The sequence below is a fragment of the Dipodomys merriami genome, unplaced genomic scaffold (genome assembly GCF_024711535.1).
Source record: "Dipodomys merriami isolate MVZ:Mamm:240054 unplaced genomic scaffold, mDipMer1.0.p SCAF_7, whole genome shotgun sequence".
NCBI lineage: Eukaryota > Metazoa > Chordata > Mammalia > Rodentia > Heteromyidae > Dipodomys > Dipodomys merriami.
The window spans coordinates 52,144,800-52,216,888 of NW_027206290.1; the positions used below are offsets into that span (position 1 = coordinate 52,144,800).

The following is a 72,089-nucleotide window of genomic DNA, read 5'->3' on the forward strand; positions in this document are numbered from 1 at the left end:
CTGCTTGGACGTATATACTTTCCTAGTGGCCATCCTTTCCTTGTTTTATATCCTCTTCTCCTTGAGGTCCTACTTGGGCAAAATGCTTTGCTTGCATCCAAATCCTCATATCGTTGTCTACTTCTGGGGAAGTCACAGCTGCGACAACCTTTGACACATCCACACCAGGTTGATGGTGACATTGTCCAGTCTGTCTTGTTTTAGAATTTCCTAGAGAGGCTGCCAGAGGTCTATTTAACCAGAGAGATCAATCTCTTCTCCCAGAATAGGCTGTTACTATTACTGTGTTGTCAAAATGGGAGAGATTGCTCCATCAAAAACAACACTCTCTCCACCTGGATGGTAGTCTTGACTAGGTTCTCAGAAAACTCTGAGTTGGAATTTAATGTGTGTTATGTTTATGTAGAGTCAACTGGATCAATTGAATTGGTATGGAGAAGAGGCAGAAGTGTGTAGAATGAAAAATCAGGCCCCTAATCATCTGTGGCAAGCCCCATGATAAGCACCAGAGTCGGTACAGATCTAAGTATTCCCTGAGCTGGAAATTAGATGGCTGGACCTTTGTACGGGATCATCTGTCAGAATTGGATATGGCCTGGGTACTGGTGGCTCATGCTGTAGTCTGTTCAAAGTTAGCTTAGACAAAAATGTCCATGAGACTCAAAAGTAACATGAAACAAGCTATGTAGCTCAAGTGGTAGAACACCAGTCAGGCAAGCAAGGCTGGCAAATAAACAGGAGACCCAAATTCAATCCCCAGTACCAGAAAAAGAAAATTGGTACAGACCACCCCAGAACGAATCATAACCTTAGAGAGAAGCTCCCTACAACTGAGGGTACTGCCCTCCCATCACTAGACCAGCTAACCCTGCGACTCTGCAGTGTTCACTGGGATGGTGATCTACCCTCAGTCCAACCTAGGTTCAACCACACTTCCTTCTGCTTTGCTGAGAAAAGAAGCAGTAAAAACATATTCTGGGCACATCTCCCTCTCAGAACACTGTTTTCTCTTCCCATCCTCAAGAAAGGAGAACAGACTTCTTATCCTGCAGGCTCCTGTGGCCAGCCCTCCCTTGTCTCCTACTAGCTGCCCATCATTCCAGGAAATTTCTAAGCATTCACTGTGAAGTTGCTCCCATGCCTTTGTATCAGAATTTCCTTTCACAAGAGGAGACCTTCGTCCCTTTCAGTCTGGCAAACTCTTCCTCTGCTCTAGGGTTTGGCTTTAGTATTATCTCTCTGGCAGGAAATACCCCTGGCCTTTTCACCCAAGGACAAGAGAATTGCTATTACCTTTTAGGTACATGGTCCTGTGGTTGCACATTGAGTGTTGTATGTTCCTGTCTGAACCACTCTCAGTGCTACAACATCCTTGAAGACATTTGTGGTGCCATGAGACATGAGCTGAAGGCCACAAAGAAAATTTAGCATTGATTGAATGAATATTGGCTGAGCTAATCCAAGAAAAACAAATATACTTTTATTTTAACTATTTTTATTTTCCTTAAGTAGTTGTACGAAGGAGCTGCCATTCAACGGAGCAAATGGGAATATGAATATGGATTTATGAATATAGTGCCTCTTGATCAATGTCACCGCTTTTAACATTCTCACCCACCTTTCCCACCCCACCTTTCCTTCATTTTTCTTAATTTGTAGGTCTAGTTTTGAATTTTTTGCCATCTGATAAAACAATTTATGTATACAATACATATCCATCTGTGTTATCTCTTTAACATCTTTATCCCCCCTTCTACCTGCCCCTTCCCTTATTTTTCTCAATCCTGTGGTATATGCAATGCATTCTTATCTGCATTGTATTCCTTTCCCCCTGTTTCTACCCTGCTCCCCTTGCCCACCATCTTTTGCAAGTACCCATTTCCCGATACTTATTTTGTTGGGTTTTGACAGTCTTTCTAAAGAATTATACTATTTAAGCTCTCTATAGAGTCTTTTATATACTGCAGTTATTTCATTTATAATCACTGGGCTACCACCCAGTGTGAACATACATGCTTTTAAATGATAGCTGAGATTACTGTCACTTCTGTGGCAGTCATTGAAAACAAGGAAGACCATTTGGAATGGTGCTTTCAGCAAAACTTTATACCTGTGGCTCTTTATCAGAAACTGCCCCAGGTAAGCTCACAGAGTTCTCCAAGTGCCTGGGATGTGTAAGGACCCCAAGGTGGGAGGGATCCTTAAGCAATTATGCGTGTACCTATACCCTAGAGGCCCCTACAGGAATACTCTGAGCTCTTTTCTGTGGGACTCTGCCTGAGATGGCCACTTGTATGGCTGCTCTGCCTTCCCATCTTCTCTTGAGCACTTTATCCTTAGCAAATCACATGTGCATGAGTCCTTTCCTCAGGCTCTACTTGTGGGGACTTTGACTCCACAGAAGCAATAAATTGACCAAAGAGTGAAAGGTTGTGTGTATTACAGTACATTTTAAAACACAAGAACATTCTATATGTGTCTATGTGGGAAGACCCCAAGACACACTATGATATAGACAGGCACGCTGAATGATAGGTATGCTCAAACATACTAGAGAAAAATAGACTAAACAAGGCTGTTGGAAAGTTGAGAAGCATACTCTCATCATAACATCCATTCCCATGTGTTTTTGCCTGGCTGTTATGTTGCCAGCCTGACTTCTTTGTAGGCAATGAGCAAAGCAGCTGCTGGTCATGGGAACTTCCGTTCCCACTCCTCACCTAAGTCCTTTAGAAGGAATTAGAGAAAGGAAGAGGGAAGGTGTGGCTCAAGCAGAAGAACACTAGCTGTGAGCAAATAAGCCTAGCAAAAGCACGAGGCTCTAAAAGTACAAATAAGTACCCATACAAGTACTCAGGTAAGTACAGACAGTTTCATTTTGTTTGGAGGTGTTGGTAAGATTACAGGCTGATGATCTTAGCTATTCAAGAGACTGAGATTGCAGGATCACAGTTCAAAGTCAACCCAGGAAGAAAATTTGAGAGACTCCATCTCCAACTACCTAGCAAACTGGATGTGTAGTTCAAGTGATAGAGCAAAGCCTAGATGAGAAAAAGTTCAAGATCCTGAGTCAGAACTAGTAAAAAGACAGACAGACAGACAGACAGACAGACAGAAAGACCAAGAGAGGGAGGAAGGGAAGGAGGGAGGGACTGAGGGAAGGGGGAGGAAGGGGAAGGAAGGAAGGAAGGAAGAAAGGAAGGAAGGAAGGAAGGAAGGAAGGAAGGAAGGAAGGAAGGAAGGAAGGAAGAAAAAAAGGAAAGAAGGAAAGAAGGAAGGAAGTTGCAAGTTATACCTCAATATGAAAAAAATAAAATGTTGAATTTAGCCATCAAATGGAAGAAAAGTTATGGAATGAAAGACAAGGTTTACCTCTTTGATAAGAAGAATCACAAGTGAGTAGAATGTTTTTGCTAATCCTAGAACTGTCTTTGGTCCAGAGCTTAGAATAGTTTTTATATCACTTATAGAGAAGACAATCACCTATTCATATATGTCGTGGCATTTAAGCAAATGTCATTTTTTGAAGATATATGGTTTTATTACAGTGGAGAGGACAAATTATGCAACAGAGTGTACTATAATTCTGTATGTATCAAATGTTGGGATCTTAAGAAGCTGTAGAGGACCTAAGGAAGGAACAGTGTTTTCATCCTTATGTTCTCAATATGCCAGATGCCAGGCTGAACCATTATTGAGAGCCTCTGTTCCATTCTCATTAGCCCCATGAGATGATTTCTGCTAGTATCCCTGTCTGCGGATAAGAAATTTAAAGCTTCCTCACAAAGAGTCAATATCAATAACCCTTCAACTCTCAATGTAACATCTCTCATTAAGGAATGCGTTTTCTGTCTTTTTTTTTTTTTTTTTTGGCTTGAACTCAGGGCCTGGGTGCTTTCCCTGAGAAATTTTCTCAAGGCCAGTGCTCTACCATTTGAGCCACAGAGCCACTTTCAGTTTTCTGGTGGTTTGTTGGAGATAAGAGTCTCATGGTCAAGCTGGGCACTGGTGGCTCACGCCTGTAATCCTAGCTACTCAGGAGGCTGAGATCTGAGGATCTCGGTTCAAAGCCAGCCCGGGCAGGAGAGACCGTGAGACTCCTATCTCCAATAAACCACCAGAAAACCGGAAGTGGCGCTGTAGCTCAAGTGGTAGAGCACTCGCCTTGAGCTGAAGAGCTGAGGGACAGCGCCCAGGCCCAGAGTTCAAGCCCCACGACCGACAAAAAAAAAAAAAAGTCTCATGGTCTTTCCTGCCTGGGCTGGCTTTGAACCGTGATCCTCAGATCTCAGCCTTCTGAGTACTTTGGGTTACAGGCATGAGCCACCAGCACCCAGCTGTATTTTCCATCTTGATGCAGATACACACACATTCATTCTAGAATCAGAGATTTTAAAAGAAAAGAGATTATTTCTTTACTAGTGTGAGATGCACTGAGAACAAATACTCTATTATTTCCCTTTTTATATTTAATAGTTTTATGGAAGTAGATTGCTATTACAACACATTAATGTGCATCAATAGAAACTTGAAAAACATGGTTCCAGGATTTGTTGCAATGTGATTTTATCCTACCCAAATCAGTGCTCATGGGTAAGCTACAAGCTTTTACATCAAAGTTGCACGTCATCTACCCTCTGCTCATCCATTCATCCATCACCCATCCATCTACTTATCCACCCACCTAGCCTACCACCCATCTCTCCACCCACCCACTCACCCACATATCCATACATCCAATAAGCATTCACTAGCACACACAATTTGAACCACCTTTATAGTCTAGATTGCTCATTTCAGGAAACTATGCAATTGCACCAGCTCTACTGCCAAGCTTGTATGTCATAAAGCTTGCATAAAATTAATACTTTGATAGATCCAGGTCCTAGAAACACCTAATAAAAACAAATGAAGATGGTTGCAAAGCTACCATCTTGTTTCTTTCTCCCCTCCTCAATGTGCCCTAGGGTAAATAGAAATCTTCCTTTACATATTCAATCACAGATAAAGAAAACAGGCAAAAACATTAAGAGAGAAGAATTACTCTAACATTCCAAGATGTCTGCATCAAGAAGTCTGGCCTAGCATAAAAAGTGAAAGGGGGAAATTAAGAAAACTGAAATCACACATTCCCAAAGTGCTTGCACTTCTTGCTTCTGAATTTGTTGTGAATCCTGCTGACCATGACCACAGGCTGTTTAAAATTGCACCGTTTGCCTTATTTAATTTTCTTCTGCAGTCATAAATATTAATTAAATGAAACCACATAGAGCCTGCATTTCAATCCTTTCACTTCCTGAGGGCCATAAGCAATTAAGAGCCACAGCGATTTAAGTACTAGCTGGTTCTTTAAGTTTGCCCCATGACATCCACTTTTTTTTTTTCGTTTTAAAATTAGGTCAGATTTATTAAGTCCTCGTGGTTTCTTTTTCCTACCTAACTTCTACCAGCCTGTGGGTGTTCCCGATTTTGATTTCTCTTCCTACAAACAGGAACTGTTTTCCTCTGGGGAGGGCAATTGCTCAATTTCTCTAAAACAAGATGCAGAAAAGTGTATGTTTCAATTTAAAAAGACCAGAAATATTTGCATGTGGCATAGCAACTCTCCAGAGGCAAAGATCACACATTCTCCATGGTTGCTTAAGATTGTTTAATAGCAAAAAAAAAAGTAAGATGATATTTAAAACTAAAAGCAGATGAAAAAAATTTAAGTTTCAGTAATCCCCTATCCCTTCTAAAGACCCACCTTTTAGGAGTGTTAATCCTGACAGTTTTGTAGGTAACTTCCAAATTTTCCTTATGCACTGAGAGTTTACTATGACAAAAATTAAATCAAATTATTCTTATTCTGCACCTATTTAACCCTTCATGATAAAATGATTATGAGAGGGGTGTAAGTCAGTGATAGAATTTGCCTAGTGTGCAGGCACAGAATTCAAACCACAAGACCATTAAATTAAATGAAATAAATTACAAAATAGTGTAAAACAAAGTAGAATAAAATAGCAAAGCAAAATAAAATAAAGTACTTTCCATATAATTTCATATAGGTGTCCATCATCCTGTACAGCAATTGCATAATGCTCCATAACAAAGCTGGATTCTTGTTTATTAAAACACATTCTCCCAGAGTTAAAGCTTGAGAATGTTGTAGATAAACTACAAAAATATAATTTGAGTGCATATGTTAACACACATACATACCCTGAAATACACAGATTCCAATAACTGAAAATCTTTCTGTGTAAGCTTATTATTCTTTTCTTCCAGAATTTCACTTCCCCATTTCACTAAAGCAATGTCTGTTGAGAACAGGGTAAAATTATGAAGCAAAAGTAGATCAAGCTTTGGTCACAGGATATGGTTATGGTCAGAAAAGCTAGGCCACCTATGGTAGGCCCTCAATTGTTTTCACCAGAACAAACTAGATTCTCTCATGCGAAAGGCCTTATATGAACCATCAAGTCTGATGGAAATACTACCTTTTATCACATTTCCCTAACAACCTCGTCACTTGGGAGAAGAGGAGATAAGAAATTCTAGGAACATGAACATGAGGACTATTTCCAAATTCAACATGTCCAATGGTAGAAATGAATGGAATATCAAAGGAAAGATGAAGCCAGATTCTTCTTGGTGAGTGATTGTCTAGCCTAAGTCTGGGAATTTCACCCAGGATGGACCACTCCTCAAAATTAACATCTACTTAGTGCTTTCATTTGAAGACTGAACGTGTTTGTGTGTCACACTTTAAAAGGTACAACTAAACGGCTGAACAATATGACCAAGCAGTAATATAACAATTTTTCATATAGAACAATACAATCCATCTCGAATCATTGTCCCATAATTAGATCTTGTAGATGATCAGAGGCAACCTGGGTGATACGGTATTCAAATGTGAAAGTTCACGCAGTAATCTGTTCAACTTCCTCTAAAATCCAGCCTAGATGAAATGGCCCACCTAAAATTCTCAATGGCTCTGTCTTAATTCTCCATGTACATTTATAAATATGGAAGAAATAAGAATTTATCTACAGAAACAAAGTATTTACCTTCCCTTTATTTATTTATTTATAATTTCTGTTGGTCATGGGGCCTGAACTCTGGGCCTGGGTACCATCCATCAACTCTTCAACTCAAGCTAGCGATCTACCACTTGAGCCACAGCGCCACTTCCGGCTTTTCCTGTTTATGTGGTGTTGGGGAATTCAACCCAGGGCCTCATGCATGCAAGGCAAGCACTCTACCATTGAGCCACTTTCCCAGCCTGTTGCTTTACTTTTTAGCAATTCTTACATGGGAGAAAGGAGGTCTTTCTAGAATGAACCTGTCATTGGACTCCCACAAAGGGAAACAGGATCTTATTTCATGAGAACATATTGCAAATAGAATGAGCATAACCTTTTCATTGCCCCTCCTCTGATACGCCTGAACATTTCTTGTTATGTTTGTTGGGAAATACTTGGGTGGTATGCCCAAGTGTTTAACTGTGAGATTAATTGTGATGTCTTGGGATTCAATTTTAATAACTCTTGCTTATGTTTTTTCTCTCTATCATGCCTTAGCAAGCCGTGTGGCTACAATAGGAAGTCAGATTTTGTGGAAGAAAATTCTCATTCCCAATTACCTTCAAAAAAGGCTTATGTCTTTTGTAGGATGAGAAAGCAAACTTCATTGGAAGCTCAATGAAGATAATTCCCTCCACCCTTTCTCTTCGTTTTGATCTATGTTGTTTCTTACCTGCATATTGGGTTCAGGGAAGAGGAAAAGAGAGTATTTGGAAGAGTTCAGGGAAGAGGAAAAGAGAGTATTTGGAAGAGGAGGGTCTGCCCGTGTCAGGCAGAACCCATCGCCTTCCTGGGTTTCCTGGGACCTACCTCTTCCTTAAAGAGAAATTTTTAAAGACAAATGGGAGCTGAAGCTTCTCTTTGGCTGTTTAACCTTCCATGTTGCAAACTACTAATAACCCCAGGTCCCTTTTCCTCCCCAGTCAACCAGGGAGGTCCTTGTCTCCGGAAAACACAACCCAGGAGGAGGGAGATGTAGGGTAAGTTAACAATGCGCTGTGGGGGGCTCTGCTTTAGAGCCCGACCTGCCCGGGTGCACAGGCCAGTTCCGCCTCCCCGTGGGCGAGGGATGCTGCAGAGTGAGGGTCAGTGAGCGTGGTGGCAATGGGAGGGCGAAGAGGAATGCAGAGGTGCTGGAGAACAGGCAGAAGCTGAAAAGAGGCCTCCAGTGTCTTTCCTCACCACCCTGCTAGGGACTGCCTACCTTCAGGAATAAGGGCCTGTGAGGCCTGAGCCTTTCCATCTGTGGTCACAGGACCACAACATCTGGAAGGGAATGCAAAACCTACCTGCTGAAGCAGAATCTACATTTTAACAAGATCCCCAGGGGATTCCTATGCACATAAAAGTGTAAGGGGCAGTTCCCCTGGGACTGGTTAATTAGCCTATCCCAGTGGGGTACTGGTAGTGGAACCTCCTCCTTGAAGCTGGGGGGGGGGGGCGTCAATTGCACTACTACAGTCTTTCCTCTTGAGTTACTGTGGAAATTATCATTGACAGGTAATACCGGTACACATCTATCACAGACACACAAGAACTACTCACTACATGTCAGACATGCAACAGCAGCATCTGAGCCAACTTTGCCCTTTTTCTCCTTTCAAGGCCAGGGTCTGGGACTGGCCATGTAACAGTGGCCCAGGCTTGCCTAGTTTTCAGTAGGCTTTGAGTTCTATGCTCAGCTGGGAGGGACACAGACACACAGCTGTAGATACTCAAACCCAGAATTATCTGGGCATCCATAAGAGGAAAAACTGATCCTGTAGAGACATCCAGAAGGAGGGTGAGACAGATCTGGGACCACAGCACTCCTTGTCTGACTACACAGGGCTAGATGTAATGAGCCGATGGCATAATGCTTACTTAAAAGCTGAACCCTTAGTTTTCATGCTGAGTTGAGGGCAAAATAGCAAGAACCCTGCACCTTGAGTTTTAGTCTATTTGTGCTCGCTATAGTTTTGAATGATGAAATGTAGAGCTTCCCTTCAAAATGGGATTTTTTTTTTCACTTTGGAAAATTCCTGGATCATGGTAAAAAGGAGACTTGAAAGCAGAGAGACGTTGGAACTTGTGACAGTACATAGAGGAAAAGGAGGAAGTGACAGAAGGAATCAAGCTTCACCTCTATAAGTGTATAGCCTTTTTTCTTCTGTCCCTACCATAAGAAGTATAGTAAATGTTGATTAAAAATTTGCTATCGGGTGCCAGTGGCTCATGCCTATAATCCTAACTACTCAGGAGACTGAAGAATCCTAATTAGAAGCCAACACTGGCAGACAAATCCAAAGATTCTTATCTCTAATTTAAAAAGTTGAAAGTAGAGGCATAGCTCAGGTGGTAGAGCATTAGCCATAGCCAAGCAAGAGCAGGAGGCACTGAGTTGCAGCCCTATTATCAGCTATATGTATTCCTGTGTGAATTCTCCCTTTTGTTTGTTTCATATTAGAACAGTTTATGTATAGTTCTGTTCTGTTTAAAGAGACACTATGTTACTTTGAGATGAAAACTACAAGCTAACAACTGCTCCATGAGCATTAGAGTTTTAGACTTGAAACTCCCCAGTCTTGCCCTTCTGAATCTGAGTCTGATCTCATACCTCTCAGGTGCCTCATCTTTTCATACTTACTGAAAGTATATTTGTTTACCCAAGTAAGTAATCAGTAGCAGTGGGATTGTTTCTAAATTAGTTCTCTGTATAACACAAAAGAAAAAATATGGCTAGTGTCTGATTCTTCAGGTACTCTCTGTGTGACTGCTCAGAATTCCTGTCTTTAATGAAGTTCACGGTTTGCCTTTTTGGCAAGAATAGCCTGAGCTTTCTCCCAAGAATAACATGCAAATGTATGAAATAGCTCCCAGGACCACAAATGCAGATGTATCTAATTTAAGCATCTCTCAGAGAAGGGCTTATTCTCATCTTGGTATGTTATGATTGCTACTAAAAGTTGTCATTTTTTATATTTATCTCTTCCAATTATTTTAATTACCAACTATAAGAGTCCCACATACCAGAAATGTGCTAAAAACACAAGAATAGTGGACAAGATGTCAAGCATATACCAGAAATACTTGTCAAATACAGACCATTGGCTTTCTGTACAGATCTTCACTGATGGGAGTGGATACAGCAGCTGCAGCCCACTGAGAAAGTCCACAAAAGCTGAGCCAGCCATAAGTGAAACCCCATCTTCCAAACAATAATCATTCTATATACATAAATGAGGTTATGTGTGTGCCAAATTCACCTTAACCTTTCCCCCAGGGTAAAGCCCTCTCTGCCCTCTTCCATGAGAGCATGCTGGGAAGTCACCTGTTGTGGTTACCATAAGTATTTCTTCTCCGTCAATTCAGAGGGGAGCCCAGGCCATATGCTAATATCTGAAAGAAAAGTTATATTGATTTGATTTTCAGGACCCAAATCTTTTGCTTGTTTCTTTCTGAGTTCAGGACCAAAGTGCTCTACTGCTAAGCTACCCCTCTAGTCTTTTTATGCTCTGGTGTTCAGGCACAGTCCCATTGGAGCTGAGGTGACTGTGAGCCACCACACCCGGCTTCTTCCATGGAGATGGAGGCTTTCAGACTTTTCTGCACAGGCTGGCCTGGAACCTCAATCAGCCCAATTTCAGCCTCTCAACTAATTTAGGGTGGCAGACATCTGTCATGAGCTCCAGCTATGGGTTGAGAATGGGTCTCCAGAAATTGTCTGCCTTGGCTGGCTTCAAACAATGATTCTCCAAATCCTTCCTTCCTTCTTTCTTCCTTCCTTTTCTTTTTCTTTTCCTTTTCTTTTTCTTTTCCTGGTGTTGATCCTGGGGCTTAAATTTAGGGCCTAGGCTTTGTCCCTGAGCCACCCCGTGGCTCATGCTCTACCACTTGAGCCACAACTTTACTTCTGGCTTTTTTGATAGTTAATTGGGGATAAGAGTCTCACAGCCTTTCCTGAGTGGGCTGGCTTCAAACCACAATCCTCAGATCTTAGCTTACTTGAGCAGCTAGGATTATAAGTATGAGCCACCCACACCAGACTCAAAAGTTTAGATGGTGGCTTCTCTGATTTTTCCAGGATGAGAACTTTGTGAATGCATGTTATTTTGCCAAAGTTCCCTTAATATGGTAGCTAATATCTTATTGTATGTTTTAACCATAAAATGATAAAAGAAAATATAATAAAACTAGTCATATAAAAATGGTAAAACCACAGTGTAGAAGAATATAGATTGATGCTTTAATTCTACCACCCAAGCCCAGTGTTTTGAGTTTGCTTGTTTTGGTTTTGTCTTTTGATGCTGGAGTTAGATCCCAGGACCTAGGCTCACAGGAAATATGTACTGTGCCACTGAGTTACCACCTCAACCCCATCAGGGTTATTAACATCATACTTATTTTATTTTTTCATTATTTCCTTGGATCTTACACAAGGGAGGTAGGTTGTATGCAGGAATATTACTAATTAAAAGGTGGAATGCTGGATCTTGTCCCACCCCCTTCTTTTTTTTTTTTTTTTTTTTTTTTTTTTTTTTTTTGTCGGTCATGGGGCTTGAACTCCAGGCCTGGGCACTGTCCCTCAGCTCTTCAGCTCAAGGTGAGTGCTCTACCACTTGAGCTACAGCGCCACTTCCGGTTTTCTGGTGGTTTATTGGAGATAGGAGTCTCATGGTCTCTCCTGCCCGGGCTGGCTTTGAACCACGATCCTCAGATCTCAGCCTCCTGAGTAGCTAGGATTACAGGCATGAGCCACCAGCGCCCGGCCTCCCACCCCCTTCTTGATCAGCACTTTTCTCTGTTTACAGAGAAGACTTCAACCTGGCCACCGCCCCCCCCCCCTGAATCTTTTATTCATTCTCACTGTTAAAATCCTTTGATAAGTAAGGTGTGCTTAGCTGAGGTGTGATCTCAAAGAACTAAGAAACCAAGCAGACAAATTCTGACAGTCTGATTTTCTTAATAGATTTCAGAACTTAGCCCATACTCATAAAATGGAATAATGCTTATAAACATTGACACACTCCATACCTTTTCTTCTATGAGTCCGTGGGATTCACCCTGAGAGTTCTACCCAGTACATGTGTGTGGAGGGGTTGGTGGTGAGCACCTGATTTTTTATCAACTAAAACCTTTATTTGAAAGTACAATGTTTACTTGAATAAGACTGTAAGTCATAATTCCATCTCTCCTGCTTTAATCTCAATTGTACCTGGGCCAGTGGCTCACTCCTATAATGCTAACTAATCAGGAGGCTGAAATCTGAGGATCATGGTTCAAAGCCAGTCAAGGCAGGAGAGTCCATGAGACTCTTATTTCTACCAAAAAAGCTGGAAGTGGAGCTGTGCCTCAAGCAATAGCTCTAGCCTTAAGCCAAAACTGTAAGGCACACCCCCCAGGCATTGAGTTCAAGCCCCAGTACTGATATGTGTGTGCACACCCACCCACCACCTCCACCACCACATACCTACAAACTGAGACAGGCTGAGGAACTTTGAGCATGGCCTTTCTTGGATATTTATTCCTTAAAGAATTTTATCAGCTGGAGTATTGATCAGATGAATAAGTTGTTTATTGTTCATTCCTCTGGTATTTTTGTGGGTTGTGGCTTAAGGAAGCTCAGCTTTCTTTTCTCTTTCTTTCTTTCTCTTCCTTCCTTCCTTCCTTCCTTCCTTCCTTCCTTCCTTTCTTCTCTTCTCCATTAAGGGACTTGAACTCAGGGCCTGGGCACAATTCTTGAACTTTTTTGTTCTATTGCTTTGAGCCACAGCTCTCCTGTTTTCTGGTGACTAGTTGGAGATAATATTCTCACAGACTTACTTACTGGGGCTGGCTTAAAACCAGAGATCTCAGATCTCAGACTGCTTAATAGCTAGGGTTACAGACATGAGCCACCAGCACCTAGCTGAGTTTTATTTTACTGATGCACCTTCCTAGTTAGACCAAGAGAATTTGGGGAAGGAGTTATGCTAAGGGACATTGGACCATAGTGACTCTCCCCAGAGACAGAACACATATACACACACACACACACACACACACACACACACACACAGAGTTTGAGCCAAAATCACAACATCTCTTTGCCACTCTGGTGACATCTGGAATAAAAAACAAACCCCCGCACAAGTAAGTACAGTCCTTGCTTGTAAGGAGGCTTTAGGATAGAAATCAAGCAGCACTGGAAGAAGGGGGAAGGGAATTCGCACAGGAGTCCTTGGTGGGGTTTGGATTAACAGGGATCAAGACAGATACCTGTTTATAGCCCACGTTTCTGCGAGCTCCACCCCCCCACCCCCTGCTGTCCCCCGGAGGGAAGGGGGGGGACCATTTAGAGCATTCCAGCTTGAAGCTTAGGTAGCAGGCTTCTGAATCAATTTTTAGAAATCATAGCTCTGGGGAGGACCAGAGGTGTGCGGAGGAAAGTAGCGCCACCAAAGGCGCTTAGCTGGGGGGAGGGGAGGGGGAGAGGAAGCAAACTCCGTGGCGTTTATAAAGCAAACTGCAGGGTTTCAAATGCAGCCCAACAGTCCCCAAGCCAAAAGGTCACAGGCTGGTTTGCGTTTGCACGTAATTTCGGGACAGGGGCACTCTCCCCCAAGCGATGCAAAGCCCTGGGAGGTGATCTGGGGAGGAGGGGTTCTCAGAGAGACCTGGAGAAGGTGTACAGTTGCTGGACCTGCGGGGTGAGGAAAGCGGAGTAAGTGAAGACTTGGGTCCGCCCCGCAGCCAAGCCGCCGACAGGAGGCGCCCTGTCACTGTAGAAGCCATCGCCCTGCGCTCCCGGCTGCCCCGGATGCTGACCACCAACTGGGTGTGAATAAAGGTAAGAGCTCCCAAGGTCGGCTCGCTAAGATAGTAGCTCCCTTCATCCTTAGGACCTTCTCTCCCAACACCTAGTCACTCATTTTGCACGTGGAATGATTTCTAAGTCCAAATATTCAACCAGGAGCAAAATCGGAAAGGAGAGTGGGCATGCTCACGAGTTCACACGCACCCCTACCACAGTATTCCTCTGTGTGTGTGTGTGTGTGTGTGTGTGTGTGTGTGTGTGTGTGTGTGTGTGTTGGTCCTGGGGCTTGAACTCAGGTTCTTGATCTTTTTTTGTTCAAGGCCAGTGCTCTACCACTTGAGCCACAGTTCCACTTCCAAGGTGTTTTGGTGTGTGTGTGTGTGTGTGTGTGAGAGAGAGAGGCATAAGAGCCTCACAGTCTTTCCAGCTGGGACTAGCTTTGAACCATGATCCTCAGATCTCAGCCTCCTGAGTAACTAGGATTACAGGTGTGAGCCACTGGCAATCAGCCCAGAATACTCTTGAGTTTTCAATTCCAGACACCCCAGAAATCAGCCTGTTTGTCCTTGTGTCGGTTTTGGTTTTTAAGTGTTCTATGGGGAGGAGAGCCAGTTCGCAATGTGCTTGGGAAAACTGTTGTGAATGTATTTCAGCCCTGGTCACTGTAGAAGGGTTTGTAAAGTAGCTTATTTTCTGGGCTGTTTTATATGTGCACCCCTCTTTTCCAAGTCCTTACTTAGTAGGGTGCAGAAATTGTTTGCCTGCATCTTCTGGGTGTGTCTCAGAGAAGATGCTAGGGATCTGACCTCTCGGGCGTCCAGGTCCATGTTCACTTGATGTGCTTATGCACTTTCTGGATTCATCATGCCTGCCCTTTGCCTCTCCTCTAGATCCCTCTGCAGTCTTTCACAGGGCGTCAGCTTCAGCAGAAACTGCCTTGGTTTATGGGAGAGTCTGGCCCTGAACTCATTCAGAGGACTAATTAATGCTTTGCTTAATATATATTGTCCAAAGCTACAACAGCTACAATCAAAAGGTATGCAAAGTCCCAGGGGGCCCGGGGTTGGGGGACATGGTTCCTGATATCTACTGCGACCTTCCATTGCTTCACATTCCCGCCTGACTGGCCTTCATTCCAGGAGTCTGTTCCCAAGGCTCAACTCCTTGCTTGCCACTCCATCTCTATCTTCTGTGCTACCACCACCTCCAGAGGGGCCTGCACTGGAGATCCACTATTTCTTTCTTTTTCTTTTTTTATTTTTTGGTGGCATCTCTGAAGAAGAGTGCTCAGGACTGTATCCCTGTATCCCCATGGCCCAGCTAGTTTTTCAAAACTATGAAAGACCTTGCGTAACTAAACACATATAAACTCCACACACACACACACACACACACACACACACACACACACACACAAATCTGGGTTTCCTGAGGTTTTGGTAGCTAACCTAGACCAAGTGACAAGTTTTGCATCCAGGAGAAATAAAAGAGAAGTATACAGTTTGCTGAAGTTCCTGGGTTTTTTTTTAAATCCTAATTTTAAAAAAAAAATAGCCCTTGTGGGAAGCAGAGAGAACGGAGACCCTGCTGAAGTCATTCCATTCGCCCCCAGTATCGATTCCTTTATTCCCCTCTCCCCTCCTATACCTCTCCACCTCCTGCCCTGTTTGTTTTAGTTACGAAATGCTGTGGGCACCTAGGTTGTGACTGAAAAGTAACCTTGAACCACGCTGGCCTGAATGACAGAGGGAAATCGCAGCCTACAGAGCGTCGCCTGCAGCTCTTGGAGGCGGCGGCCACCCGTTCGCCCCCCACCCCCACCCCCCGAGTGAATCACAGGAGGTGGACTCTAAGGAAGCAGAAGGCGAAGGCCAGCGGCCCTAGCGCGCCCCAAACGCCGGCCCAGGCCACTCCGGGACTTCACTGTAACAGGGAGGGGCCTTCCCAAGCAGTGGCGGGCGAGTTAAAGGTGTGTACACAGTTTTTCTAAATACGACAGCGCTTTGCAAATTGGCTGTCACCTGCTAGTTGTTTTGACAGGGACTGTGCGCCGCCGTGAGCGAAAAGCAACCCGGGATAAATAAATCCGGTTTAAATAAGGCTCTGCGGGGCAGGAGGCCGGACGCACCCTTGGAGAGACGCTCTGGGTTTCTCCCAGCTATGGGCAGGGCGGGGACAGGAGTCCGAGCCGCTCCCGGGGGTGGGTGGCTTTTTCCCAGCTTTCCCCGCCCACGGAGGATTCTGCGTGGAGGAAGAGGGGTCTCCACCGAGATGCCCGCGCGCCCGTTTCTCTCCAGGCCAGCACCCCCACCCGGGCGCAGCAGGAGCGGGGCGGGAGCCGGGCGCAGAGGGGCAGGTGCGGGACTCCGGCTGGGGCTTCCTCTCACCTAGGTGTGAGCTGATTATTCAAATGGGCTGCCCGGGGTCTAGGGATTGGAGGCCCGCGCCCGCGCGCCGCGCTATATCACCAGCCGCCCACGTCACTGCGGCACTTGTCCGCTCGGCGGTCCACACCTCCTCCTCCCCCCCCTTCTCCTTCTCTTCCTCCTCCTCCTCCTCCCCCCCCCCCTTGCCCCCGCGCCGCGAGCTTCCCGCCGCCTCCGGGCGGCTCGGCACTGCCAGCCAGCCTCAGCCTCCAACCGGGCAGCCGGGGAGCACAGCGGTGGCGACGGGCGATCCCGACGGCGGGGTCGGTCAGGGCCACCTCCGCTCCTCGGCCCCCTCCACCGCGATCCACCCCTCCCGCCCACTTCCAACTACCGCCTCCGGCCAGCCCAGGGAGAGAGAGAGAGAGAGGGAGAGGGAGTGGAGCGGAGAGGGAGAGAGCGAGAGAGCGCGCGCGGGAGAGGGAGGGAGGGAGGGGACGGTGCCTTCGCAGACTTTTTTTTTAAAGAGGGTGGGGGTGGGGGCTGATTGCCGGTCGTTTGTTGTGGCTGTTAAATTTTAAACTGCCATGCACTCGGCTTCCAGTATGCTGGGAGCCGTGAAGATGGAAGGGCACGAGCCGTCCGACTGGAGCAGCTACTACGCCGAGCCCGAGGTAAGCGCTCGCTTTTTTTCCAGGGGAAGTGGGGTTGGCGGCGTTTGCTCCGTCCCCAGCCTCAGGATCGCTCCCCTCGCGGGCACTCGCCCCCCACCCCCAGCCTTTCAGGACAGCCGCCCTTTTTTTTTTTTCGCCCTCCTTGGACTCAAATGGATCTCCTCTCTCTCTCTCTCTCTCTCTCTCTCTCTCTCTCTCTCTCTCTCTCTCTCTCTCTCTCTCTCTCTCTCCTCTTTTTTTTATACGACACACTGTTAGCCTTGAGATAATATTAACTTTGTGATCAAATATTGACTCGCAGCGCCTCCAAATCCTCTTCGTGGCCGAGCCACGCACTATCCTAACAGAGTTATGTTTGGCAGCGCGCGGCTGGGGAGGGGTGGGAGGTCGTCCGGCGAGGGGGGGGTGGGGAACTGGAGAGGAAAAGGTGGGTAGGGGTTGGGGGGCTGAGGTGGAGGCAGAGTCACAGACTAGTGGACAAAGAGAAAGAAAAGTTTGTGACTGCCAAGCCCAGCGGCTTGTAATTCCATCCCACCACTTCGCGGTTCCTTCCCTCTCTCTGGCGGCGGACTCCTCGCAGTCACTGTGTCCCTCTCCCCTTGAGACCCGGGAGTGGATGGGGTGTGTCCCCCGTTGGGAAGGTTCAGACGTAGGGGACCAATGTCCCAAAGGTTACTTTGGGAGACCGGGGGTGGCACCCGGGGACTCTGGGCCTTGGCACTGGCACAAGTCTCCTGGTGCGGGAAGAACTTAGGGAGACCTGGAGAGAGAGGAGGGTACATCTGGGTGCCTGATTTGCTGGCACTCCAGGGGACCGCTGTTTTTGAGAGTCGGAGGGAAGCACAGAAGGGTGGAGAACCAGACAACACAGTATCCGGCAGCCGCAGCCCGCTGGCCACCTTCCGCTGAGCGATCACGGCTCGCTCCGGGTGAAGTGGACTCGATGTCCGGGGACTGGAACCCAAGGGAGGGAAGCGCTCCCCGGAGGCCTCCCGGGAGGCGGGAGATTGGACTGCACTTCGATGGGTGTGAAGTGTGGGAGCAAGCTGGATCCGGGGTGCTAACACTGTCGCTCCCTTCCCCCTCCCCCCGCCCGCCTCTCCGGGCTGTGTGTCCACAGGGCTACTCCTCGGTGAGCAACATGAACGCCGCCGGCCTGGGGATGAACGGCATGAATACGTACATGAGCATGTCGGCGGCCGCCATGGGCAGCGGCTCCGGCAACATGAGCGCGGGCTCCATGAACATGTCTTCGTACGTGGGCGCAGGCATGAGCCCGTCTCTAGCGGGCATGTCCCCCGGCGCGGGCGCCATGGCGGGCATGGGCGGCTCGGCTGGAGCAGCTGGCGTGGCGGGCATGGGACCGCACCTGAGTCCGAGCCTGAGCCCGCTGGGCGGGCAGGCGGCGGGGGCCATGGGTGGTCTGGCCCCTTACGCCAACATGAACTCCATGAGCCCCATGTACGGGCAGGCGGGTCTGAGCCGCGCGCGCGACCCCAAGACGTACCGGCGCAGCTACACGCACGCCAAGCCACCGTACTCGTACATCTCCCTCATCACCATGGCCATCCAGCAGAGCCCCAATAAGATGCTGACGCTGAGCGAGATCTACCAGTGGATCATGGACCTCTTTCCTTTCTATCGGCAAAACCAGCAGCGCTGGCAGAACTCCATCCGCCACTCTCTCTCCTTCAACGACTGCTTCCTCAAGGTGCCCCGCTCGCCCGACAAGCCCGGTAAGGGCTCCTTCTGGACCCTGCACCCCGATTCCGGCAACATGTTCGAGAATGGCTGCTACCTGCGCCGCCAGAAGCGCTTCAAGTGTGAGAAGCAGCTGGCGCTGAAGGAGGCTGCTGGCGCAGGGGGCGGTGGCAAGAAGGCCACGGCCGGGACTCCAGCCTCGCAGGCTCAGCTCGGGGAGGCGGCCGGATCAGCCTCGGAGACTCCCGCGGGCACTGAGTCACCTCACTCGAGCGCCTCCCCGTGCCAGGAGCACAAGCGAGGGGGTCTGGGGGAGCTGAAGGGGGCGCCCGCCGCGGCACTGAGTCCCCCGGAGCCAGCGCCCTCGCCCGGGCAGCAGCAGCAGCAGGCTGCAGCCCACCTGCTGGGCCCGCCCCACCACCCTGGCCTGCCGCCCGAGGCCCACCTCAAGCCCGAGCACCACTACGCCTTCAACCATCCCTTCTCCATCAACAACCTCATGTCCTCCGAGCAGCAACACCACCACAGTCACCACCACCACCAGTCCCATAAAATGGACCTCAAGGCGTATGAACAGGTGATGCACTATCCTGGCTATGGCTCCCCGATGCCGGGCAGTTTGGCCATGGGCCCTGTCACGAACAAAGGGGGCCTGGACGCCTCGCCACTGGCCGCAGACACCTCCTACTACCAGGGAGTGTACTCCCGGCCCATTATGAACTCCTCTTAAGAAGGCTTCAGGACCTGCTAGCCCTAGCAGCCGGGGTCGTGGAGAGAAGACACTGGTAGAGACGCTATGGGCAGGGGGTGTTAGAAAGCTGCAGAAGAGAAGAAATCCATTCCATCTCCACACCCCCAGAGAGCAATCTCCCACAACCTCTGCAAGCAACCCTTCTATCCCAAACAGGCCACACAAGGGGTATCCTGTGATGTCATTCTAATAAATAAGAGAAAGGGGGGAGGGATATAAAGGTTTTTTTTTAAGTCTCCAGTTTCCACTTCGATGTAGACAGACTCCTGCATCTTCAAGCACCTGAAAATTCTGATTTTTTTCATTGTTGTTGTTCTCCATTGCTGTCATTGCAGGGAAGTCTTACTTTAAAAAAAAAAAAAACTTTTGTGAGTGACTTGGTGTAAAACCATGTAGTTTTTAACCAGAATCCAGAGGGTTGTATTATTGTTCAAAAAGAGGAAACACAGTAATGTAAGGGTCTGTTGCAAATGACCAAGAAAAAAAAAAGAAAGAAAAACTCATTCCCATTATCGACAAGGTGAAATCCAAGTCTTGGGTCTGATTAATTTATGGTTTTTGCGTGCTTTATTTATGGCTTATAAATGTGTAGTCTGGCTACAAGGGCCAGAGTTCCACAAATCTATATTAAAGTGTTATTGCCGGTTTTATCCTTTGACTCTTCTCAGGATTTTCTTTCCTTTGTCTTCCCTTCTCTCTTCCCTTTCCTTCCTTTCTTTTTTCTCTTTTTACTTGGAATTACCTAAAAAGTAAATTAGGAAATGATTTCAAGGTGGAAAGAGAAAGACCCTCGCTGCTGAGTATAGGGGATTTGTGTTGCTGTTGCTCATACATTTTACTTAAATTTGAAAGCAGAACAGATTTCCTTTAAGTACCTACTGCTGCAATCTAGATAACTGTACCGTCTAACCATACCTCCATCAGTCACTCCACCATATTTCTCAAAATGCTTTTCTCCCCAGTAAATCACAGACACCAATTCAGCAAACACTTTCGCAAATATATTGTCAAACATCTCAGTATTGTGTTTTTTTTAAAAAAAATATTGAGACTAACTTTAGACACAGTGAAACACACAAGTCCCAAACGGACCATTCCAGCAGGTTTATTTTTAAAGCCAGGAGAAATTGTCTATTTAACAGCCTCCCTCCCCTCCAGCCTGTGTTTGAAAAGTGCACCAATGCTAAGCTAGCTTTCACTAGAGGACAGGTAAGATTTTAAGTGTGTTTCTAATCTCAGGCCTCCTTTCAGGTCAGTGAATCCAGAGTAGATCAATTTGCCTTTTTGCCACCACTTCCCTGACCTTTCTGTGGAATCTTTTCTGCCTGGATTTTCCTGCCTCCAGCCCCCTGTCCACTCCACCAGTCTCCCTCACCTCCTGCCTCACATAGGAATTCTGTATATGAGGCGGATCTTGCTAGCACAGAAGTGGCAAGGCATGCAGTCTGGGGAAACTGTTAGAAAGTTATTTCAGAAACGGTTATAAATGCATACCTGAGGGGAATGACTCAAAAATTTTGGGGGGAATGAACCAGTGCTACTTGCCAACTGACAGTAGCAGTAGTGAGATCGCAGCATGTCAAGATTTGTGGCCCCTTGGGCTGGGAAGGTGGCTCAGTGGTAGAGCGCTTGCCTTGCATGCTCAAGGCCCTGGGTTCGATTCCTCAGCACCTATACATAAGCAAAAAGAAAAAAGCCGGAAGTGGCGCTGTGGTTCATAGTGGTAGAGCGCTAGCCTTGAGCTGAAGAGCTGAGGGACAGTGCCCAGGCCCAGAGTTCAGGCCCCACGACCGGATCCAAAAAAAAAAAAAAAAAAGATTTGTGGCCCCTTGGTCCCAATGAACTCTGTCACCTTTGCTTATATTAATGTGCCCTGTCAACACTGATCATCTTGGCAAACCAGGATTGTAGGCCAGGGGGAGATGAATGGGTATTAAGTGAGCCTTCAAAAGAACTCTATAAAGAACCAAAAATGACTCTTACAAAACCAGGCCACTTCTTTCTAGCTGCCTCAAATTGTTGGAGGGGAATTGAGGACCAGAAGGCAAAGGGTAACTCCAGCAGTCAGTGACATTTGCATCTACTGACCTATTCTTGGCTCAGCCAAGGCAGGAGCCAGTGTTGTCTCTGGGAACATGGGGCTTCACTTCTGTCAGTAGCAAAAAGTTTACTGTGGGTAAAATCACCACAGGCCTCTGAGACCACAACTTCTTGCCTCTTGTTTTTCTAACCTGACACTCCCATGTGAGAGACTAGAAACTTTTGCCATCCCACAACTGTCCAAACCTGTAATAGCCTAGTCCTGGAGAGCATCTCCCAACATGCTCTCTGCCACCTTGCCAGAGGTCTCTGTGCCCACCCCCAACACTGGCCTCCCCACACACTTGGTGGGACCTGGGTTGATTCTCACCACTACCCATTCCACCTCACCACTCTAAATCCCTTGTTATCGTTGTCCCGTAGAACACTAGGAGGAGAAATTGGGGAGAGAGGGGGATCCAGAGGCCACAGTCCGCAATCAGGCCACTCTACGGCGCAGCAAGGACACACACGTCGTGAGCCCGGGCTGAAATGTGCTTCATTAACACATAAAAGGCTCCCGTGGCGAGGGAGCGGAGAGGCAGGGCGGGGGGCCATGTGGGGGACAATGGGAGCTATAAGCGCTGCCTAACCTGCAATGTTTCCTATCGCATGCCCATTGTGCGGGGGTCGTTTTAAACTACTTAGGGTGCCCTCTCCACTGATCCCTGCCGATAAGATATAGTTCTGTCCGAATACATTAAAAAGACCTCGGGGAGCGGGCGCTTTCGGAGGCTTTTCTGCGAATCTCGAGACACACACACACACACACACACACACACACACACACACACACACACACACACACACACACACACACACACACACACACACACACACACACACACACACACACACACACACACACACACACACACACACACACGATCATCTCCTGATCAGCAGTCTTGAGTTCCAAGCTTAGGAGCTCAGGGATCGCCCTCCACCCTTTCTCCTAACTCTCCGTATTGTGGGGTGCAGCGGCGACCCCCTCCCAACCAACCTCCCCGCCTTTTTCTTGCTTTTTCCCCGCGCCTTCTGCGTGCGGGTTTAAGCAGCCGTGATCTGTGAATAAACAAAGTCAGTAAACAACCCGGAAAAAAAAACATTCTAGATCCGAATTCCAGGAGGGTAAACTTTCCTTGCCACGTCATACTTCAGCAAATTTGCACAGATATTATATTGCCTCCCCCTCCTTTATTATTCTTTTTTTAAAAACCAGGATCCCATTGTACTTAACTGAATTTTATAACGCTGATCGATATCTTGGTAAAATATTCATTTTTAAACTAGCGGGCAGTGAAATCTTTGCTTTGTGTGCTAAAGTCAACAGTCGCTCAGTTTGAGCTCAAATAAATGCAGGGATGCCTCGGCGGCGAGCAGTCGGCCACCTCCCTCCGCGCGCTGGACGCTCCGCCGCCAGCCCTGGAGCCCGCCAGCCCTCCAGCCAGACACCGCAGGTAGGGAGCGCGCCCCGGCTTCCCGCAAAGGAGTCCGCCCCCTCACCTTGACTCGGGCCCTCACACTTGTCTTCCCCTACTCCCTACCCCCATCCCCCACTCTCACCAGTCTCTCTCCCTTCCAGCAGTTCAGATACCTGGGAGAGGTTGGGATGGGGAGGGGGAAAGCCCAGTGGATGAAGCACCCCCAAGGGGGTGAGTGGGAGGTAGCCTTTTTTTTTTTTCATTCGGAGAATTTCTAAACTGCATGGATTTGGGAAAATGAGTTGCCAACTGAGCAGTTAAGAGGGGGAGTTTGGTAGGACCCGGAAGCAATAGGACAAGGCCCTGCATCCACTCCGGGCTAGGGATTCGATCAGCGAGCCCAGTGCGGTTTCCCAAGAGCAGAGAATGTGTATGGGGGCAGGGGGGCGCCCTGGGTCTCCGAATTTAGGAAGAAGGCCAGCAGAAAACGATGTGGGTGGTGCATGGGAGTGGGGAGAGACAGAGGCATGATCGTCACGACGCCCTCCCCACGCACCTACGGGGTTGAGTCCAGTCTGGTCTGTTCTTCCCAATTCTGGAGGGCCGTGGAGGCCTGAGCGTCTCCACCAAGCGCGAGCAGGGGAGGGGCTGCGCCATTCCAAGAAGCAACTAACTAACAACAACCCTGGCCTTTGAGAAGCGACTGGTGGCCTTTACACTCAAGAGTGCTCGGCTGTGGGCAGGCTGGGGGAACCTCGGAGATGGGCCCTTTAGGTAAAACAAAATAGCCTCGGGACCATTTCGCCCCAGCCTTCGTACGTCCCAGTAGCATCCTGACTTCCTGAGCCAGAGTTCTCGATTGGCCCAGGGCGACAGTGCGCTTTCACTTAGGCGTTAGAGTACCACAGGACTCAAGTTTGGAGGATAAAATAAAATTTAGGGTGTCTCTCCCGCTATCTGTAAAGAGACGCGGACCTCAGAAAAACGAATAATTCCCTTGCATCAGTTAAAAACGGACTAGTTGTCAGGCTTTTGAAGTCTGGGTACCGAAAAGGTGTCTTCTCTCCCTCCCGCCCGCCCCCCCTATTTTGCCCCCCATCTACTCCATCCACCATTTTCTTTCAAATCTACATTTCCCCCCAGGGTCCTGACTTAAATGTCTGGGTGATTCGCTGGGTTGTTCTGGGTCTTTCGCCAGGCTTGGAGAGACGGTCGGTAACCCGCCCAAAGAAAACTGCCTGTCACCCCATCTGGAAAGCTTTCTTCTAGTCTGTGCCCCAGGCACCAGATCAGGAACCTAAATGGGCTTAAATCGATCTCACTGACCCGCTCGGTCAGCTGTCTGCAAGCATCTGCGTTTGTGAGGGGTACGGGGGGGGGGACACCTTAACTTCCTTCCACGGGGCGCGTCATTGGTGAGCCTTATTCACCACACCCGAGGTCCGCTAGAGATGCACCCGCACTTCCGCGAGCCCGGGCTCTGTCTAGCGCGGATGGTTATCTTCTTCCAACAACACGGAACGCCTGCAGGACACCGGCCAGGCTAATCGTTTTTAAATAATTAATGCTCCCCCGTTCCGCTGGTAATGCAGGGCCTCGAATCCGTCAATTACTTGTTATTAGAAGAGTGTCGCCCCACGGCCTTCCCTCGGGCCTTTGATGGCGCCGGGTCACCTCGCTCAGTCCACTCCACGGTGGAATTAAAAGGTGCTCGGCCTTTGAGAGCCGGGTGCCGAGTAGCTTGGGGCCCTTAATTCAGTGCGAGTTTTGAAAGAAAGACCCAGGCTTGAAGAGATGTAATCTTTCAAATGGCCAATTTAAACGCCCGATCTTTATCGCTCACCTTCTCCCGGCTTTATAGAGAAGTCAGTCTTCAATGCTTTGGGGGCCCTTTAACGTGAGGCAGGGAGGGGGAGGGGGAGGGCATGGAGAAGCAAGAGATAAGACTTAATAGGGCATAAAGAGAGGCTTTCGCCCTGGAAAATACCCGAAGTTACCCTCGGACAACTAGTTTTCTCATGGACATAATCAAGGGTCAGGGCGGGCTCCCAGTTGGAGGGGAAGGGGCAACTGAAAGCAGGTCTTCTAGAATGTGTAAGGAGAGTTCCCGAAGGGAAGAAACTGAGCTTTCAGTGAATGAATACCCCTTATCCAAGAGACAGAGGGAAAGGAAACTCTATGTCGCAGGCCGCTTCTGAACTGGGGCTTTCTAAGCAGCTGGTGGTGGTTAAGGACTGCAAACTTGTAGCTACCAAGTTCTGCCTCACAGAATAGAAACACACACACACACACCACACACACACACACACACACACACACACACACACACACACACACACACACCAGTGCACCCAAGTACCAGTCCATATTGCTGTCTCTGTTGTGGCAAAAGAACCTGTGATGTATTTGCTGGGTTGGGAACAGCATGGCACCAGCCTTTGATGCAGCACCATAGCAACGAGGGATAGCCAAGGAGTTGTTGAATGAAATTAGAAACTTTAAAAACACAAAACAAGGAAAACCGACCCCCAGAGTTTGCCACTCACTTTAATTACACTTCTTGCTACTCCTACTTTCCCTGTCATTTTTTAAAACAATAGATAAGACAAAATGGTCAGAGCACCTGAATCTACCCTCTGCCGTTGAATAAAAAACAATTTGCTATATCTTCAGCTCTCCTGCACTGGAAGACTGGAGCCCTTCTCCTGGGCTAAAGCCCAGACTTCATATCAGACTTCAGATTAAAAATAATAATAATTTAACCTCTTACCTTCAGGACCAATTTTCCAAAGAGAATAAGAAAAAAGAAGAGTTAGGGAATGTACAGAAGATAATATGGCTCAAGGGAAAATTTGTGTTAAGAATGGATGGAATGCTGGCGCTGGTGGCTCACACTTTTAATCCTAGCTATTCAAGAGGCTAAAATCTAAGGTTCCAAGCCAGCCTGGGCAGGGAAGGCTATGAGACTCTTATCTCCAATTAAATACCACAGGCCGGAAGTAGAGCTTGGTAGAGAATTAGCCTTGAGAAAAAAAATAGCTCAGGGATAGTGCGCAGGACCTGAGTTCAAACCCCAGGACAAGAACAACAACAACAAAGATAGAGAAAAGGGAGTCTAGGTGCCTAGATTATTCTCAGAGTTACCTGGCTGCTTTTCAGACCTTCAGTTTCACATCCACATACTTAGAAGAGCAAACCACACCGATTGATTTTTTTTTTTTTTAAGGTAAGATGCACCGGATATGGATAGACCCATCCAGAGAGAAACAAACAAAACTAGCATAGAATGGATGTCTCCCCAAGCTAGCTCTGCAGGGGGCCCCAAACTCCTAGCAGCTTCTTCCCCCTTTAACAAAACTCCTAGGGAGTTCTTTCCCCTTAGTCACTCTAGGGGTTGCCTCAGAAGCCTAAATCCTGGTGGCATCTTCCCTATTCTGCTCACAGCCTTCCTGCCCACTCTCTTATCCCTTTTCTCCTTTCTTCTTTAAAACAATCGTGTGTGCCCCCCCCTTCACCCCGTCCACCCATTGTATTGTTGATGACCTAACACGCTCACACCAAAAGCCACACACAGAAAACCAACAACGTGGGATGGGAGGAGAGACCAATTATGACTGAGGCTAACAAGCGGGGAACACCCAAGTTGAGGCCGGCTGTCTCCTGGGAGACTGATGGAGGCTTATTTTACAAGCTGTAATTCCTCCATGGTCCCCTATTGCCAGACTGGAAGTGATGCCTCCTCACCCCTCCCCCCTTATCCTCAAACCCATTGGGCCATTGTGCATCCTTTGGCCAGTGTTCTGCTGGAGAAGCAGCCACCTTGTACTGAAATCTCTCTTACCTACAGGTAGACAGCACAGGGATATTTTTCAAGAATATTATCACTAAAGAATACCTGGTCTTCCTCACCACGGATACCCCCATGGAATAAGCAGATGTTGTCTGTAGTCACTTCCACTCAAGTTCTGGCTTTAAAAATTTATATTCTTTCTCACACAGTTAGATAATGCAACCGATGATAAGAATGCAGAAAGAAGTAACATAAATTTAAGTTATACTCATTTATGCAAATCTGGAGTTCTCATGGTCTCACCAGGACAAGTGCTTCTCTTGTTAATTATAGGCAGCCATACTCCCAGCAGCAGGGCTATCTATATTCATAGGACTGAAACATCTGCCCTGAGGGGCAAAATTGCAGCATTGGAAAAACCCATGGGTAAGAAAAGACACACTGGTATGTTATGCACAACAGAATTTTGGAAGGAGAGTCTTTAGATGCTTTTTAGTTGTACTTGCTTTGGGCATTCTACTCCTTTGTGTTTAAGTGATTGAAATAATCTAGATTGTGCCTAAGTGGTTGAAATCTAAATTATTTTTCCATAGAGGTAAATAAGTTTTCCATCATTTCAGTTATTTGAACAGTAAGACACAAGATTAAGACAAAGCAGGAATGTTTTGAAAACTGGTTAGGAGTCAGAAATGACTATTTCCTAATATATATATACATATACATATACATATATACATATACATATACATATACACATATTATCTCCATTCACTATAGGAGACATACCTATTATGTGTTGTGTTGGGCAATTCTTGCTTCTTTAAAGGAAAGCATATAATTCCTAATTTGAAATAAAAATAATGTTAAACATACATCCCTTGAAAACATAAAAGGGTTGGATGTTGGTGTTTTGCACCTCTAATCCTAGCTACTCAGAAGACTGAGATATGAGGATTCAGGATTAAAGCCAGTCCTGGCAGGAAAGTCCCTGAGACTCCCCCCCGCCCCTGAGTTTTAGGGCTTGAGCTCAGGGCCTTGGTCACTGTCCCTAGGCTTCTTTTGCTCAAGGCTAGCACTCTACTCCTTGAGCCACCACGCCACTTCTGGCTTTTTCTGTTTATGTGGTACTGAAGAATCAAACATATGCTCGGCATGCTAGGCAAGCACTATATCACTAAGTCACATTCCCAGCCCCCCTGAGATTCTTATCTCCAATTAACCACTAAAAAAACTGGAAGGGTTGCTGTGGCTCAAGTGGTAGAGCACCAGCCTGAAGAAGGGGAAGAACAAAGCTAAAGTATAGCACCTAGATTCTAAGTGCAAGTGACACACGTATACATACATAGACAATCTTGTAGTGTTTAGAAGAAAAGGCTTGGACGGAGCAAAGGCATGAATTGGGTGGCTTGAGAATTGGGGAGGGCACACAATTTTATGACACTTTCTGTATGGGAATGGGATGAAGTGTCAGTCTGAGCAGGACCTGAATCATAGAGAGCTCTGTACAGAGGTCACATTCATCTTTAACAAAGAAATTAGGATGTTAGTGCTGGGGATGTAGCTCAGTGACACAGCACTTGCCTAACTCTGCCCAATAGAAAGCCTTGGGTTTAATCCCCAATATAACACCATAAATATGCACATCTTTTGTAAGATACACAAGTCTGCCTCAACTTTCTAAAGTATTCTAAAATGCAAACAAGAGATGAATTTCACTATGTGTTTTCCATTGGTTCTGAAACTCTGAGCTATGTTAAACTGAGTGTTTCACACACCACCAGAAGTTGTGACTTCAACTCTAAGCTTTGCTGGTTGAGAACATTGGTTCTCTAAAGAAAATGGACCATTTCTTGAAAGATTTTTTTTTCCTTCTGTTCTATTATCTTACTGTCTTTGACTGCCTTCCAACATAAGTACACATCCTGTACTTTGTTTCTTTATCACAACTCTATTTAGTTGGTCCCACCACCTGGGAAAGGGGTTCCCCCAGGTGCCAGGCAACCGCCAGCAAGGTTACTTCCCCTCAGCTGGAAGTGAATTTATGGGTCTCAGGCTGAGAGGACAGACTAGGACATGCTTCAATTTCAGGGCCCAACCCTAAACTCTTCTTTCACGTTGGTGTTTAACCTTCTCTTGCTTCATGTAATGCTAGGCATGAATAACCTCTTATTAACAGTACTACTACTGTTAAAGCCTGCTTTCCCACAGCTGCCAAATTACAGAGTGATCAGCAAAGGAGGATGTCTGAAGTATTTGAGGGAAAGGTGGGAAAAAATCAGGAAGAGTGAGGCTTGGGTATCTCTGGAAGAATGGCAAATACACCAGTGTCTTAATAATAGAGATGAAGATGGAGATGGCTTAGGATCAGGTTGATACTCTCTCTCTCTTTCTCTCTTTTTTTACTTTGAAATAATGGTCAGAATTATTTTGTGATTATGATCCAAAGACAGCCAGAGGTTCATTCACATCTGGACTAGACTAATCTCCCCACTGAAGGTCCAGGCCTAGCTGACTAATGCTGAAAGAGAGGGCACAGCAAGAGATTCCCTGGAGAGTCAGCAGTTAGCTGGATCTTTGGATTGAGACTAAAAGGAGATAATGACAAAGAAGAAAGAGAAAGATGACAGGGACTATAGCTGACATGTGGGCTTGAAATAATACATGCTGACCATTATTTCAGTCCTACAGCCTGTCAGCTGTATTTCTTACTGGGAGATTCTGAAAATTGTTGCTAAAAGTATCCTAAGAGGCCTCTGTTTGTGACCTCTTCCTGACCTGCACCTGGTGGCATGACAATGCAGGTGACAACACAGCTGGAATGCATACACCACCCACAGCTGGTCTCTAGTATGCCCTAGCCCCAGCTGTGTGAACAGCAAGATCTCAGCCCCACAGCATGCCTTCCCCAACTTAGATACAAATGCAAATCTTCACCAACACCTGCTTCTGAGATTAGATTTAATGTAGGACTACAGTAGGCCTACAGTCAGGGAAATGACTACAGTGTGCACCACTGGGCTGTATGTGATCATACACAACTGTGAGGGATGAGTATCTCTTTGTGCCAGGCCCTGGGGATAAAGGGTGGAAGATAGCAATGGCCCTTCTGGAAACTTCTCAGGCTTGTTCATGAGATCTTTTCAGTCTAGTAGCAGCCAGGTTTCTGGCTAGTCTGTTGTTAGTGGGATGAATTTCTGCAGACTTAGCATCTTCTATTGTGAGTTTTTAGGATTGGCTTAGATAATTGGATTCTAATCATCTAATCATCCACGCACTATGATATCCATAGGGTGGGAATGGCCAACTCTGAAAGTGAGCAGAGTTCTAGATTAAACTCTACTTTGCACTGGATAACAGTAAGAACTAGACAGGTTGCCTACACTTTGGTTGTGCACAGTGGAGCAGTGAAGAAAGCCTTTTGGGAGGCCTAGTTATGGGGGGGAGGGGGGGAGGGGCATTCAATCTATATTTTGCCCTCTCTTCATTTTAATTACCACCCTTCTCTCACCAGCAGAGTTTGCCAATTAAAGGCCAATCTCTCTTGATTTCTTTGCTTTAAAAGGACATTTCGATTCACCCAGGCAGACAATTAAATCCCCCTCAAGCCTCTCCCTTCCCAGAGCTCACCAACAAGATGAGTCTCTATCTCCTTCCAGCATCAAACTGTGCAAAGGAGTTGATCTCAGGTGCTCACCTGCAGTTATCAGAATGCCAGACTCATTTAGGGAGCTCAACTCTGGACCCGCGGCTATCCCTTCATTGATTGTGGAAAGCGCTGTTTAGATTTTGCCCTTGCTCAGTAAACAACTAAAAGGAACTGCAGGATTTTTTTTCCCCCTAGCCTGGAGTCTCCCCCCTTTTGCCTGCCCCCTACTAGGCTCGTATTTACTAATCATGAAGGCAGTCAGACCACAGTCCCTTTATATATAACCTCATTAGCTAAGCCTCTGCCCCTTACCCCCTACCCATGAAACTAGGACTTTTGAAGGGTGCTAAACAGTTCTCTGAAGTTGCCTAAGTCTTTAAGGAAAACTTGAAGGAAAATGTCCCTTTGAAAACCCCCCCCCCCACACACACACACACGTCACTTTCTCTAAAATCTTCACCTGGCCAAAATTCTTGCTAGGGACTTCTCAGGCCATTTGCTCCCTTGCCTCCCTTCCCCCACCCCAGGCCTTTGGAGGTCTCTGTGAGTCTTTGATAAGCTTACTGCAGTTCAGACCTAGGAACAAAGTTGGGAGGGGGTGGAGGTGGGGTCGTATTCACAGTCCACAAAGCTTTTGGACTGGGTGACCTGGTCCTCCAAACAGATCTTTCTAGGGGGTCAAAGTGAATTAAAATGACACACTCACTCTACGTTCATGAAATTTTTAGAGTCCTTAATAAGATCTCCATTTGCACCTCAATTCCTGATTTAAAAAAGGGGGGAATGAGTTTTTCATTGTCCAAAATTGGCAATTCTTTGAATAGACTCTTTGTTATAATTAGACCCCCCCCCTTTCATTTAGCCCTACCTTTCGTAATTGGTTTGTTAGAAGCCATTGTACTGAACACACACACACACACACACACAGGGCTAGGAAGGTTGCTCAGTGGTCACACACACGTACACACACATAGAACCATCTATTTATGTAAAATTGGTATAATTGCCATCCATCCAAAACAAGATGGAAGTTTAGTACAAGTCCTAAGAAATGATAACTTAACATTTAACAATGTTTTAAGAAGTCAAAGATTAAAGAAGAGTTTTGCTGAAGGCATTAGATATAATTAGCCTACGATTAATATAAAGGATTCTAGTTAGTACTATTTCAAGTGAAATTCTTCTCTTGTTCACCTAACTTTTTGCATGCTAAAAATATTTTTCAAATAGCGCCTTCAACTCTAAAATATGGTTTCAGGATAGCAGCTAATCACAAGTAAAAATACTTTTTAATGTGACTTGTAAATCTAATTTCTGAATTTATTTGTCCCAAGAGGACACAATTCTAATATCTTCTAATTAAAAAAACTGATCTTAACCTCAAGAATCCTACAAATTAAACCATTATAATTTGTAAATCTTAGGATTTAAGATAGAAGTGGCCAGCAGTGTTAGTTCTAGAAATTAGAAAGCTATTTTAAATATAAGATAGTCCTTGAAGAAATTTAAAAAATTCTGTCATTTCTTTACCACCCCTACCCCGGCATCATTTTCTAAATGTCTTACACAATGCATCTGGAGTTTTGATGCATCTGTTCTGTGCCAACCTATCTTTACACTTGATGCGTTCCCAATTCTTTATTGCACAGCATTTAATCTGCTATGTCTTGTGAGGAAAGTTAAGAAAAAGAATCGGCTTGTATTCATGTTAATTTTTGCTGAGGCTTCTTAGAGCAAATCACAACAACTTGGTTTCTCATTGTCATTGGTAGCACTATATAGTTGGTACCAGTAGTGAACAACTGAATTTGATCATCCAGTTTTTACTTCATATTTTCTTTAAGTCCTATGTTTGTCCAAATAGCACAGTGGTGCTAACCAAACCTTTTCTTACAAAGACTCCTTTTATTTCTCAATGTTCATTTTTTTCTAGTGATAAAATCAACTTTAAAGTATTTCTGGGGAAGGAGAAAGCAGTTATATGTTTCCTTCAGAGTTGTTTAAAATCATCAGGATTTCTATGTAAAAATAGAATTGATCTTTTGTGGGATGGGGTAGAAATTTGTTTTCTCTGCCTCTTTCATTTTTACAGAGTTTGCAAACTTCACACCTTGAATAGTTCAGAGTAGTTTGGATTAAAAAAAATAGTTTGCCACCTCTGGAACACAGGCAAAGCCACACTACGGTTTTGAAAAATAATTCAGGATAAACTTGCTGATATTTTAAGGACTCGTGGTGTAAAGTCCCGAGACGCTGCGACAACGCGACAGTCTGCTTGATTCAAGGGACTAAAAACAGGACCTAGCGGTGTTTACCTGTGTATTCAGCCATGAAATTGAAAATTATCAAAGTTGAAAAATGCAAATCAAATTAAAACCAGAGAAAATTGTCTTTGGCATTACAGCGGTTGGGTGCCCCCACGTGTTTGTTGACAATAAAACCGTATAAAATGAAAAGCATCTCAATTGCCCCATTCCTTCCCCCCTCCCCTCCCCAGCACGCACGAGAAACTTTCTCCTTTATTCTACTAGGAAATGTGTTGACCTTTAGGCACAAACCACCAGCTCATTGGGACACATCACAATGGTATATACTTTTTTCTTAAACCATCAGTATCTGCCTTCCTTTACCCAAGAGTTCCTAAAGCCTGATCCGCAAAGTCCTTATTCCGAAACCGGCCGCAAGCTTCTGGCTGGCTGGCGGCCTTTCTTTGGCTATCCGGGAGTGGCCGGCCACCTTTGGTGCACTGGGTGGCTGTCACCAAAGCCGCGCGCTCAGGGCGCACGGCGGCGCTTCGGGCTCGGGCTTCGGCTCGGGAGATCCCGGGCTGCGGGCGCTCTGGCTGTGGCAGCGCGGTGGGCCCCTAAAAGCCGCTCATCCCGGAGCGCTGGGGCACACCTGCGCGCCTGTGGTGTAACTGGGGGGCTGTGTGTGTGTGTATACTGCCAGCCGAACCCCAGGAATCGCCAAAGCGCGGAGGTCCACTGTCCCACATCGCAGAGCCATGGTTGAAAAATCTCAGAGGGTCTCAAGGCTGGTCTTGGCCCGGCTCCTCTCCATGTCCTATGTTTGTGACCAGACTCTGCAGAGCTTTGTGGGAGGAGATGGCAAAGAGCAATTGTAGTTAAATATTATTTAGGGGCGACAAATGAACTAACAAAGCGGGAGGGGCGATCGTTCTCTCTATTTTGCAAGTTCTAGAGCGCGGGACAGCGAGCCTGGGCGGCCCACCCCACGGAGCCAGAGCTAGCCCACAGCAGTGATAGTGGGCAGGCAGACTTTCTTTTCTCCCTTGCTCTCCACACCACCTTTCTGCTCAGGGGAAGACTAGTTTGTCCTCAGGTGCCAAAGCCACTTCCAGAGAGAATACGTGGCACTCACCCGTCAGTTGAGCTAGGACTGCGGTGGGGGACTCCGGGGACCCTAGCAATGGCTGTATTGGCAGCGGGGGATACAAGGGGTAGGTAGGGGGGAAAATCACCTTTGATCTTATTTGGTGACCTCTGGGGAATTTTCATTTCGTACTTGCACTTTTGCCGGTTCTAACAATTATCCCCACACCCCACCCCGCCCCAGCTCAAGTAGCTGAATCTCTAGACAAGAGATTGCTGGGACCAGCGATCTGACTTTTTCTCTCCGGTGGCGTGGCACCTCCCTTTTGCTTGATCCCGCGTGCTGGTAGATTCAAAAGGACAAGCCTGGCTTCAGAAACACAACTCTGATGCAGTCCAGCCAGTGCCCGTGGCGGCTGGGAGGGGGGCGGGGGGAGTGAACAGAAGACCCATTTTTTAAAATTTTGTAACCTGCCAACCTGCCCCTGTATTTCCTTTCCAGGAACCCCTGATGCAGCTTCACTGTGACCTAGGGAGAAAAACAAAACAAAACAAAAAACCCCACAAAACAAACAAACTAGAAAAACAGGCTCAGGTTTCCCTGAGTTCATCTGTCCGGCTTCGGGCCGAAACTATAAGTTCTGGACAGGTTTGGGACATTCCAGGGACTCATTTCCCAAGGAGAGATGTGCGGAGAGATATTGCGTTAAGTTTGCTGTTTTCAAAATCAAGCAAAGGAAACAGCAGCCGATTAAAATGAAATATTTTTATTCCTCTTGCATGCTGCCAGTGATTTGCCCTCCCCCACCCCTCGGGGATCCACAATTTTCCCAAGCCTGTTAATGCGTGACAATGAATGAGTGTCTCGTGTAATTTAATTTTCCTGTCACACTAAATAGAGCAACATTGTAAACCTTAGATCTACTCCTACTGATAGCATTGCCTTGTTTTTTTGCATTTACACCATAAAGACTCCCCCGAAAAGGGACACTGTATTGTGACCTCTACTCCTGAATTATTCAAGAATGTAATGACATTTTCCATTTTAAAAGGCAACTAATTGCCATTGTAGCAAAACATGTGACCGGCTCCTGGTGGCCTGTGTGACTATGTGTAACCATCTGTATGTTCCTAACTAACAAGCGCAGACCACAGGTAAAAGGAAAAAGTTTCAACAAAATAAGCTTAAAATGTATACTGAAATCACAGATATTATTTCATTCTACTCCCAAACCATGACATAAGAGTTTACAAATTCTCTTGATTTGACCTCAAATCTGTATAAAGTGTCTTATCAGTGCCAATCCTCTCTCTCTTTTTGGAACATGAGATGATTAGTTAGGAATGAAACATTTAAAATGTTAAAAAAAATGTTCTTTCATAAACATGAAATTACCTTGTGTTAGGTCATGCAAAATATCTAAGTCTGTCCCTTCTCTTCTTCTTTTTGGTTGGATTTTCTTCTATTTGGTTGGATTAATTTTGGTTGGATTTAAGGAAAAAGAAATTCACAGAAATAGCACCTGAGGATTTGCTGTTTTGAGTCTTTGGTTTCAAGAAAAACCAGTGTTGCCTTTGCTCCCCGCTAGAATTCTCACTCTAGCTGAAAATGGATTCTTATCTCGTGTTTTCTTTTTTAAAGTAAAAAGACTTGCAGTGGCATTGTAGTTTCTATTGTCTTCTTGCTCTTTCCTCAGCCCTTGCAGAAAGCTCCAGCAATTTCCCTACGCATCATAGATGCGTAGATGAGCCTACAAAGATTCGCTGTCCTGTTCCTGCTGGGTGTCTGAGCGCTAGTCACTAGTAACAATTTTGAAAGTATGAGGGTGTATGAAGTAGGGGACCAAACCATTTTTCTGTGGGCTGTACATAACTTCATTTAAACTTTAAGTGATGCTTTCTCTGAAGCCCATGTTTTTATCAACAGACTTGACATAATTGTTCCTATGTCAGCCTAGAGCCAGGTGCAAACAGAATGGCTACAGTTCCATCTGCGGAAATATATTAAATGTTATTTTAAAGGACCTTGCTATTAAACTATTATTAACTGAAGTATAGAATACAATGATGTTTTTATATTTCCTTAAAAGAAGCCTGATTTTCTTCTTTGTGGTATATGCTCTTATACTCAGTAACATGACAGAAAAAATAAAAAACCTGAATAAGGACACAGAGGGTTTCTTTTGTTTGTTTTTGTGGTGAACAGTGCCAGGCAAGCACCCTACCACTGAGCTAGAACCCTAGTTCAGGATATACAATTCTTATTGTGTATGTAATGAAATTTGATGGAAATAAACTTCTATGGACAGACTGTTAATCATGTTTGAGTGACTTTCTAGTAGTTCTCTACTTAAAAATTTTAAACAATGTGGCACAAATTATAAGGCATAGAATAAATGATCTAAGTGGCTTTCACAATAGATCTGTTCTCCACAGCATTCTACAGTAATGTTATTCAGTGTTTTTTTCCCCTCCACCAAGCAGGGCTTTGACAATGAAAATTTCATCTGCTTTTCAGACTGTCACCATAGATAAATCACAATAGTTTATTATGGTTTTTCATCATGGAAAATATCCCACTTAAACCAAACATACCCATAATGCTAGCAGTCAAGAAACTAAGGTAGGAAGGTTAAGAGTTCAGGGTGATCCTGACTCAAAAACATCAAGAGTAGTTTGAGCTATAGGTCAGTTGCATGTGATAAGTGCTAGATTTGATTCTAAGCACCATAAAAACAAATAAGCAATCTGTCTTGGTCTCGGGCAGTATGTAGGCTATTTCCAGTACTGTGGAAAGTTAAGAGCAACATTGGAACTCTCTCCTGACTGCATTTCTAGTTCTTAGCCTCTCCTGAATGGCTATGTGTGTTGAGAATGCAGAGACCCAGATGAAAGGATTTTTATCTTCCCTGAGTTGAGAGGAAGATTCTAGAAGGTGGCAAGAGATTCTGATCTGGGATCACATGTCAGCCAATTACTGCCCCTACTTCCTATCCTCCAATACATTTTCCATGTTTGGTAAGCATTCTATGTGTCTTCTACAAAAAGGGAACCTATATACTCTTCCACAGGGCAGAGATACCTTTCTTTTGTCCATCTGTAAAATGGGTTTCTTTCTCCATCAAGCCTGGTATGAAGGGATTTACTAGTCTGTGTGTGGTATTGTGGCACTCACAAGTGCTCTGTATTGTGGTTATTATTTTTTAATGCTGTGCTTATAAGTGAGAGGAAGAATTAATTTTCCTTTGTTATTGCAGGGAAATTAATTTAGCTTATGACACCTAGACAAGTACATTTACAGGCCAACCTGTACTTATTCATATGTCATTTCTACCATCAGCTAGCTATCTTCTCTTTGTTCACTACTTTACTCCCAGTCTAGAACATCAATACATGAATGTGCCCATCTTTATTTCTGAATTGTTTTACATTAAAAAAATCTTCCATTAAAGATCATAATGGCTAATATGTGGGTTATTATTTTTTTAATCTTTCTTTTTTAACTAGTACTGGAGTTGGAACTCAGAGCCTGAGTGCTGTATTTTAGCTTTTTTCATTCAAGGCTGGCACTCTACCACTTGAACCACAGCTCTACTTCCACTGTTTTGGTAGTCAATTGGAGGTAAGAGTCTCATGGACTTTTCTGCTGAGCTGGCTTTGAACCAAGGATTACAGGCGTGAATCCCCAGTAAAGAGTAGTACGTGATTTAAACAATTCTAGAACTAGCTGGTGCCAGTGACTCATGCCTGTAATACTAACTACTCACATCATTGAGATCTGAGGAACATGGTTAGAAGCCAGCCCAGGCAGAAAAGTTCCTGAGACTCTTATTAAACTATCTAGACAAAACTGGAAGTAGCACTGTGACTCAAGTGGTAGAGCACTAGCCTTGAGCATAAAGAGGCTCAGAGACTGTAGTTAGGCATTGAGTTCAAGCCCCAGGATCAGGGGGAAATAAAATCCTAGAACTATCAAACTTTACAGTAACTTTCTCTGACTATATAGTTTCTGGATTTCTGGGTATTTAATTTTCCTCTCCTGCAAAATAACACCAAGCCAGCTCAGTTATGACATGCTTCTGCATGAGGCCTTGTCTGAGCCAAGATAATGTTTTCATGTTACTTGACAATGACAATTTCACTGTAAAAATGAGACTGACCCAAGCATGTTCTCGCATCTTGTTTTTCTTCATGGGAATTAGGAACAGGAAATCCTTAAAAGATTTGCTTTATGCTGGGCCAAGCTCAGATATTATTTTTACTAGTTCTGGAAGATAACATTTAAAATTGTTAATAATTACACCAAGAATAAAGTATAACTTGAGTTCATCAAGGTTAGGTGCTAAAGGAATAGAAGGAATCATTTATTTCTGTGATGACAAAATTGGGACCTTTTTATTTGAGACAGGATCTCACTATGTAGCCCTCGCTAGCTTAGAACCCTAAATCCTCCTGCCTCAACTTCCTGAGTGCTGGGATTAAAGGCAAGCACCATATCCAGACTTTCTTCGCTATATTATTAGGTCTTCTCTAAATACGTTTACTCACAGATACAGGAAGGAAAAGATGAGCTGGAGGAAGGACATTGGGACCTTTGTTTCCCTAACAGCCCATGTGACTGAGAAAGCATGTGTTCTTTTCTGACATCAGAAGACTTTCCTCAAAAGACAAGGCACTGCCATCAGATGCCCCCCTGTGCTGTCCTCAATATCTATCTTTCAGTGCTTACAAGCTAGGGAATGAGACAGGACCAGATTGATTTACAGAGAGCCAGTTCCAGGTGTGCTTTATACACATATACTGAGCTCTAGGGCAAGGGAAGAGGGCATATGACCACTGAAAGTTGGAGAATTTGGCCAAAACAACAGACCAACAGTTACTAGAATGGGTCAAGATCAATATCTTTAAATCTACAAGTGTCGAAGTGTTGATTGTCCTGTGGTCAGAACTGAAGTTGGAGCAGGCAACTTGTCTGCATAGACATTTAACACTTTCCCGTTATTAAATCTTTATTTTTAATTTTTAAGTATACAAAGGGGTTTCCATTCCACAAGTTAGATTATGGGTACAATGCATCTTGATCAGTGTCACCCCTTCCATTGTTCTCTCCCATTTTTCCACTTTATCTTTCCCCATCCCATCCCTACCTCAATTACTAAATCTTATAAAGATTAAACGATTCTGTGTGACTAGTTTGTACAAATCCTTGGCCTTACACTGAATGACTAAGAGACCTAGACCTTTTCAATGACTAGAAAATGTTCTTGAACTTGAGAGAATGTTTAGGGTGAAAGGTTGTCTGTCACCCAAACTATGTGGGCCTCTTTTTGCTAGCCTATACAACATTGGAAATACACCCCTACTCCTTAGAAAGGTGAGTAAAGACCAGAACAGGCCCTAACCCTGGTCTTTTCCCCCAAAGAGCCTTGAACCCAGCAGAGCACTCCAACTTTCCTCTACACCTGACCATCAGGATGTTGGTGATGTCATCAAGGGAAGGATTTAGGGCAGACTTACAGCACAGCCAGGGTGGAGAGTTTCACTGTTAACAGTAACAGTTCTAGCTATGTGGCAATGAAGGGCATGCAGAGAATGAAACTCATCCTGTTTTAAAGTGAAAGCATTAATTCTGAAGTGCAAGGGGTTGCTTCCACCCTCCTCCCTCCCTCTCTCTCTGTCTCTCTTTGCCTCTCTGGGGGAAGGGGAGGTGTGAGTGTTATCCTTTAGCTTTTTTTGCTCAAGGCTGGTGTTACCACATCAGCCACAGCCCCATTTCTGGCTTTTTGGTGTTTCATTGGAGATAAGAGTCTCATGGACCTTCCCGCCCAAGCTAGCTTTGAACTTTGATCTTCACATCTGTTTCCTTACAAAGATAAGCCACCAGCACCCAGCTTCTCCTTCCCTTTTAAAGATGAATGCTCTTTGCTTTAGAAATATGAAGTGAGTTTTCAGTCTGCTTTGTTTCTGTAGAGAGAGGATTCAGAAGGTTCTTCAAGCCTTCAAACTTAAATCCATGTTAATAGGGGAAGTCATCATCATCATCTTCTTCTTCTTCTTCTTTTTTTTTGGTGGAGGGGGGCGTGTAGGTGGAGAGATTTGGTTGGGAGAAAATTGACCCTGAGTGCACTCTGGGTAAACTAGGGCAAAAGACCTGATACGGTCTGCAGGATACTTATTAACCACTGTTCATTTGTGGGATCGATATTTCTAGCAGAGGAGTCAACACTTGAGATACACCCCAATGTCTGGCTCTTTCCTTGACACAGCTATTTATTTTCTAAATGCATCTGCCTTAGGAGAAAGGAAGCAGCAAGCACTGTGTCTTTTATCTTGGGGATATGCAAAGCACATTTATTTTCAGCTTTTATCTCTGGGATTGTATGTTGATCCCATACATATAGATTGATTTTGTCCAGGTAGATAATGAAAAGTCAAGTGGAAAATTACACAATGGCACTCACGATCCTAGTCTTATATTGGTATATAAATTGGTTTATTATTTCATTCTATTAAAGAGGCCTTTCTTTCCTTTTTTTCCTTTCTTCTTTCTTCCTTCTCTGGGATGAGAAGGTGGGAGGGTGGGCCTTGGGATCTCACTCCTTTCTCTCCTTTTGCTAATTGTATTAACTAAGGGAGCACCCCAGAGGAATGTCCCTGTGACTTTTTTTTTGCTTTCTCCCACCCTCTTCAAGGGTGCAACATCAAGCGGCAACATCTTGCAGCTCTCTTTAGCTCTCAAACCTTTCTGAGTTAGAATAAAAATATCCAGCATACACATCTTGTTACATAATATATATACATATATATTAACATCCCAGGCAATTTTAAATTTTGTCACGATGACTGAAAAAGACAATATACTCCTCCACCCCCCAACCTTCCCTTTTACTTTTTCACTTTTCGGCTGAGCACCAAGAAGCCAGGGGTGAGAAGGTGGCAACGGATAAAGGCCACCACCAAGGGACAGCTTGGAGGCAGAATCCTGGAGGAAACGTTATTAATAAACATCTTCTGGACATTTGGTAGCCGGTGGAGCTTGCTCCAGCTTAAAGCAATTAATTCAGGACACTGACATAAACTCTCTAGGTCTTTGACAGCTTGGAGCTGAAATAAAAATGCTAGTTCTCCCGGGAAGAGAGAAGGATGGCTAGCTCTTTTCTGGACTGTTTGCTTATAGGCCCAGCGAGCAACCTTCCTCGCAGAATGAAATGCAAGGGCACAAACAATGTACCAGGGAGAGAATAGAAGATGGGAACGAACAGTTTGAACTATTTACTCAGCAGAAGGGCACCACAATGGTGGGGTGGTGGTTTTCCCATGCAGCCACTGTCCCTTCTTTGGGGTCTTTTGTTGTCCCTGTCTCCTTTAGCCAGATAAGAACACAGCTGCAGCCTTGCTGCACTGATCCCCTTAAATCTCGGGGTGCCTTTACTGTACCAGGCTAATAGCGGCTCTCTTTCATTTTACAAGGGGACAGCAAGGAAGAGAATGGGAGAATCAAGGGGGAGGGGTCAGAGGACTCTCACATTGCTTACACCAGATTCCGGCTTTTATTTCTCTCTCTTCTTTCTTCAGTCCAAGCTCTGATCAGATGCAATTTGTGTGAGCTCTTAGATTGAAGGAGTCAGTGATTTATACCAGTTTCTAAGTCAAAGTATTTGGGAAGTAGAAGGGAAAGGTTTTTATTTAAATCATCAGACTCAGCTGCCACCCAAAGGGGCAAGTTTAGAAGAGTCCATTTAAAAACAGTTCAATCATTTTGGACCTCGCCTTCCTGCATCTATTTTGTCCAGAATCATAATGAATAGAGAAAGGTTGCTGAAGTCAGGGTAGAGATAAGAATGAACTAGAGATGAGCCATAAAATTTACCTTTGTATGTGCCATAAATCACATATATATTCAGAGTAAGTGGGATCAAAATAATCAATGTGAACTTTCACATTTTTAAATCATAGCTTATTTTAATACCAGGAGAAAAAGCAGGCAAGATAATACGATAAACAAAAGCATGAATTACAGTTTATATAAAGTGGATTTTCATGTGAAAATTGAACATAGATTTCTACGGTTAGACTGTGTTCTGAGTCATCCGGGTTTTGTCACTGGTGTTGGTTTGGGGAGAGCCAGGCTGTAGCACTTTATGATGTTATGAGAAGAGTGATTTAACCTAAATGATTTTGTAAAGTGAAATAGCAAGAATTTAACACCACGGAAAAATGAATGGTTTCCTATGATTACATTGAACAAAATTTACAGACCAAAAGCCCATGGAGTGAGGCCTGTTGGGGGGGAATGAAAGTTTCAAAGCTGTCCCTGTGTTCCTACACGTTTTTCTCACTGACAAATTGGTATGGGGCTTGGGGGCAGGGGGGGGTACGGGGGGGGGGGGAGAGAAACCACCCTTGCTTCCGTATATTTTTCCTGCTGGGTGGTCAGAAGGAAAGGCCAGGAAGCCAAAGGCCTCCCATTGAGAGGCTGCTCTGCGAAGAGCCGACCTCACGTGCCGCTGCTGCGCAGGGCACCTGTTCGTCTCTGCTCAGTACGGGGGTGAGTTCTGTACAGGCAGGCGAGGGGCCACGTGTGTTTCCCCTCCACCGCTACCCGGAAAGAGCCCCTGCAGGGAAGCTGCCACCCACCACTTGTTCCCAGCACATTTAAGACGGCCTCTAGGATGTCCAGGGAGTCATTGCCCAGTCGAATTGTGAATTGATTTGCATGCCAGTGAGTATTGCATTTGATTTCAAGGGTGTGCATGTATAGGTGTGTGTGTGTGTGTGTGTGTGTGTGTGTGTGTGTGTGTGTGTGTTCCAGCCTGTGGGGAGGGCAGGGAGAGAATATTTGAAAATGTTTGATGACACCTTGGAAAGCAGAAATAAAAGGCCCTATGAAATTTATTGTCTTTTGGCTATGATTTTATATACACACATCAGTGGATGCTAAGCTTTTATTTTATTTTGCTTCCTACAAGGACTATAATAAAACTCTGGAGTACAAGTTTGTTCTGCTTTTGTTTTGCAAACACACATTTAAAATTTTTTGTAGAGTAGGTCAGTTCATATCACATCACCAACACATGCCACCCCCATGAGATGCTTCAACTAAATGTGGTCTATCTTCATAAGAACCAAGGCCCAAGTAGAAATTACAGGAAGCCTGGATGAATGTATTCATTTTCATTCTTGAATTCTCCATGTTAAAAAAAGGGCAAGGAGGGGGCTAGTAAATTTTTTTCTAGAATGGTATTTTAAGATTAACCTAAAAATCATGACACATCATTGTAAATAATTCAAAGTAACAGGTATAGGGAGTGGGTGGGAGGCTTCCTGTAAAAGACTTTCCTTCTCTAAAACTTAGTGGATTTCCTTAAGAGGGAAAAGTCTTTTATTTTCAATTTCTACAAACAATATCCATGCAACTAGTATCCACACAAAGCTGCACGTGTTAGGATGCCTAAGAGGGAGGAGCCGAGCTATAGGGGAGGGCAGATGGACAAATAATGAATCAAGTTTAAAAGACTGGTCAAATGCAAGTGATAACTGATCTTATATGTAAGGGGCTTGGACATCACACCAGCTGCCACGGGGTTTGATTAATGAGGCATTAAGGAGATCGAGTGACACTTACAGCTAGTTACTTATGGTGCTAATTTCAAAACACTTTGCAATAGACAAAGAGACTCTACTCATAATGCAAAGTAATTTGTGATGTGTTCCTGGTGAATGCATTTAGCGAAGCAAATATAGTTATGCAGAATTTAAATTAAGGTTGACACTAATGTAAACAGAGCCCAAGAACCACTGTCCAATAATTTGATGAGGACACAGGTTTTAATCAAGCCTCTTCCACTAAAATAGCAATTTAAATCCCCATCGTTTAAACTGGATAAAATGCTTAAGCCTTGAAGGTTGGGAGAATAAAAATAGAAATTTACTGAAAAAGAGAAAAGAAACACAATATCGCGGAGGGAAAAGGGTGATTGTATCTTGACCAAGCAGAAACATATGCATATCAAAGTAAATATCAAGTTGATTTCAAGGCCAGAAAGCATTTAACATGTATCTTTTGGGTGTTGTTAAATTAAGCTTGGACACATTCTAATAGTAAAAGAGCTCTGGAAAAATCCCACTTTGGCAGAAGTGTGGGGGAGGGGATTGTGGTTAGGGATCTTGGCCACCCATCCTGAGGGGGTTAGCTTTCTAGGGGTACCCACACCCACACATGGCTTTGTCTGGGGTTGCCAATTTATTTTGTTCACTGAGACTCATTGGGGGAGGAAGAGTGTCAGCCCTGCATTAACATTAATTAAAATGCCAACAGCCTGGGTTCCAGGGCCTGGGAAGTTTTTGTATATGAGAAACAAACCCAAACAAAATAACAATTTGTTCTGTCACTGCAGATAGTTTGGGAACATTCACTAGAGCTGCTGGACTTTACGGCTGGCCAAAGAGAGGAAAAAAAGGTATGAGAAGTTTTATGCTTTTTGAATTGGGACTTTGACTTCTGCACACATCACATTAATAATCTCTGTAGAAAGGCATTTCTACAATGAAGTTGTTTTCCATACCCATTTTAAGGAGAAGGCCAAAGGCAATTTTGGGGTGAAAGCATTTTGTAAGCAGTAACATCCATGATCTGCCGAGGTAAGGCAGAGAGAAAATAGGCAGCTTTACATACATTTAAGGCATAAATCTGGGGTCTGTGGGTGTGGTCAGGGAGGTTTAAATAGGAAGAAACAGTTCTCACTGGGGAAGGACCCCTGACCACTCTAGATGCCTGGTGGGAATGTGGGGTTGTCATTTTCTCTGTAAGTCAACCCCAGTGGGATACTGCTGATAAGAAGGCTTTTCTCTCTAGGACTCTTTATATATGATGCCTTAGGGATTACATCAGTGCTGCTTCTGGGAGAGCCCACTTCAGTTATATTACCTTTGGGGAGTTCATACTTCAAGCTCCCTTCCTGCAAATCTATCAACAAGGAGAAGAGACTGTCAATAACTAACATTTATTCCTTCCAAGTTAGGGAAAATAAGCTGAATTGCATCTATGTTCAGCTCAGCTGTAAGGACAATACTGAAAATAAGGGTCTGCATGGCTCTTTCTGCTAATAAAAAAAAAAAAAACAAAGGAAAAGGAAAAAAAAAGGATGGTTCTTTGACATTGGAACGTCAGACTTGGCAATTGGAGGTGAGAAGACGTCTGTCACTTTTGGGGGCCTGTCGGGAGATGCCTTGGGAAAGACGCTGTTCAGGCTGGCTTGTCCTGCCTCCTGCTAGATCAGCAGCAAAAAGGAGGTTGGAGGTGCAGATGACAGCTGAGGTGGAGGGTGGGAATTTAGGCTGCACTTGGACTGTCAAAGATCTCCCTGGAGGTTGCTTTTTTTTTTTTTTTTTTTTTCTTTTGTCCCAGTATTGGGATTTGTACTCGTTTGGCTTTTTCACTCAAGGCTGATATGTGCTCTATCACTTGAGCCACACCTCTACTTCGGGCTGTTTTTGCTAGTTAATTGAAGATAATCATAGCTGAGATTTTTGTCTGCCAGGCTGGCTTCTAAATGGGATCTCAGCCTCCTGAGTAGCTAAGATTACAGGTGTGAGCCATTGGCTCTCAGCTGAGAATATATGTGTGCATATATATAATATTATATAAATATATATATCCCCTCCCCTCTCCCCCGTCCAGTTCTGGGGCTTGAACTCTGGGCCTGGATACTGTCCTTGAGCTTCTTTTGTTCAAGGCTAGTACTCTACCACTTGAACCGAGGCGCCACTTCCAGCTTCTTCTGAGTAGTTTATTGGAGATAAGAGTCTCCTGCTCTGGCTGACTTCAAACTGCAATCCTCAGATTTTAGCCTCCCAAGGAGCTAGGATTACAGGCATGAGCCACTGGTGCCCACCTGAGAATATATTTTCAAGCAAGAAAAATAATTTTTTGGGTGGTGACTTTATAGGTATCCTAACTTCGGGGATATTGGAGGTAACTCCAGTATCATCTCTTCAATTCCAAAGCATCTAAACTTGGCACAGAATGCTGACTTTTGCACTTGGGCAGTGCTGCCTACCTGGCTCAAGTATACAGTGAAGAATAGATATACACACATATATACATGTATATGAATACATATGAATACATATACGTATAGGCCCTTTATATGTGTGGCCAGGATACTACTCAGAACAGTCTTAACCCTAAGGAATGGGGACCATGCTTCCTCTTTCCCAAATCCTTTGGGGACATTTCCAGCAATCATTCCACTGTACTGCACCTAGTGGGCTGAAGCCCTTGCTGCCCTGAATAACCTTCCCAGTAATGTTTCCCTGACTTTTCTTTTCCTTGTTCTCTATCTTATCATTGTTCTCTGGTACTCATTCTGCTTCCTGAGGTCAGCTGCTCAAAAAGCCACTCACCTACCTTCATGGGGAGAGTTGTCTTCCTTCTAACTCCCTTACATTTAGATGCTGTTCAGTTCAGATCATATTAGAGGAGCAGTACAAGGAGAGTTGCTTGGTTTTTCCCAGTCATCTACCCTTCAGACCACAGTTCTGAGGCCACAGGCCTCTGAGATCACATCACCAGCATAGGCAGCCATCTTGTCTTTCTTGATCTCAGGCAGAATTGACTTAAAGTGGCTACATTTCATCCTCATTGTCTTAAATAAGATTTTGATTTCTCCTGCCTGCCTCTTCCTTCCCATTCCCTTTCCTCCTCTTATCCCTCCCCTTCTCTTATCCTCTCCTTCTCTTACCCTTCCACTCCATGATTCATGTGGCAAAATAGTTCCCCAGACATTGTAAACTAAAGTTGGCTTCTCACAATGTTCTGGAAATGAATGAAATTGGTGATGTGTTTTGGATTTATTTCCTGTTATAGAACGTTGGGACAAAACAGAGTGTCGGCAAAGCCAATGGGGAGCCAACAGTTGGCTCTTGGAATTGACCAATGGGACTCACATTCTTTTGGCTGCCCTGTGAAAGAAATCCAACCTGTTTCTCCTGCCCTACCTCTTGATTCAGAATAGCAGAGCAAGTCCTAACTTCAACAAGGTTGCTATGGATTTTATGACTATCTTAAGAATTTGTCTCAAGTGGGGCTCAAGGATCATCAAAAGCAGGTGCTGGGATCCCAATGTGCACCTGCAGCTTTCGGCCCAACACACTTCACTCTCTTTTTTTTCCCTTGTGGCCTCTGGTCTCTGCATTGGGAACATTGCCCTTTGGGGCGTAAAGCTGATTTTCTTATAAACACCAAGAACTTTTGCCAGATAGCTAGACATGGCCACTGAGTTCCTCCTTAAACAGGCAGAGCTGGCTAAATTCTTATCACCTTTAAAACAATCACTCACAGGAAATATTGACACTCTCCATGGTAGATCACAAGATTCTCTTGACAGAGTTGGGGCCTGAAAACAGCAGCCGGATCACTGTAAGGGTCCCAGGTTGTCCAGGAGTGGCTCTGACCAGGCCAGCTTCCTGCCTACTTGTTACAGCTGAGCACCAGCTCTGTGTGCCCAAGTAGGCTGGCCTTTGTCAATTATCAGCTTTTATGGGTAGTTGGGAATCTTGGGAGGCACCTGTGAGTGGTAAGACATTTGCCCTGCTCAGAAATGGGGAGGAGCAGCTTGCAGGATGATTTTGTTTTGATTAGTAATGACCACTGAGGGATAGGTTTAATAGCAGGACTCATGTAGGTGGGGTGTTTCTGTAAGGAAGTATTAAAAAGGAATGCTGAAATTTATACCATTAGTTGTAATTTTTTACTTCTTCTAAGCAGCATTTTTGGGACAAGCTCAGAAATGGGTTGGTCTCTTAGATCTTTATTTTGAGGTCTTATTGTCTCTCCTTGGACTTCTTCCTTCTAGGACACAGATGGAGGGGAAGAGTTGGGAAGCTTCCAGGCCACCAGGCTCTGCCATGTACTAAATCACTATGTGTGTTATTCTAACAGAGTTCTTTGTAATGTACAGGGATATTGGCTATGTCCCTGTGTTCTTTCCCAAGCATATTTATTTTGTACAACATGATGTGTTCGGTTATTTTTTTCATAAGCAGATGATCATTTATTCCTTTAAAAAAGCTATTTGACATTGGAATTGGTGTTCATGCCTGTAATCCTAGCTACTCAGGGCTAAGATCTGAGGATAGCAGTTAAAGGGAACCCAGGCAGAAAAGTCGGTGAGACTCCTATCTCCAATTAACCAGCAAAAGGCCAGAAGTGAAGGTATTACTCAAGTGGCAGAGCAGTAGAGCAAAAAAGCCCAGGTCCTGAATTCAAGCCTCAGGACCTGCACATGTGCCCGCGTGCACACACAGAGGACATGCGTGGTTCTGGGCTTTCCTCATCCTTAGTGTTTTCCAAGTTCAAGTCTCTATACCCAACTCCCCACTTCCCCAGCACAAATCAAATATACTCTGAAACTTAAGTTTGCAACAAACTGTGTTTAAAATGCTAAACTTGGAAAAAAAAAAAACGCTGTACTACTGTCTGGCATGGATGGTTCATATCTGTAATCCTAGCTACTTAGAAGGCTGAGATATGAGTATTGTGGTTCAGAACCAGCCCAGGCAGGAAAGGCCATGAGACTCTTATCTCCAACTAACTACTAAAAAGCCAGAAATGGATCTGTAGCTCAAAGTGGTAGAGCACTAGCTTTGAGCCCCAAAGCTCAGGGACAGTGCCCAGGCCCTGGGTCCAAGACCTAGTATCTGCATACCCCTGTGAAAAAAATTACACTACTTTAACATTTGTTAGCTTGAGCATTTACTCTGTAACAGCATTAGTTATAAACTAAGAGTACAGGGGTGAAAATGGCATTATTCTGCAAAGAGTTCCTGACATACTATAAGGACAGACAAACCCACAGGAAGTGATTTCTCCCTGTGTTCGCCATGACCAATCAGTGGATGAAACAATATGTCTGGAAACATAGTCTATTAGCTTTCAAGGACTGCTGTCATTAAGGGTCACAAACTGGACCACAAGAAAGAACAGATATTTGTTGTTGCCAAATACTAGAGTTTAAAATTAAGATGTTGGTGGGAAACCATGAGAGGGAACCTGTTTTGACCTCTCTCCCAGCTTCTGATGGCTCATTGACAATCTTTGGTTAATAGCTGTGTTCCCCCAGTCTCCTGTTTCTTGTGATTTCTTCCATGTCTGTATCTTCACAGCATATGCTGTCTATGCATTCTGCCTCTGTGCCCACAGTTCTCTTGGTCACAAGGACACTAATCATACTGTGATAGCCTACGTTTGTGGATTCTTTTTACCCGGATTGTGTCTACACATCTGATTTCCAATTCACATAGGGAAGTACCAGCACTTAGGACTTCAACATGACTTTGTGAGGGGATAATTCAACCCATAACACAAAGAAAAATTCAAAAAGTCATTTCCAGTACTATATCAGGCTGTGGTGACTTTGAACATTTCCTTAACACTTTTGGATCTACTTAAAAATAAAACCCCGCAGAATTAGAGGATGTCATCACTTCCCTTGTAATACCGTTGGGACAATTGACTTAGCTAAAAAGATGACAGATACCCTTTGCATCATGCCTGAACTTTCTAGTTCAAGCCCCAGTATTGGCATCCTCCTCCTTCCCCCACCCAAAGAGATACAAGTGTGATGAAAGCATTGGGAAAATGCTCGTGAGGTCTGGCCACAGATACCCAAGGACAACTCCAAATCATGACAAAGAAGGAAGAGGGGCACCTTGGGTCTTTGCTGTGTTCATTGAGAATAGTCTTGGCCAAGAACTGTTTTGGGAACCTTGAGCCTGCAGAGGGGGACCTAATTTTGCCTCTATTTACCTTAACTCCCATAGCACTCGTGACTGGATATTTTACTCCTATTTTTCTTCTCATCTGCTTCCGGTCTCTAGGCTGAGAATAAGGATGGTCTCTGTTTAAGTCACTGTTGTAAACAATGCCTGGCGCATAGTCACACAATACATACTTGTTGAGGAAATGAAAGTTCTGTGAGATTTTAGTTTATTTTTGCCCATTGGTGGGTAGCAGGGAGATCACACCACATCTGGGAGATGGTGCTTTGCCTTTCCTCTCCTCTCCTCTCCTCTCCTTTTCTTTCCTTTCTTTTCCTGTGTGTGTGTGTGTGTGTGTGTGTGTGTGTGTGTGTGTGTGTGTGTGTGTGTGTGTGTGTGTGTGTGTGTGTGTGTGTGTGTGTGTGTGTGTGTGTGTGTGTGTGTGTTTGTAGGAATTGAACTCAGGGCCTGAGTGTTATCCCTGAGCTTTTTACTCAAGGCTAGTGGTTTACCCCTTGAGTCACAGCTCCACTTCAAGCTTTTTGGTGGTTCATTGGAGAGAAGACTCTGACTTTCCTTCCCTGACTGACTTCAAAGGATAATCCTCAGAGCTCTACCTCCAGAGTAGGAGTAGAGGCATACGTTATCAATGCTCGTAAGGAGTTTTCTAGTCACTTTCCCATTCAGTCCTCCCAGGAACCCAAGAGCCAGCCCTTGCTTTTCTACTTGAACTCAGAAGAAAGGCCAATTTTGTAGAGCTTTGATCCTCATCCAAGGCCTCAGGCTACCACAGAAAAGACTCAATTCCAACCTAAGTCAGCTTGACCCCAGAGGCCATATTAATTCCCCCAGTCTCAGGAGCACCCCTCCCACCCCCATACTTACTGCTTAGGTCCAGTGAGTGAAGTCTGAAGGTCAAGATCAAAGTCATGACCAAGACCAGGTGAGCCCAGGGACTGCATTCAGAGTCTTCCAGCTTAATAAGCTCCCTAGGATTCCCTAAGGTTGAGGATAAGGGGTGGTGGTGGTGGTGGGCAGGATGCTCTATTTAACAAACTGTCAGGATTAATAATGAGTTTTAATAAAGACAAACTGCTGCTGTTTTACAGATTTTTAACTTATCAAAATGACATTGTTAATGGGTTGACCTAACAGCTTCAGCAAAACTATCAAGAGACTTTTCACATGCTCTTAGGAGTATAAAAGTTTTTTATTATCCCCATAAATCCTGGTTGTCACTTACAGAAGGTGCCAGAACAATGAGCAATATGCACTGTAGAGTCAGGGACGAGTGGTTTAATTCGTGGGGAGTCATGGTTTTGAAGAATAACTGTGGAATTTCTAGGCATAGTAGAAGAGAAGGACTTTTGAGGCAGAAGGAAACATGGCCAGCTCCTACTCTTGAGTTCCTACTGTTGGTACCAATGGCACTCTCTTATCTGCCATGCCTGCATGGTCAAGGCTGACGTCTAGCACAGAGCAGTTACTTCATAAGTACTGACGAACTTCCGGCAGAAGGCAACATGGACCCAGGAAGACTGGCTAGGAGAAGCTTTTTCTTTTTCTTTTTTCTCTCCTTTTCTTTCTTTGGCTTTTGGTGGTTAATTGGAGGTATGAGTCCACAGACTCTCTTGCTCTGGTTGGCATGACCTAACGGCTGTGCCCTCTTTCCTCCCCCCTCTCTTCCCCCCTCTCCTCCCCCTCCCTCTCCTCTTCCTCCTCCTCTTTCTCCTCCTCCTCCTCTTCCTCCTCCTCCTCCTCCTCCTCCTCCTCCTCCTCCTCCTCCTCTTCCTACTCCTCCTCCTCCTCCTCCTCCTCCTCCTCCTCCTCCTCCTCCTCCTCCTCCTTCTTCTTCTTTTACTCTCGGCTCTCACACTGTCAACCTGTTGTACACCATTTTTGCTGGCTCTATTTTCACCCCACAAGTCAAATTTTTACTAACAGAAGTAGAACAATGGCCCCATACATCATGTTCCCACTTGGTGTCTGCTCAGTCCATTGATCTTACCCACTGTGGTAAACTCAATGCTTCTGACAGTTACCCTATCTCTTTCCATGCTTCAAACATCTATAATTTCCCTATACTGTGTGTGCTGTGTATGGATGTCTCATATTGCTTTTCCAGACTTGTCGCAATACCATCATGTCACTTCTTCTGCTTTACAACTTACTCCCCATCTCTAAATTCTATGCACCAAAAAACCCAAAATAGTTTCGGCCTGCAAAGCTTGCTCTTTCCTCACCTCTAGAGCTTTTCTTCATACGATTTCCAGCACATGGGAGAGCTCTCTGTCTCTCTCAAGTGTTCCTGATCTGCCCTCACGAAGGCTTACCTTGAGCATGGCAGCCTCCACATACAGCCCTACCCAGCTCTTTGTATCTGGCTTCTGATGTCTGACATATTCAACTCAGAATTTTGTCCTTGGTCCTCAGGTTCCTAAACCCAGAGTATAGAGTAGGTGTTGTAAGATATTTGTACAATCATCCACAGATTATTTTATCACTCATCAGTTAACTTTGGGTTAAATGTAGGGGATATTTTTGGGGGGGGGTTACAGGAGGAAATAAAGGAAGCATGAGGAATCATTTTGAAAATCCAAAGTAGTGTGCACATTTAGGGTAATAAAGGAAATAATGATTATGATGGTGATGGTGATAGTGATGGTGATGGTGATGATGATTGGGATGATGATAATAAAGATAATGATGGTGATGATCATAATGATAATTATGATGATAGTGATAGTGATGTGATGATGGTGATGATTATGATGGTGATGGTGATAAATGTACTGGATGTTTGTATTTCCACCTATGAATGCATTCTCCACTTTTATCACTCTACTTTGTCCCTTGGGGGGGATTTGATACTCATGTATTGTGTCATTCAGGTTCCCAATCTCTTTGATTTCCTATTGGGTTTAACCAATAAGAAACTATCAGTGGAAAGCCAGAGAGGAGATCCCTGAGAAGAGACAGAGTTGTGCATTTATTTCCCCAGCTCTTTATTTGCTGGGTCTCACTTGGTAGTTGATAGACCACAGTTTCTTTCAGCAGATCCCTTTCCTATAAGTTAAGAGTCCTTGACAAATTCAAGCAACCACTTCTCACCTTGCCTAGTTGGTCTACATCTTGTTTAGAATGGTAGCATCTCCCTTCAGTTCCCAGTCTTATAGTATATCATTAATGAACTCCCCACATCTTGCTCTAATACTTTTCAAGCTCTGTGTAATTTCTCCTTTGTCTTACAGATGCCATGACTGTAATAGTGATAGCAATGGTAATAACTTTTCTCCTAGCAGAGAATCTGGGAGTCCTAGTGAGCAATTTATGCAGGAATTCATGCAGCCTACAGAACTGGCAGAGACTAGCAGCATAACCATTCTATGTACCGGTGCTTAAACCCTCTATGGCTTAAGACCTAGTGGCTTAAAGCAATATTAATAATTTTTTACCCCTTTGCAAATCAGGAATTGAACAGGACAGACCAGGATGGCTATGCTACCCCAACTAACAAAAGTAGAACAATGGCCCCATGTTTAGTGGCTCCTCTGAAAGGCTTGCAGGCCAATTGATATGGCTACTGGCTATGTCTGAAGGGTGAGTATTTAAAGACAGAGCAGTAAAGAGCCAGGTTGAAGCTATTATGACCTTTTAAACTCAGCCTTGGAAGACATATGGATCCCCTTTACTATGCCACCACCAGGCTTTAGCCTTCACTTCTTGATGAAGGGCTGTAAATGTCACATTGTATCCTGTGGGCTAATACAATAGAGGCCACCGTGGGACACATGTGGGACTTGTGAATCTTTATATTCCAACACCTCTTTCTTCCTTAACAGTGACACTGTGTTGTATCCATGCTGAGGACAATAACCTCAATATCAAGGATGCTGAATCTGAACCATCACTTGGAGGATACCCACCCATCTGAGTGTAATAATTCAACTTTCAATGTGTCACTCTTCTGAGATTTTGTTGTAAGAGTGGAAATTATAATTCAAGTGTTGGTGGCTTATGCCTGTAATCCTAGCTACTCCAGAGGCTGTGATGTCAAGATTGCTGTTTGAAGCCAGCCCAGGCAAGAAAGTCTATAAGACCCTTATTTCCAACTAACCAGCAAAAAGCCAGGAGTGGAGCCATGGCTCAAATAGTAGAGTGCCAGCGTTGGGCAAAAAAGCTATGGGAAGGCATGGAGCCCTAAGTACAGTTACCCCTGTCCTCCACAAAAAGAGTAGGTATTATTCATTTCTTTTGATTGTCTGAGTCATTGCCTCCCGCATCTCTGATGGCAACCAATGACCCAGGTTAAGTTCCTCTCTCTCCTTTCATTCTATGCACTATGAGAAAGAGAAGAAATAATGGAGCTCCCTGAACCACCACCAACTGACAGATCTAAAACTGGATGCAGAAGAGACTTGGCTCAGCCAAACAGTGGAAAAGCACGCGCTTAGCATGAATGAAAGGGAGTATGTTCTCAGTGCTGGTTGGAAGGATCCTGGGGAAAATGGAGATTGTTGTGTTGGAAATGATTGACAGGTGTGTGTCTTCAGGGGCCTTCCCCTATCATGGAAGATGCTATCTGAAGCAAGAAGTCTGCTTGATGTCTGCCCCAATAAGAAGCCTGGAAAAACCATCTGTCAAGTGATATTTAGAGCTGACATTTTCATAAGGATCCGGTCTATAGAGGGTTTTTGCAGGGCCTGGAAAAAAATCATGTTTTTTTTTTCTGCTGCTCCCCATATTCTGTAATTAAACAAAGCTTATTGTGTTAAATATACACTTACAATGACATGCTTGCAAGATTGTATTTCCAAAAGATTTTCATCTTGAAATAATTTCATTGATCACAGTTAAATTGTATTATTTTGAATAAATAACATTTCGTGTTTGCAGTACTTTGAAGTAAGTATCCATGAAGACATCATGGGTCTTCAGTCCTAACTACTTTTGAATATATATTTTTAAAAAACAAAACACAAAAAAACCCGCCAAACATACTTTTACAGAACCATAGCCCAGTTGTCAACTTCAGTAAATTTGTCACTGACAATGTTTCTTTCTAATCCAACACCAGTATTCTGATTATAGTGTTTATTTGACTCAGTGGCAAATTGTTTAGCCTGTACCTTCCCCCATCAGTACCTGTTGTCAGGTCTCTATGGTCTCCTTAGATCTAAAATCTGGAATTCTTTTTTTTGGGGGGGGGGGTCTGGTTGTGGGGCCTGAACTCTGGGTGCTATCCCTCAGCTCTTCAGCTCAAGGCTAGTGCTCTACTGCTTGAGCCACAGTGCCACTTTCGGCTTTTTTTTCTGCTTATGTGGTGCTGAGGAATCGAACCCAGGGCCTCATGCATGCAAGGCAAGCGCTCTACCACTGAGCCACCTTCCCAGGCCTAAAATCTGGAATTCTTATGCCCCACACTTCACCTTTGTATTTTATGATGATCATTTTGATGAACAGAGTATATTAAAACAGTGCATTGCTTACATTCCTGCTTTCTATTTTCTCACTTCAACTCCTGGTTAAAGTCTCTGCCTAAGGCAAGTTATAAGGTTAACAAGTAGAAGAGTTGGAAATGTTAACTCTACCTGTATAATCACTACCTTCTTTTCCCACTGTTACTACCACCATTGGTAGTACCTATAAAAGGATACACTTTACATACCGGTGCTAGTGGCTCATGCCTGAAATCCTAGCTAGTCAGGAGGCTAGGAGATTTGAGAATCCTGGTACAAAGACAAATCTTTGAGACTCTAACTTCCAATTAACCAGCTAATATATTGGCATACACACACACACACACACACATATATATGTACACACATACACATATATATGCACACACACACACACACATATGGGTTGGGGTTTTGGATTTTTTCCTTTTCTTTGAGATAGAGTCTTACTACATAGCCTGGGCTGGCCTCAAACTTGAGATCCTCTGCCTGAGCCTTCCACATTCTGGAAAAACAGTATGTACCAGCACATCTACCTTCTTGTGCTATACCTTACTCATTTATTGTTTTGAGACAGAGTCTTCCTACATAGTCCAAGCTAATCCTCCTGTCTCCACCTCTGGAATCTTATAACTACAGACATGTACTACCACACCCAGCTTTTGTGATAGTTTAAAAGAAGAATAGTGACAAAACAGAGAAGTATTAGAATGGTCTCCTTGGACTTGGCCTAGGTGGAGAACAAGATGAGAACATGAGTTCATTTCTGATAAGAAATAAAGACACTTCATTCCATGAGAAAGCAGCCTCATGTTACACAATTTGATGTCAGCCAAACTAGTTTGAAATTACAATCTTGTATCACCAGCCAGGGACCAAGTGCATTGCTTAACGTCTCTGATTTTTGTTTCTACCTCTGTGAAAGGTAGATAAGAAAAATCCTAAGCCAGGTGCAAGTGGTTTATGCCTGCAATACTAGCTACTCAGGAGGCTGAGATATGAGGATCATGGTTCAAAGCCAGCCCAGACATGCAAGTGCAAGAGACATTTATCTCTAATTAACCACCAAAAAGCCAGAAATGGAGCTGTGGCTGACATGGTAGAGCACAAGCCTTGAACAAAAAAGCTAAGGAACAGCATAGGCTCTGAGTAAATCCCAGTACAGACACCAAACCAAACCAAACAAAATACAAACACACACACACACACAAAACACACACAAAACACACACAAAACACACACACAACACACACACACACACACACACACACACACACACCCCTCTCTAGGGCTGCAGGTGTGGCTCAGTGATAAAAATGCCTGCCCAGCAAGCATGAGACCCTGAGTTCAATTCCTAGTACCTACAAAATGGAAAAAACATTCCTATTCATATTGTAGACAACTAAAATAAGATACTTCAATCCAGGTGTAGTGGCTCAAACTTATTATCACAGTTACTTGGTAGGATCATGTGAATTCATTAGTTGGAGACCAGTCTGGGCAATATGGCAAGATTCTATCTGAAGAAAAAGAACGATAGTCCATGTCAAATATTTATCTAAAGTGCCTAGTGTTTAGGTAAACGTGCTGGATATTTTTTTGTGATTTATTTATCCACTGAAGTTTTATTCCTCAAGTGTCTACCACATTATCAGGTTTATAAAATAACTAAAGTGATATAACCATTTCTCACAATGCTTAGCCAGTACAATTGGAAGTTGAACCAATGTCCAAAGAAACCAAATAAGTAAAGACTGAAGGCAGGGCTTAGCTGTTTACATAGTTTTCTTGTATATGATTATATATTATATATGTGGTGAGATATATGCATATCTGTGATGATTAGCTTTTGTTTATCTTACTAAGATAATAAATATTAAATTCAGAATGCGTTCAATAAATGATAGGCTTAAAGTGAAAGAAATATAGTGAACACAAGACTCATAAGGTACCTGTGTCAGAAGCCAAAGATCAAGCACAGCTTTCCAGAGGGCTGACCCTTGAACTAAGACCTGAAGGAATCATCCAACCAAGAAGGATGGGGGAGAGAAGGAAGTGGTCTAGACTAAGCAATCAGCCAGTATACCAGGGTGTAGTAGTGAAGAGCTTGGGTTTGAAGACAGTTAGATTGGTTGTGTCCCTATGAGCCAGTGATAATTTCTCAATCACAGAGAGTTGTAATGAAGAAAAGAGATGTTTGTATCCAGTGCTTGCCATTTGTGTAGTTATTCAGAGAACTCATGTAACCTAGTTAGTCTAAAGAAGAGGGTGAGACCTGAGAGGGAATGCTGATAAATGGGCTGGGGTTAGATAAGAAGGAATGTGGAGATTATCTCCAAGCTGATGATTAACAGGGAAGGGTCTTCAGCAAGATGCACAAGATTTTAGAAAAAACATTTGAGCACCAGGCAGGTCAATAAATGTCAAGAAATCTGATGGGAAGCAGGAAGATCAGCACAGAGACAGCACAGGCAAGAAACAGTACAATCAGGGAAGAGTACAAGGCAAACGCAAGATCATATAAGCTGGCTTGGTGACTAGAGGCCGGGAGAGGTGGAGGGTCAGGTGACTTCCAGGTGTCTGAGTGACTTGAGTGAGATGGGAGAAGATTGGGTGGAGTGTCTTTATAGAAAATATGGGGCTGGGAAGGTGGCTCAGTGGTAGAGCGCTTGCCTTGCATGCCTGAGGCCCTGGGTTCGATTCCTCAGCACCACATAAGCAAAAAGAAAAAAGCCAGAAGTGGCACTGTGGCTCAAGTGGTAGAGTGCTGGCCTTGAGCTGAAGATCTGAGGGACAGCGCCCAGGCCCAGAGTTCAGGCCCCACGACCAGACCTCTCCCCCCCCCAAAAAAAAATAGAACGTGTCCACATTCATCTTGAGGTGCTTGGAGATCATCAAAGTAGAGAGGCCACAAGGCCCTAATAATTAGGTTTAGAACCCAAAGGAGGGGTCTAAGCAAGAACGAAAGATGCCAATATAGCTTGGCCTGGCATGTGTCCACAAAATAGAACCCAGCATCTACAGTGTGAATAAAACCACTTGAGAAAACCATTAAGGAAGCAATATGGAGCTGGGTGCTGGTGGTTCACACCTGTAATATAAGCTACTCAGAAGCTGAGACCTGAGGATTATGGTTCAAAGCCAACCCAGGCAGGAAAGTCTGTGAGAATTTTATTTCCAATTCATCACCAAAAAGCCAGAAGTGGAGCTGTAGCTCAAGTGGTAAACCCTTGGACAAAAAAAACTGAGGAACAGACTCAGCCCTGAGTTCAAGCCCCAGAACTGGTACACACACACACACACACACACACACACACACACACACACACACACACAAAGCAAAGCCATGCCTGACATGAAGTGAGAACTTAGTGATGTTTATTGCCATAATTTTTTTTTTTTTAGCAGAACAAGATCAGAGAGCTGAGGGAAAAGCCAATAAACAACCCCAGATGACAGAGAAAGGGCTGAGAAAGCACAGCCATGGTAGTCACCAAAAAGTTTTCCAAAAAGGAGCAAGACACAAAGACGCTGGAGAGGCCTGAGAAGGGTCCACTGGGCGAGGCAACTGAGGAGCACTAGCATTCGTGGGGGCAGGTGAGGCTGGGGGCAGAGGCTAGACGGGGATGGAGAGGTGAAGAAGTAATTTTCTAAATGTTTAGCTTAGAAGAGAAAGAAGACTGTATCTATATTAAGAAATACTGCGTTGGGTGCCCATGCTTTATGCCTGTAATCCCACGTATGAGGCTGAGATCTGAGGATCAGGATTCAAAGCCAGCCCAGGCAGCAAAGTCCATGAGCTTCTCATCTCCAGTTAACCAGCAACAAGCAAGTCAGAGAGATACATCTTAAGCAGTAGAGGGCCAGCCTTGAGGGGAATTCTAGCACCCAGGCCCTGAGTTTAAGCCCTCTCTCTCTCTCTCCCTCTCTCTCTCTCTCTCTCTCTCTCTCTCTCTCTCTCTCTCTCTCTCACACACACACACACACACACACACACGCATGCACACATATACACGCATGCACACATATACAGACACACATTTAAAGTTATCATATAGAATGGAATATGTTGTCTCATATACTACATACAGGTGATTTTGGTCACCACCTACCTTTTAGTTGAGCAAAGTGAAGCCTAACATGGTTGGGAAACTTGCTCAATGTCACATACCTGATAAGAATGGAATCTGCTATGACATTAACTGGGGTTTAAACTCTAAATCCAGTAGGTGGAAGAAAAAAGAAGCAGACACTAAAAATGTTTTAGCAGTCACAGACAACTGATACTAGACTAAGGCACATAGCAATGTGAGGAAGATTTGTCATGGGCCTGTTGGAGCATAGCCTGGTCCAATGGAGAGAAGCATATCACTCTCTACTGTGATATGAGGCATAGCACTCTGTACTGTGTACAGATGTTTAAGTACTTGCATTCTATACTGAACTACAAGTTTCTTGAAATTTTACCTTTTGTAAAATTTTGTTTTATTTGGTGTTGGCCCTGGGGATTGAACTCAGGGCCTGGGCACTGTCTTAGAGCTTCTTGGCTCAAGACTTGCACCAACATCTCCACTTCTGGCAGTGGCAGCTTTTCTTCCTCCTCCTCCTCCTCCTCCTCCTCCTCCTCCTTCTTCTCCTCCTCCTCCTCCTCCTCCTCCTCCCCTCCCCTCCCCCTCCCCCTCCCCTTTCTCCCCCTCCCTCTCCTCCCCCTCCCCCTCCTCCTCCTCCTCCTCCTTGCAGTTTATTGGAAATAAGAGTCTCATGGAGGGGGCTGGGAAGGTGGTTCAGTGGTAGAGCGCTTGCCTTGCATACATGAGGCCCTGGGTTCGATTCCCCAGCACCACATAAGCAAAAAGAAAAAAAAGTCGGAAGTGGTGCTGTGGCTCAAGTAGTAGAGCGCTAGCCTTGAGCTGAAGAGCTGAGGGACAGTGCCCAGGCCCAGAGCTCAGGCTTCACGACCCGACCAGACCTTCCCCCCCCCCAAAAAAAAAGAGTCTCATGGACTTACCTGCCTGGGCTGGCTTCAAACCATGATCCTTAGGTCTTAGCCTTTGGAAGAGCTAGGACCCATGGGTGCCTGGCTTTTACCTGTTTTTAAAACCTTTGGCTTACTATAATTTAGCCTGGAATGGAGTAGGCATGACACCCAGCTACTTTACAAGAGATTTGCATACTGAGGTTAGACCAAAAGTGTCTATGCTAAGACTTTTCTGGTCCAGGTCTTTCGGACTGAATTCTCAGTTATAATTATGAACTTTCTAATGGAGAATCAGCTCTGAGCACTGGGAGCCCCAGGAAGGGAATCCATCCCAGTCAAATGAGGGGGAGGGAGGAAGCAGGGCTGGGAGTCAAGGGCAGGAGTCTAACTCTGGGATAACAGAACCAACTGTGAGAAGCTGGGGTGGGGGAAGTAGAGCCCCAGCACACAAAGGGTTGACCAGAAGCATCTACATTTCAAAGTAGGTCCCAGAAAGGAACAAAGACACAGTACAACAGGGTTGACACTGAGCCAGTAGAGAGGTCTTAGGTTTTGCTCTATGGGCTAAGCTGGCCAGTAGCCTGGACTCCAAGGGGCTGAGCCATGTTAGCAATTGCTCCCTGCCCCCCAATGATCTTAACGTGAGTGCTAGTTCTGGTAGCCTGGGGATACTGGGAAATAAGCTAAAACGGGGGTGGGGGAGCCTTGTGAAGCCAGAATCCTTATTTAGTGACTGAATAAAGCAAGACAAAAGTGCCTTTGAGAATTATTGCAGAAATGCTCTGGAAACAAAGAGTCAAAAACAAGCCATGTTGTCTACTTTATGTGACTCAGTGCTCAAAACAATATTTATTGAGGATCTTGACTTTATAAATGATACTGAAGCCCAGAGAGACTGACCATTTAGATTAGGATCGCACAGCTGGGAATAGGAAAATTTAGAGGTAAACTCAGACTCCTGGGATTACAGAGAATGGAACTTCTGAAGCCATACAACATTTTATAATGGTACTTTGGTTTTCAGAGATATTGACCTCAGAGGAGACCTTGATTTACAATCAGGGCAGCCTTTCCAGGGATGAAGAAGCCATAAGGAAGAAAAGGAAGAGCTGCATGTTGCATTGTAGTCCTTGATTCTAGATGCCAACTGGATAACTTTTCTTACTTTCAGAAACTGAAACAAAATTCGGTATCACTGAGGGTATTGATTTCAAGATGGTGGGATGGTGGTGATGATGGTGGTGGCACCTATGAGTGTATGCAATTTCTGGATAATTCTTCCCAAAGGGAGTCATTCTGTGATGCTTCTAGGAGAGGATCTCAGTGGATTCCAAGTCCCCAGGGAGCAGGGGCCATTCTGGGTACTGTTTCAAATCAGACCTGGAAAATGCTCAGGTTCCTGGAGAATGCTTTGTTCTTCACACCCTGCCCCCTCCCGCTTTGTTCCAAGTGGAGCTAATTAGACTCAGTGGTTAATTAACAGGTTAAGGAGAACAATGACTGTTGGCTTCCTGACTCTGATCTCTCTGCTTATAGGGCTTGTAGAGTGGGTCTGGGATTTTCAGCCTGATCCCAGAAATTCCTTCAGTTGTAGATTGTGCAGGATTGTATTTCTTGTTAACTTCACCCAGTGCTAAGGCCATCCTTCCTTTTCAGAATTGGATGAGAGCACTGTCACAGGAAGTCCATAGGCTGTCTCTGTGTCCCCCTGACCTGCATAATCTATTTGTGAGAAAGCTGAATGTGTTTGGCTTTACAATTATTATTAATTATTATTTTATTATATTATTATTTATTATTATTATTTGCTGGGGAAGGGGGTCTGGGAGATCAATCTCTTTCTGCTAGGGTGGAAAGAACAAGTAGATCATTTGATTTCAGGCTTTCTTCATAAGCTGGGGTAGTAGAACCCCTGGCTTGGCCAAGATTGGAAACATGTACCCATTTTGTCAGGTTTCCAAGCTTTGTCTTATGCTTACACAAATCTGGAACCAAGATCATAGAGAAGGCTCTCAGACTCTTTTCTTTTTTTCTTTTCATTTCTTTTTCTTCTTTCTTTCTTTTTTCTTTCTCTCTCTCTCTCATCCTCCCTCTCCCTCTTTCTTTCTCTTTCCTCTTTCTTTCTTTCTTTCTTTTCTTCCTTCCTTCCTTTCTTTCTTTCTCTCTCCCTTCCTTCCTCCCTCCCTTCCTTCCTCCCTTTCTTCCTTCCTTCCTTCCTTCTTCCTTCCTTCCTTTCTTTCTTTCTTTCTTTCTTTCTTTCTTTCTTTCTTTCTTTCTTTCTTTCTTTCTTTCTTTCTTTCTTTCTTTCTTTCTTTCTTTCTTTCTTTCTTTCTTTCCTTCTATGAGTAGAGAAACCAAGAAATACATTTGAGCTCTGAGAATCGACCAGGAACCTAAGACCCTAAGATTTTGAGCAGGAATCTGGCTAGCTTTGGCCAGTTGATATGCACAGATATCCAGGGATGACACATAGACTTCATAGCAAAACCATACAGGCAGGAATCCATTTGCTGCCTTCTTACTTGCCATCCTCCTCCACCCCAAATCTCTGGTGCTTGTCTGTTGCTCAGCTCCATTAATGTACATTGATCAACTAATGCATTCTCTCTACTTAAAAAAATTAAAAACTGATAGGGTTAAAATGGATCTATGGGGTCACTCACTGGCTATAGGATGTGCCTCAAGTTTCTCATCAATAAATTGCCAATAAATGGCCCTCTCCAGGCCAACCTTGACTGTGATTCTCTCCATCCCATTTCCACAGTCCTCATCCTTTTAAGATCATGTCCCACTGGACCCTTTTCTCCCTGAGAACCCTTCCTTCTCATGCCTACTCAAACTCATCCAGCCCATCCACCAACTGTTCCTTCCACCAGTCTCTTCCCCCACTCCTGAAAATAATACCCTGTTGGCTTTGTTTGGTCTCTTGGAATGGATTCCCCATTTTCTGCAGAGTCAAGTCCATGTGCTCCAACATAGCACCAGAGAAGCCTTTATACTACTACCTTCACCATCTCTTCTCCACCTCCTCCAGCTTCACCTTCTAGGTTGTCGCATTAATTCCCAGGGGCTCTGAAATTTCCTTGTGTCTACCTTCTTCCTTCCTTTACCATAGGCTATTTTTATGCACATGTACTTTTTTTTCTTGGCGATGATGAGGATAAAACTCAGGACTTCACACATCCTAGGCAAGCCCTCTACTATTGAGTTATATCACATGCTTAATTTGTCCATCCATATACTTATTTCATTGTATATTAGATCAAGGGGTGATGAGACATTCAGTCTCATAGACTGATTCTGAAGAAAAATTTCAGTATGTACCAAAAAATAAAAAATATTTATTCTAACCTTTTTCTCTGTAAGTCTGCCTCAGAGTAGTCAGACTTGAGACATAATTAAATAGATGAAACAGGTTTTAGACCTAAAAGGATGTTTGTCTGTTGTTTCTAATGAAGAATATTCTCAGAAATAGGACAATAATCAAGTTCATTATTTAATATTTATGGGGAAGAATATATTAAAATAATGACTATAAAACAAAAGGAAACAAATTATCAAATGTTTTATTAGTGAAATGGTTCAATATATGTCTAAGAAAGAAGAAAAACATTCCCAGATATCACTGTGATTGCTTTGACACTGAAATTTCTTCTATTCCATAAACAACTGCAAGCTGGGTGCTGGTAGTTCACACTTGTAATCCTAGCTACTCGGGAAGCTGAGATCTGAGGATCATGCTTTAAAGCCTGGCCAGGAAAGTCTAAGGCTCTTACCTCCAATTAACCACCAACCCAAAAGCTGGAAATGGTGTAGCTCAAGTAGTAGAGCACTAACCTTGAGCAAAAAGAAAAGAAAAGGAGAACAAAAAAGCCCAGTCCCTAAGTTCAAGACCCTTCTGGTGCAAGCCTATACTCCCAGCATTAAGGAGGCTGAGGTAGGAAGATCTTGAGCTCAAGGCCAGCCAAGGCTATATAGCAAGATTGTTTCGAAGCAAAACAAAAACGCAAACATGATAAAATATTGATAAAATAAATAAAAAAGGATAATTTATTTAATGTCACTCTGAGATTTTGAAATAACTAAACGAAGACTTATCATCTCTGAATTCTCAATCTGTTCATGCTGAAGAGACTGCACTGGAATGGTGAGCTTCAGGAGATCTGGTCAGCATCCCTGGACTTGCTGGGCCTGCCCATGCCTCATGACTCTTGTTATCTCATGGGAGGTGCCCTGAAGTGGGGCAGGTGGCCAGTGCTCGGTTATGATTCCAGGGAATTCTAAAGCCAGACTGCTGGTATCTGTTTCCCTGTGCCTAACTTCCTTGACTCTACACTGTCCATCTCATCACTCACTAGCCTCAGGATGTGATCCTCAGTGCCTCAATGGTCTCATCTGTAAATAGGGATAATAACCCTCCTCTATCAGGCCATTCTTGGCTGTGGCCTTCTCCATCCCATGGAGAGGCAACTAAGGGATAAGGCATTTGCCTAGGACACACAATTCTCTGGTGTTAATCCCCAGCACTGAAGAAAAATGAAAAGAAGCATGTGAAAAAAAGAAAATGATCATGTCACTGAGCTTTTGTGAAGACCGAAAGGGTCAACTTAGAGAAAGCTCACAGGCCAGTGTTTTGCAAGCTTTAAGTGTCTAACAGGTATTCATGATTATCATTGCATATTTATAGAGTTTATGGAGAATCAGAAGGTATCTTATTTACCTTTTAGCTCCTTATACATGGATCCCAAAATATGCTATTGCTGAATTATTAACTTAAGTTCTAGGGGGAAAAAATTAAGGTTTTCCAAAAGCAAAAGGAATACCTAATACACTTCCATCACCCCAGGAAAGTGTCAACTCAAGAGCAGGTGGGGGAAGGACTGGTTTGTAACCTTGACAGACAAAGCACCTAACTCACTGCTGTTCTTGAATCTGGCTTCCCCTATCTGCCTTAGCTCCAGCTGGGAAACCAAGAGCTTTAAATGTAATCATTTGAGATGTGACCCTGACTCTCTGTGCCCTATGGCTATTTTGTATGAGTTTTTAAATGGAAGAGAGGTTTGGTTGATCAAGAGCTGGCAACCTGGACATGGGCTCAATTTCTAAATGCCTTGGGTTTCCTTATATGCAATATATGAGCCATTGGTCAGTGGTCTCTGGATCTCCCTGACATGTTTCTAGAGGGTCATTATGATTTGGGAACATTTTGGAACATTTTACCCCCTTCCCCTGCCCTTCCACTTCCTCCCCCCTTCCCCACTACCCACAATCTATAGTCTCTAGCATAAACTTCATGCTCTCTTTCTGAGAAAATAGACTCTGTGAACCGAACTTCAAAGCTTGGCCCTCTGAGCTCCTTGCAGAAGTGCCAGAAACAACAATGGGGCTAGGTGGGGGCTGCCCAATGGGCACTCCTTCACCTGGCCAATATCATGTTCAAAGTTACTGCTACGAATTCGTGAACAATGCATTTGGCAACCTTTGAGGTCTGCTTTCCTAGCTAGTTATTCTTGCCAGCCCTGAGCATGAAAGCTTCCAATAGCATTCAATAAAAATAATAAAAATCTTTTTTTAAACTTTGAGAAATAAATGTAGTCTAACCACATCAAAAGAAAAACTTACACAAAAAGAAAATAAAAATGTTCCTGTAGTCCTAGCGCCTTAGAACAAGGATGCTTCTACAAGGATGCTTCCTGCTTTCTTTTTTATGCAGCCCACTGGTAATCAGCATATAAAAAAATCTGCCTCTCTCCAGGTGCTGGTGGTTTACAGGGCCCCGGTAATCCCAGCTACTCAGAAGGCTGAGATCTGAGGTTCATGGTTCAAAGCCAACTCAGGCAGGAAAGTCCGTGAGACTCTTATCTCCAATGAAACACTCAGAAAACCAGAATTGGTGCTGTGGCTCAAGTAGTAGAGCACTAGCCTAGAGCTGAAGAGCTGAGGGACAGCACCCAGGCCCAGAGTTCAAGCCCCATGACAAAAATAAATAAAAAATAAATAAAATAAAAAAAAATCTACCTCTCTCACTTGCTGGTTTTACTTAGCATTTCAATTTAAAGTTGCCCTATCATTTCCCCCCCTGCTCTGTGAGATTATGTGCCCTAACAAATTGGAACATTTCCCTTTTTCTTGAAGAATATGTTATTATGATCAACAGTAAACTACTATTCCTAGACTAGAACATGTTTTATGTGTCAGTTTTTTTCCATTTTGCTAAATGATGCTCTTTTTATTTCCCCAAACAGAGATTCTGAAGTCATTGCTTCTAGAAATGGGGCTGCAGCTTGTACTTGGGGCAATAGCTTTTCCTCCAATAATTTATTATGAAATACTTAAAATGTACAAGACAGTTGAAAGGAATTTTTTATAATGTATAACCATACAACAAGTCAGGGAGGAGAAAACTATACCTCTGAATTACTGAGCAGAAATCAGTGGATAAAGAAAGGTTAATCATCTGTAGCTAGTACTCTTAGAATAAAATGATCATACCAATTTATGAGATATAATATATTATATTTTGTAAACTCTTTTTCAGAATGTCTCCAGGTCTATTTTTTTAAATTGATTGTCATCCTCAGGCTATAAACAAGTCAGATATTACCACATATTTGGTGATGATGAAACACATAATCAGAGAAGGGAGATTGCAGTTGGCAAGAATAGTACTGAGCTCTTAATAGAGACATTCTTTTACTGAATTGTTTCTCCCTTTCCTTTCCTGTTAGCAAATTCTACAGTCCTGTGTGGCAACATGACTTTGTACCTCCCTATACATTCACTTACAATGGATTAAAAATATTTATTGTATTTATATTTTATGTGGTACCAAGAATTGTACTGTGGGCATCATGCATGCTAGGCAAGCACTCTAACACTAAGCCATATTCCCAACCCCTTATAGATGGATTTTTATGGTCCTTTAAGCTCCCCAATTCTGTGTGTGTGACTTTGAAACATTTCTGACTATGAAAGCAGGAGCCCGTGTCACAGGTGGCCCAGCCACTACACCTGTCAATATGAGGATTAAAGACCAGTTACAGAGTAGGTGTAACTCAGTGGTACAGTGAATTAGCGTGTGGGGGCCCTATGTTTTATCTCTAGTCCTAGTGAGCTCTCTCTCTCTCTCTCTCTCTCTCTCTCTCTCTCTCTCTCTCTCTCATACTACACACATACACACACACAAACACACAGATACATAGAATTCAAAAGCTCCATCAAATCCAAGAACTTTTCTAAAGATATATCTTATCTCAGTCTAGAAAGACAGGGCAAAGTTGGGCAATTATTAGACTGAAAAAGTATAAGCATATGCTAGGTTGTTTCCTTGGAAAAAGAATTCAAGATGGATCTGGGATGACTTGGCACTGCAATGCTGCAAGCTCTGAAGGCTGGAGGTTTTACCTGGAAAGCTAATCCTCACCACCATTGATCTTAAATAGTTCCCAAAGGACTATGCATCAAAAGGCTTCATCACCAGAGTGTGGTACCCCCTAGGAGGTGTTGGAAACCTTTAAGAGGTAAGGTCTCATGGAAGAAAGTTAGGAAACTGAGGGCAAGATGTTGAAGGCCTTGTTGGGATTCTGGCCCTTTTTGTATCTCTCTTTGCTTCCTAGCTATCAAGAGATGGATGAATTTCCTCTACCACATGCTCTTACCATGACGTACTGTGCCACCACAGGCCCGAGACAAAGCTAAGCAGCCATGAACACAAATCTCTAAAATCTTGAGCTCAAATGCCTTTCATTTTTTTTCCTTTTTCTGGGATCGTGCTACTGGAGTTTGAACTAAAGGATACACACTTGTTCAGCTTGCCTACATGGGTAATGCTCTATGAATTAAACCATTCCTCCAGCCTTCCAAATTAACTTTGTATTCCTTTGATTATCTGTGGTATTTTGTTACAGTAACAAAAAGCTGCTTCCCATGATCACTCCCCCATCCTATGTGTGGGGCCATCCAAGGCAAGAGACTTTAACTGAGAATCTAAATGCAAATTCCCAACCTGAAGGGTAGTTTCTCAAGAGCTTCGCTGATTGCTGAAAATTTACATTTCACTTCTTGCTCATATGATACACTGAACTTTTGCTGAAAGGAGAAGTACCATTAATCTATTTTATTAATAAAATGTGTTAAATAAGAAGTGTTAAAAATGTGAAGTGAGAAGACCATGAGAACTCATCTTAGGAGTAGTCAAGTTCAAACAGGAACCCGCTCCTCTTGTCTCTGAAACTCTTTCCTTTGTCATTTGGCCGTGGCTTATCCTCGTGGCTTATCATACCAGGAGAGGATGAACTTAAGCAATTTGGTATCCACCATCTCTCTGGTTTGGCTTTGCATTCTGAAGTCATTTTGCACAGTCAGAGTGTCCTGGCCATGGCAATCCTTTGCTGGGGTGGAAACACACCAAATCCTGTAAGTCACAGCCAGAGGCAGCCCCCTCCCTGCCCCCAACATGGTAATCCACAGAAATGGCCAAAGTCAAGGGTTCAAGGCTACAGAGTTGGAGTCTATAGCTACATGGCTTTTTCAACAGACCAATGCCTTCTTCCTTTAGCATGTTCTACACTACCAACCTCAAGGCAATATGTTTCTTTTTTTCTTTTGGCCTCCAGAGCAGCTGTTCAACCTACAGAATAAAGAGCAAGTGCTGGGAAGCTGTCCGGGCAACATTTTTAATGGGGCCATCTGTTTATACTTATCCTTTGGAAAAAAAAAGTCAATGGATTTGATTTTTGGACAGTCAGTTCCTTAAGCCTGAAATACTCATTGAACATCATGGGTAAGTGATGGCCACCTTTCAGCCCTCATTGACTGCTCTGAAGTTGGTCAGATACTGTTACTACAATAATCCGGGAAGTTCTGAGTAAGAAGAATCCCTAGAAGTGCATGTAAACCAGCAAGGTGTGGCTGCAGAATAGGCTTGCATTTCAAGCAGTGCCTTTTAAAATTCATTAGTTAATTAATTAATTCACTGGGACTTGAATTAGGATTTGACACTGTCCCTTAGTCAGTTTTCAGTCAAGGCTGGTACTCTACCACTTGAGCCACAGCTCTACTCTCTACTTCCAGCTTTTTTTGTGGGGGTGGGGGCTGTCTGATTGGAAGTAAGATCCTCAGATTTGTGTTTCCAGGATGGCTTTGAATTGAGATTGTCAGATGTGAGTCTTCTTCATAGCCTGGAAAATAGTGTTGAGTCACCAGTGTTTGGCTTAATCAAAGCCTTCTTGAATTCAGGCTTGAACTCAGGGCCTAGATGTTGTCCCTGAGCTTATTTTTGCCCAAGGCTAGCATTCTACCACTTGAGCCACAGCCGCACTCCCAGCTTTTTGCTGTTTAATTGGAGATAAGGGTCTCATAGACTTTATTGCCCAGGCTGGCTTCAAACAGAGATGCTCAAATCTCAGCCTCCTGAGCAACTAGGATTATGAGTGTGAGTCCCCACTGGCAAGCCAATCAGAGGCTTTTGATAGATTTGTTAGGGATTAAATCCTGAGCCTAACCTAGGTTAGGTGTGCACTTACTTTACTGCTAAGTATGCACAGCTACACCCCAGTCCCCTCTCCTTTTTTATTTTTTTAAAGACAACATGTTTCTCAGTATCAAATATGAGTACCATCATAAACACATTAGGCTAGAGGAAGTTAAATAGACTATTGCAGAATTTGAGGATTAGAATATAATACTTTTTCCCCAAAATGAGTCATGGAAGGGCTCTATAGAGGAGATTAGTTATAAAATCCATTGCCAAACTACCTTCATCTTGTGGCTGGTGGGCTGGGAGATGTAGCCACTTCTAATGGATTAGAGGGACCATTGGCATGGATGTGGACTTCTGGAAGCTAAGGAACATTTGTCCAAAACATGTTTTTTAGGCCAACCTAAGTGTAGTATTGTTTGATACCAGTGGCTCATACCTGCAAGTCTCAGCTCTCAGCCTCTTGAATAGCTAGACAAACCTGAAAGAGTCTTATCTTCAATTAATCAACAAAAAACAAACTGGAAGAGAAGCTGTGGCTCAAGTGATAGAATGCCTGCTTTGAACACAAAAAGCTAAGGCTCTGAGTTCAAGCGCCAGTGCTGGCCTGTGCGCACATGCACACACACACACACACACACACACACACACACACACACACACACACACACACACACACACACACACACACACACACACGTCTAACACTGATCTAAAGGGTTAGGTATAATTTTTATTTTTTTATTTTGTTTTGAGATGGAGTCCCACTGTGTTTTGGCCTTAGTCTTTTGGAGTCAAGCAATCTTCTTGCTTTCTGAGTGTGGGGACTAAAGACGCATATTACTTGTCCAGCTCCAGCTTTAATCTTCATGATGAATAACCCAGATCCTGATACTGATGTAATTGAGTCTCACTAAGTGCCTTTCTCTAGCCAGTAACCCCAACATCATTTTTCTCACAGCTTTATTTCTGTGGCCAGACGAGCTAGAGAGGTATCACAACTATTTTGATAAGAACTTGACTTCACCACTTAGGAGTGTAGCCAATTCTCAAAAGCTCTCCTTTCCACCAGAAATCTCTGGCAGAAGGGAAGCAAGCCAGGTAATAACCCAAGGCAAGGGGGAAGGGAACCAAGGAACCTGCTTTTATTGTATGTCACTTAAATCCAGGCGCTTTACCTGGATTTTCTCAGACAAGTTAATCCTAGGCAACAACCCTGCGAGGATTGTCAATTAACAGATAAAGACAGGGAGATTTAGGGAAGTTGAAAAAGTTACCAAAGACCTGAAGAGCAGAGCTGCAAAGCAGCAGATGTGAGGCCAAAGTCCAGAATCGTTCCACTTACAAAGTACCCTCCATAAAAGACAGAATACCAATGACTCTTAGACCAATGGGGGCATACAGATACACAGGGAAAGAAACTGGTGGAGTAAACTAACGTCTTGGGAAGGTTTGCCTGTGAGGATTTAGGAAACCAAACATGGCTAACAACCAGGAACCACCACCAAGGGCCAATAGTCCTCTTCTAGAATGTAGCTCTGGCCATGTTATTGGGAAATGGTAGGTTGTCGGTGGGTACCACAGATGCTCAGCTTTGGGCAGAGCTATAGCATGAAGTCCTGCTGCTGCTGATGGCCCTCACCTAGCTATCAAGGTATGCAAGGCTGACTTTTAACCTACACTTAGCATCAGGAAGAGCCAGATGGCATTCAGGCTGATGCTGTGCCTTTGGCTGTCTAATCTCTCCAGGCACAAGAGTAAACATAAAGCTCAGGGAAACCATATGCCCATGACTCATAGTGCTGCCGGAATCACCACCATTCTACATGGCATATGCTCTCCTGGGCTAGGGCGGGATGTGGATCTATGTGGGAGAGGAAATTTGTCTTAAAGTTACAAGCAAAGTGATTAAAACCAGAATGAAGGCTTGTCTATCTGATAATCATATACTAAATGACTTGATACATTTTATTTTAATTTTATAGTAGTACTAGGCATTGAACTCAGCACCTAGGCAAATACTTCGCTCCTGGGTTTACTCCCTCTAGCCCCAAATAACATTTATTTGTAGGATAGACTATACTGTCATCATAGGTATTTTGTGGTTTCTCTTTTTTTGTCCGTTGTGGGACTTGAACTCTGGGCCTGGGCACTGTCCCTCAGCTCCTCAGCTCAAGGCTAGTGCTCTACCACTTGAGCCACAGTGCCACTTCCAGCTTTTTCTGTTTAAGTGGTGCTGAGGAATCGAACCCAGGGCCTCATGCATGTGAGGCACGCACTCTACCACTGAGCTACCTTCCCAGCCCCACCATCATAGCCATTTTGAATGGAATGTTTTCTCATCAATTTTCCTTGTTTAATGAGTTTGGAATTTTACTCTAAATTGAAAATGAAGTAGCCCCTAATTGAAAGGATCTTCTACTACAACTGAGATTTGATACCTTAACATGATGTCATTCCTTCTGCTTTTTGCAGAACTCCCTAATAGAAGAACCTGAAGGTATAGGGAAGGTGTGTGTATATGTGTATGTGTGTGTTAGAATCAGCTGCTTAGATGCTAGGAGCACTGGAATCTTTCTTAGAAGGGTGTTTAGTACCTATTGGGAAGATAATGGAAAACAGAACTTCTAGCATCTCTGTTCTTTAATCCACCAGCATAATGGAAGCGTGGGTCAATCAAGTCTCTATATAGGATTGTAGAGTACTGAGCTGGAGGAGTTAACTTGCTCAGTTCATTTCTTTCACATATGCAATGAACAAGGCATAAAGATGGGATGTAATTTACCTGGGAGATGCCAAGAGGAATT

The 72,089-nt window shown here is 44.2% G+C and overlaps 1 protein-coding gene across 6 annotated transcripts; it reads left to right on the forward strand.

Moving 5' to 3' along the window:
* The first annotated feature begins 15,736 nt into the window (after positions 1–15,736).
* Foxa2 (forkhead box A2) lies at positions 15,737–54,262 on the forward strand. Of its 6 annotated transcripts, XR_011368709.1 has the most exons (4): positions 22,651–22,876; positions 44,006–44,068; positions 44,626–44,793; positions 53,210–54,262. XR_011368709.1 is itself a non-coding variant. In XM_070006655.1 (3 exons), the coding sequence occupies exons 2-3, from the start codon at positions 16,817–16,819 to the stop codon at positions 19,314–19,316; spliced, it is 1,380 nt and encodes a 459-aa protein (XP_069862756.1). In that variant the 5' UTR covers positions 15,737–15,814; position 16,816; the 3' UTR covers positions 19,317–19,987. The 6 variants fall into 6 exon arrangements, 3 of the variants coding, with proteins under 3 accessions (XP_069862756.1, XP_069862757.1, XP_069862755.1); XM_070006655.1 differs by lacking the exons at positions 22,651–22,876; positions 44,006–44,068; positions 44,626–44,793; positions 53,210–54,262 and adding exons at positions 15,737–15,814; positions 16,816–16,885; positions 18,006–19,987; XM_070006656.1 differs by lacking the exons at positions 22,651–22,876; positions 44,006–44,068; positions 44,626–44,793; positions 53,210–54,262 and adding exons at positions 16,139–16,201; positions 16,816–16,885; positions 18,006–19,987.
* Positions 54,263–72,089: the final 17,827 nt, after the last annotated feature.

Bases quoted from the DNA above. Each gene is read 5' to 3' on its own strand.
- Foxa2 (XM_070006654.1), top strand. From the start codon at position 16,799: ATGCACTCGGCTTCCAGTATGCTGGGAGCCGTGAAGATGGAAGGGCAC. The intron at 16,886-18,005 runs GTAAGCGCTCGC...GTGTGTCCACAG, and splicing joins GCTACTACGCCGAGCCCGAG to GGCTACTCCTCGGTGAGCAA.